A 72,089-nucleotide genomic window follows, 5' to 3' on the forward strand; every position below is an offset into this window, starting at 1 on the left:
ATAGAACCATGTGGCGTATCCCTCCTCACTGTGCCAGTCCTGTGTGACGCGAATGAGACGGTACTCCTGCGGTACAACATGATGCTGCCAGTCCTCCCATATGGCAGTGAGCTGCACTCGGGTCACTGTGTCGGGAGCAGTCTCAAAGGGTGACCTGGGTATCCGCTGCACGAATCCCAACTGACGCATGCACCGCTCAGGGAGATACCGGACCATGATGGTAGTCCTGCATGCCAGCCAGCCTGAATATAGAGCAATGCCGTCAAAGGGGACAATCTGAGCGTAGTCGCTGAACGGCCTCCAGGTGACGTCGTCGTGCATCGTGCGGTCCAGGTATCCACGGTATGGTCCCATCGCATCGTTCCCCCTCTGAGAACGTATCTGGCGGCCCTGGGCATGGCGTCCACGTACGCAGGATCGATGTGAAAGCCGTGGATGCGGGAGAAGTAGGAGATGATCCAGCTCTAAAACAGAAACACGATAATGTATTAAAAATAAATACGAAACATAAATAAATAAATAAATACGATAATGTATTAAAATAAAACGTACCGTAAGTAGTGTGCAGGATCCGACCAACTGCCTCATCCTCCAGTTGGAGGCCTCATTCAGCTTCTGGTAGAGGTATGCCAGAGTAGCTGCCCCCTAGTTCCACTGGTGAACGGTATCCAGGTCCATGAAGTAGCGGAGGTAGGTCACGTCGATGTACCTTGCACTCTTGTCCACAAAGCATGCAGCGCCTACCACATGCATGTACCAGCACCGGAGAGCGCAGCCGCGGTGATACTGTGTGAATAGCTCGTCACCCGCCTCCTCAGCCTCGGCCGCCGCGTCCAGGTGGTGCTCAAAATAAGCGCTCAGTGTGGTGAACCGGATATGAGGCCCAGATGTCGTGACGCACTCAAAGTGAGCAACCTCGTGCTCCATGCCCAAATAGAGCGTCATCCACTCAATGACCTCGACCCTTTGGATCCGGGAGTCGTGCAACAGCGGCCCCCTAATCGGCAGGTGGAGAAGACACTGCACGTCATGCAAGGTGATCGTCATCTCCCCAACCGGCAAGTGGAAAGAGGACGCCTCCTTGTGCCAGCGCTCCACAAATGCCCCCTGCATGCCGGTGCTGATGGTGGTGTACCCCGTCATGCAGAGCCCGCTAAGCCCTGAACCTCGCACATGGTCGTTAAACCACTCAGCTGCTGGTTTAAATAGACTGAAAATCTTCCGGGCGTGGTTCACCATTTTCAACGGCTCTCTCTCCTGTTACAAAAAAAAACAAATAAGCGACATATATTAAATAAGCGACAAATAAACGGTTAAATTATAAAAAATGGTGACAAATAAACGGTTAATTTATAAAAAATACCTCTCCCTCCCAGATACGCCGAGCGACGTGATCGTGGTAGTGAATCAGCACGGAAGTGTCAATGGGCCCTCTCGGATAGCTGTCCTCCTGCTCATCCTCCTCCCCGGATGGAGGGTCAACATCCGGTACCCCTCCGGCTCGTGGTAGGGCACTGCCGCCACCTCCTCCTCATCCTCCTCTCGCTGGCGGGAAGAAGATACCCGAGCTAGCCGACTCCTAGATCCTGAAGCAGATGTACCCTCTCCGTCGCCCACGGGAACTCGCACACGTCGTCCCCGGCCCTGCCCCCGTCCCTGTGTCGACGCCAGCTGCGCCGCTGCCCGCTCGCGTCTCGCCGACGCAGTCTGGGTCTCCCTACTCTGTCTGATGCGTGCTGGTTGGTTGCCTGACATGTTCCTGTAAACAATCGAAATCGATTAATATGCGAGACAAATGAAAAAACAAAAAAAATGCACTTCTGATACAGTTCGGAAGTTCATTTCCGAAAACTGGGATGGAGGTGTTTTCGGAAATGAACTTCCGAAACACCCCTGCGCAGAACTTCTCTGCAACCTCCAATGGCAGACCCCAAAAACCTAAACCAAAACTATTTTTATGCATACTAAACATCCTAATATCAGTACTAACCTATCTTAATGTGATTTTTTCAGTTTCTAAACACCCTAATAGAGTTTATTCAAATGGATCTAAAACTTGAAAAAACAATGATAAACTTACCAATTAGTGTTTGATGATGAGTTTGGTTGAGTTTGGAAGAAGAGTTTGGCTACTTCACACTTGCTTTTGCAGAATTTTTGCAGAGAGTTTGAGTTTGGAAGAAGATTAGGGTAAATGATTTGGGGGGAGGGGGGCTGTTTTGCTTAATCTGCAAAACGCGCAATATTTCGGAAATGAACTTCCGAAATGGTGTTTTCGGAAATGAACTTCCGAAATAAGACAATTTTTTCAAAAAAAAAAGGCGCTTTCGGAGATGCATCTCCGAAAACACCTTTTTCTTGCATTTCGGAAATGCATTTCCGAAGTTAGGGGTAGTTTGGGTTTTTCACCAGAGGTGACCAAGAAGACATGGGGGTTGATAAAGAAATTTTCAAGTTTCTATTGAAAAAGAAATACATCAGAAACGTGAAGTTCCATAAATACCTTTTTTTTAAATAAAGCTTTCTACTTTTGTATTCTTAACAATAGTCCTGAGGGCTGATGTTAATAGAAGAAATTTTCTTATCATATTTATATACAGAATTTGTTCATTAATGGTGTCTTTTTATTTTACTACTTCAGGGTGCACTTGTTGCGAATTATCCTTGGGACGGTACCGATGATAAAAGGTGGTAAATTATTCTAGTACAAGATGTTCAATGACCTGCTCCTCCCGACCTAGGCTCTTGTATTGGATTTGTCTATATTTGTATGAATAAATTACATGACGTTATACTATGGATGTGCCGACGATGAAGCATTTCGATTCCTGGCAAGTATATATAGCCACTCCCACTAAAATATGTCTTCAAGCAAGGAATTTGTAGATGGAATCACAAATGGAGCAGCATGGTATGATTATTTGAAATTAATGCGTAGAAGTTCATTACTAGAGTCTATGTTCTTTCAATATATGTTCATAATTACTAAAGATATCAATGCAGGTACCCTTTATACAGAGGAATGCAAGACTGGAACTATATACATGCTGGCTGTTTTGAATTGACCTTGGAAGTTAGTGAAGGATAGAAAAATACTTAGAAAGGGGGGGTTTGAATAAGTGTGACTTTAAAAACTCTTAAGATAAAAACAATGAACATAAATATTTTTATCCTGGTTCGTTGTTAACGAAACTACTCCAGTCCACCCCTTAGAGTGATTTACCTCAACTGATGATTTAATCCACTAATCAATATGATTACAATGGTTTTCCACTTAGATAACCTCTAAGTCTTCTAGAGTATGTTGATCACAACCTGATCACTCTAGGAAATCACCACTTAGATAACCTCTAAGTCTTCTAGAGTCTACTGATCTAACTGATCACTCTAGGAACCTTTTACAATCAATGTAAAATAAAGATTACAAGAGTTTGAATTGCTTCTTAGAAAGCTATAATCACAACAGTGATATTTCTCTTAAGTTCTAAGCTTAACACTCACTAAATATTACAAGAGTTTGTGAGGTTGAAGATGAAGTTTGTGAGCTTTGATTTTGACAGCGTTTCAGTATTTTTGCAAGAGTTGGTTATCCGCTTCTGATCAGAACTTCCATATTTATAGGCGTTTGAGAAGATGTCCGTTGGGTTGCATTTAATGCATTGCGTGAATAGTACAACGATGCATTTAATGTTTCACACTTTTGTCAACTACCTCGAGCCATGCTTTTGCTGCTTTTACTGACTTTGCCGTTTGTAGCTTCTAACGTTCCTTTTGTCAGTCAGAGATTAGACTTAATAGCCTGTCATCTTGTACTTGCTTCTGATCTCAGATTTGTGAATACAACGTTTGAATATCAGAGTCAATCAGCTTGGTACAGAGCATCTTCTTGTCTTCTGACCTTGAAGTGCTTGAGCGTGATACCATTCCGAACATCAGTGCTTCTGCTTCTGACTTCATGTTCTTCTGATGCTTCATAGTTCATGTTTTGATTCTGCTTGACCATCTTCTAATGTCTTGCTAGAGGATGTTCTGATGTAGCCATCCAGAACCTTCTGAGTCAGTGCTTCTGAGCGCTGAATTGTGCATACTCTTTATATATTTCCTGAAATGGAAAATGAAAAGGACTAGAGTACCACATTGTCTTATACAAAATTCATATATATTGTTATCATCAAAACAAGAATATTGATCAGAATAAATCTTGTTCTGACAATCTCCCCCTTTTTGATGATGACAAAAACATATATAATTGATATGAATTTGCAATCAGAATATCAGATGACACAAGACAATTACACAGTTATAGCATAAGCATATAATCAGAGTGTGTGAATATGTCTCCCCCTGAAATAAATACTAGAAGAATTTATAAATAAAAAACTTCCCTGAGTATTTTTCCATTTCAGTAGAGACTTTCACTTTTCCTAGATCTTCAGAATATTCAGAGCCTCTGCTTCTTGCTTCCATAGGACAGCTTCAGAGCTTTGAATTTCTTCTTTATAATAGCATGCTTGATTGAATCAGAACATTCTTGAATGTATCAGAGCATCATCAAAGCATATTTATATCCTGAAATGTATCAGAGCATACTAGACAAAAAATGTCAGAGCATGAATGTATCAGAACATTCTTAAGAAAGAAAATGTATCAGAGTATTCAAAAGAGAATATATCAGAGCATTCTATGAATGAATACCAGAACATTCTTCTTCTTGCTTCTGATCTTGAAGCTTCACAGCACTAAGCTTGCTTCAATTCTTTAAGAACATGCTTCTTTATAGAATTGCTTTTCCCCATGTATTTGCTTCTCATGTTGAACTTTTTCATAATATCTTCAATCCTGCAAAAAATATGAAAGACATAGAACTTGCAAATAATATTAGGAAATGTTGAGACTTAATCCCAGCAGCTGATATAATAAACCAAACCAGTTATCATGTTTCTCCCCCTTTTTGTCATAACATCAAAAAGCATCAAAAGATTCAGATGATAAAAGACACATAGAAGATAATGATTTCATTGATCAAAAATATCAGAAGTACAAAAGATATAGAAGCAGATGCAAGGAACATATGCATAAAAACAAGAAAACAACTAAGACCAAGATAGACTACGACGGGCCAAGCTTAGAAGCTAAGAGGGCCAAAAGGTTTTTAATCTCAGTAGTGTCTTCTGTTAGCGTCTTCATGAATGATCTGAACTCATTGTGAGTATCCTTATGCTTGTCCAGACGAGAAGCTAGACCAGCTTGATTCTGTTGAAGAGCCTTCATGGTGTTTATCAAAACAGAAGGTCCAGCAGAAGAAACATCGAAGCTATTATCCATGACAGGAGGATTCTCAGCATGTGCATCGACCATGAGAACATCAGCTTGATTTTCCTTAGCAGGAGATTGCTTAGCAGGATGATTCTCAATATCTTGATTCTCAGCATCAGCTTCTGATTCAGAAGCATCTTCAGCATATACCGGAGCAGGGATAGCAGCATCTGGAGTTTCTAGAGCCAGAAGAATGTCAGCTAGATTCTGAGGAGGTATTGGAGCCACTGGTTCTGATGGATATTCAACGCTTGGATATACCATATCTGGTGCTTTAACAGAGGGATTCTCCCTTAGCCAGTTGAATTTGGACTGAAAGTCTCCAGTCAGAATGTTGTAGTGAGGCTTCCACACAACCATAGCAAGAGGATGAACTTCTTCAAGCTCATCAACCAGTTCTTTCTCTTCAAGAGATTTCCAGCTCCTGGTGGGAAAGAAATATCTTTCTTCAAAATCCCTTAGAAAACTAGAAGGACCAGGAGCTTCTGCTTCACATGCTTTCTGAAGCTTCAGGAAGTCAGAATTTAGCTCCCTTCTGAAAGCTCTCCAAAGACTCCTAGTAGCAACATAATCCGTCCTGGCATTATGTGCAACTTTCAAGGCATCTAATCCTGCCTGTACCTTCAGCTTTAAAAATTCAAAACTAACACCAATAGATAGTTCAGGGTTATGGGTTTTGAATTTCGTGGTTGAGGAATCTGGGTTCAGAATGAAGTAGGGTTCAGGTTCTCTTGAGAATAAAACAGAGGTGAAAGAAGAGGTTAAAGATGATGAAGAATCTGCGGTGGAGGTGGTTGAATGATCAATTATAGGTGAGATTGCAGAAGGAATGGATGTTGTAGAGAATATATTTTCAGAAGGTATTGGAGGAAAAACAGCATTTAGTGGTTGGGGGTTAAGAATTGGTAAAGAAAGGAGTTGATTTGAAATGGTGGAAGAAGATGGAATTTCAGAAGGAGTAGGATTTTTCTGAGGGGGAAGGGCAGAGGTAGATTGAGAGCTAGAATAGTCTGCTTTAAAAGCATCTTCAATGAGCTTCTGAAACTGTTCAGAAGTTCTGGGTACTTTAAGAGAATCTGTTGATATACGTTTAGAATTAGTAGCAGGTACAGATTCAGAAATTACAATACCTGAAGGTTTCTTCTGTTTCTTTGCTTTCTTAGCATTAGGTCCTTCTTCTGTGACCTTTCTCTTCAGCTTCTTCTCTTTCTTCTTCTTATCCTTCTTCCTTAACTCATCCAGAGATGGAAGAGTTCTTCCACGAATCCAAGCAGGATCAACAGAAGTTTGTGCTTTAACACATGATTTCAGATAACGTTTGACAGTTTTATCTAGCTCCTCTTTGAACATATGTAAGAATCCAACAACAGGAGTTCTTCTTGTCAGAATATCTGGAAATACTTTTGGAGGAGTGGTCACCTTTTCAATCAATAACATCCTTTTCAGAGACTGAGAATTTAGAATACTCCCACGAATTGCAGTAAAGTTCTGAGAAAAGCCAACAGCTCTCAGAGTTTCTAACAATCCACTTTCAGTCAGAATACCTGATATCATTCTTCCAAAAGGAATAGTATTCCTCTTAAACTGATACTTCTTACGTTCTTCATCCCTTGATTCTTCAACATTTGTCTTCAGATGCTGAAACACAATGTGAGGAAGATTCACTCCCATGCCTTTTCCAATGCAGAACAAGACATACTTCTGATCTTGATTGATGTAGGTAGCAGAACTTGATGATTTTCTGTGATAGAGAGATCCCAGAATGATCTTAGCCCATACTCTGTAGGGAGGCTTCAAGTCAGTAGTGTAGGGAGAGGCAACACCAGTAGAAAACAACTCTCGATCAACATTATCCCAATAAGTTCTTCCATGAAGAGCTCCAGTAATTCCATCTATACAATCAAGACTATACAGTTTCCTTATCAGCTTCTCAGACACAACAACTTCATGCCTTAGCACGAAGGAGATGATGGCAGTTGAAGTAACCATAGCATGTGTCCAGAATTCCTTAACCAATAGAGGGTAAACTGGTCCAATCAACCTTTCAAAGAAATTTGTCCATCCTTGTACAAGCATTCTAGTTTTGATTTTGAAATCATGAGCCAAAATATTTTCAAAATCTACCATTGTTTCACAGAGAACCTCCAGTTCATCATAAGGAATCGAACAAGACTTCAAAGGAGGGTTTGCAGATTTCTTTTGTTGAACTTGGTTTGAAGATGATACCTTGCGTTGAACATTTGAAAAGGAAGCCATTGATTCACACTGAGATTTAGGGTTTAGAAACTTCTCTTTATGCAAAGAGAGAGATAAACAAACACAGACAAAGAACAATGAGAGAGAATGGAAAAAGATGAAATGATATGGAGATGAGTTTATATAGGCACGGATTTGAAATGAAATGCAATATGATTCTGAATGAACAAGATTACAGAGATTGAATCAGTTAGCATTTAATGATGAGCGACGTTAGGGCAAAACGTGATATTAGAAATGATTTGCACAGTTACCTAGGGCGGCGTCTCATCAACTGCACGCATGCTTGTCCAATTAGAGTGAACACGTTTTCATCTTCTGGAATAGCTGGTGACAACTGTTTTACTTTAAATGAGATTCTGAATTAACTTAGACATATGAAATGTTAGCAATAACAGAATCAGAATATCTAACTGATCAACAATCAGAACTTCTTATAAAAGAAATAAATGATCATTTCAAATCTAATCCATATATCAGAACTTCTCATCCTTTCATTCTGGGCATAAATCCATACTGATATTCTTCAGAATGAACTTAAACTTATCTTCAGCAAGGGGTTTTGTAAAGATATCAGCCCATTGATGGTCTGTATCAACAAAGTTTAAAGATAGAACACCCTTCTGAACATAGTCCCTAATGAAATGATGTTTAATCTCAATATGTTTAGCTTTGGAATGTAAGATTGGATTCTTAGATAAACAAATAGCAGAAGTATTATCACAGAAGATAGGAATGTTACTCTCATATATCTGATAATCTTCTAGCTGACTCTTCATCTAGAGCATCTGTGTACTACATCCAGCAGCAACAACATATTCTGCTTCTGTTGTAGAGAGGGCAATTGTAGCTTGCTTCTTGCTGTACCAGGAGATCAGGTGACTTCCAAGAAATTGACAACTTCTAGAAGTACTTTTCCTCTCAACTCTATCTCCAGCGTAATCAGCATCACAAAATCCTACTAAGTTGTATTCTTCAGATCTTCTGTAGACTAAACCAACATTACTAGTACCTTTCAGATACCTCAATTCTCTTAACAGCTGTTAAGTGAGATTCTCTAGGATCTGATTGGAATCTTGCACACAGACAAACACTGAATAAAATATTAGGTCTAGAAGCAGTAAGATATAGAAGAGATCCAATCATACCTCTGTAGAGCTTCTGATCTACCTTCTTACTTACCTCATCCTTACCTAGAACACACGTTGGATGCATAGGAGTTTTTGCTTCTTTGCTTTCTGAAAGATTAAACTTCTGAAGAAGTTCTTTCACGTACTTGGTCTGATGAACATAAGTTCCTTCAAAAGTTTGATTGATCTGGATCCCAAGGAAATACTTGAGTTCTCCCATCATGCTCATTTCAAACTCAACCTGTATCGACTTAGCAAACTCCTTTCCAAGTGTAGCATTAGAGGTTCCAAAGATAATATCATCAACATATATTTGGCAAATTAAAATATCCTTTTTAAAGGTTTTACAAAAGAGAGTAGTATCCACTTGTCCTCTAGTGAAATCATTATCCAGAAGGAAAGACCTTAATCTTTCATACCAAGCTCTAGGAGCTTGCTTCAGGCCATATAATGATTTCTTTAATTTGAAAACATGTTCTGGAGACTTAGAGTCTTCAAAACCAGAAGGTTGGTGGACATAAACTTCCTCATCTATATAACCATTTAAGAAGGTAATCTTAACATCCATCTGATACAGAGTGATGTTATGTTGAGTGGCAAAAGAAATTAATAAGCGAATAGATTCTAACCTGGCCACTGGTGCAAAGGTTTCAGTATAGTCAATACCTTCTTGCTAACTATAGCCCTGAGCAACCAGTCTGGCTTTGTTTCTTACAACTTCTCCTTTTTCGCTTAGCTTGTTTCTGAAGACCCACTTAGTTCCAATGATGTTAAATCCTTTTGGTCTTGGAACAAGATCCCATACATCATTCCTTGTAAACTGATTAAGTTCTTCTTGCATGGCAATTATCCAGTCAGCATCCTCCAGAGCTTGATCAACAGAAGCTGGCTCAATAAGAGATACTAGACCAAATTCACATTCTGCATTGTTCTTAAGGAATGCTCTTGTTCTGATAGGATCTTATTTCTTCCCAATGATAACATCTTCTGAGTGAGCAGAGTTGAGTCTAGAAGATCTTCTGATAGTTGGCTCTTCAGAAATTCTGAGATTCTCTAATGAAGCAGCAACTTGATCTTCTGAAACTTTGCTTCTGGGTTCTTCAGAGTCTGAATTAGAGATTTCTATATCTGCAAAATTCTCAAACTGCTTTGGCTTTTCAAGACCAAGCTTATCATCAAATCTGATATTGATTGATTCTTCAACAATCAATGTTTCAGTATTGTATACTCTGTAGCCTTTTGAGCGTTCAGAATATCCAAGCAGGAAAGACTTCTGTGCCTTAGAATCAAAATTATGCAGATGATCTTTAGTGTTCAGAATATAACATACACATCCAAATGGATGGAAATAAGAAATGTTGGGCTTTCTTTTCTTCCACAATTCATAAGGAGTCTTATTAAGAATAGGTCTTATGGAGATTCTATTATGAATATAACATGCAGTGTTTATTGCTTCTGCCCAGAAATGCTTAGCCATATTGGTTTCATTGATCATGGTTCTGGCCATTTCTTGTAGAGTCCTATTCTTTCGCTCTACAACTCCATTTTGCTGTGGAGTTCTAGGGCAAGAGAAATCATGGGCAATACCATTTTCTTTGAAATAAATCTCAAAGAATCTGTTCTCAAATTCGCCACCATGATCACTTCTGACCTTTATGATTTTACACTCTTTCTCAGATTGGATATGAGTGCAGAAGTCAAAGAACACTGTATGAGACTCATCCTTGTGTTTCAAGAACTTTACCCATGTCCATATGCTATAGTCGTCTACGATGAATAATCCATATTTCTTCCCTCTGACAAATGCTGTTTTGACTGGGCCAAACAGATCAATTTGCAGAAGTTCTAGCGGCCTAGAGGAAGAGACAACATTCTTAGACTTGAATGCAGGTTTGGAAAACTTCAATTTCTGACATGCTTCGCAAAGAGCATCTGATTTATATTTCAGATTTGGGATTCCTCTGACCATATTAAGTTTGTTAATCTGAGAAATCTTTCTCAAACTAGCATGGCCTAATCTTCTGTGCCAGACCCATTGCTCTTCACTAACAGACATAAGACAAGTTACCTTCTGATTCTTAAGATCTTGAAGATCAATCTTGTAAATGTTGTTCTTTCTCTTGCTTGTAAATAGGATTGAGCCATCCTTCTGACTAATAGCTTTACAAGACTTTTGATTGAAGATTATGTCATAACCATTGTCACTTAATTGACTTATGGACAATAAGTTATGAGCTAATCCATCTACTAGCAGAACATTAGTTATGGAAGGAGAGTTACCAATACTAATGGTTCCAGAGCCAATGATCTTGCCCTTCTGATTCCCTCCAAACTTTACTTCTCCAGCAGATTTAAGCACCAGGTCTTGGAACATAGACCTTTTCACATCATGTGCCGCGAGCACCCAGAGTCCAGGTACCATGACATGTTTGGCTTTGTCTTCTTTGCTGCCAAGGATATCTGCAACAAAAATTATCTTCTCCTTAGGTACCCACATTTTCTTGGGTCCTTTCTTGTTAGTTCTCCTAAAGTTCTGATTGAACTTGGGTTTAGCATGATAATTAACAGGAGGTACAACATGATATTCCTTATTCTGAGCAACATGATATTTTCTAGTATGTGTCACATGCTTCTTAGTGTGTGTAATGTGAAAGCTTTTAGCATGTGATGTGAGCCTAATATCATGTGAGTGGACATACTTGAATTGATCATACAAGGGCTTGTATGTGATTTTCATATCATCTACAGATTCAAGTTTGTATGGGGTTTCACCCTCATAGCCTATGCCAACTCTCTTGTTTCCACTAACTGCATATATCATAGAGGCAAGTTGACTTCTTCCAATACCTCTAGATAAGAACTTCCTGAAACTCAAGTCATATTCCTTAAGAATATTGTTCATGCTTGGAATAGACTTTTCTGAACTAGAAGATGATTCACCATCTTTGGATAATTTTAAAACTTTTTCCTTAAGTTCAGAATTTTCTAATTCAAGCTTCTTTGTTTCAGATGCAAAGAGCTTTCTCAGCTTTTTGTATTTGATACTAAGCTTAGCCTTGATTTCAAAAATTTCAGTTAGGCTGGAAACTAGCTCATCTCTAGTAAGTTCAGAAAATACCTCTTCAGAGTCAGAGTCTGATTATGTTGTAGATTCTGATCCATCATCAACGGTGGCCATGAGCGCAATGTTTGCCTGCTCGTCTTCAGAGTCTGATTCTAATTATGATGAATCTGAATCATCCCAAGTTGCCATAAGTCATTTCTTCTTTTGAAACTTATTCTTGGGCTTTTCCCTCTGAAGCTTTGGACACTCATTCTTGTAATGTCCTGGCTCCTTGCATTCAAAGCACGTGACCTTATTTTTGTCAGATCTTCTGAGTCCATAAGATTTTCCTCTTTCAGGCCTTTTGGAACTTCTGAAGTTCTTGAACTTCCTTTGTTTGCTCTTCCAGAGTTGGTTTACTCTTCTGGAGATCATGGACAGGTCATCTTCTTGTTCCTCTGATTCTGACTCTTCATAATCTTCTTCTTCCGCCTAAAAAGCGTTAGTGCATTTTTTATTAAAAGATTTTAAAGCAATAGACTTACCTTTCTTTTGAGGTTCATTAGCATCCAGCTCTATTTCATGACTCCTCGGTGCGCTGATCAGCTCTTCAAGAGAGACTTCATTCAGATTCTTAGCAATCTTGAATGCAGTCACCATTGGGCCCCATCTTCTGGGCAAGCTTCTGATGATCTTCTTGACATGATCAGCCTTTGTGTATCCCTTGTCAAGTACTCTTAATCCAGCAGTCAGAGTCTGGAATCTTGAGAACATTGCTTCAATGTTTTCATCTTCCTCCATCTTGAAAGCTTCATACTTTTGGATTAAGGAAAGAGCTTTGGTCTCCTTGACTTAGGCATTACCTTCACGAGTCATCTTCAAGGATTCAATGATGTCATGAGCAGATTCTCTGTTTGTTATTTTCTCTTATTCAACATGAGAAATAGCATTCAGCAGAATAGTCCTTGACTTGCGATGATTTTTGAATAGCTTCTTTTGATCATCACTCATTTCTTGTCTTGACATCTTTACTCCATGAGCATTTACTGGATGTCTGTAACCATCCAAGACTAGATCCCATAAGTCACCATCTTGACCAAAAAAGTAACTTTCAAGTCTATCTTTCCAGTATTCAAAGTTTTCACCATCAAATACTGGTGGTCTAGAATATCCATTGAAACCATTTCCATTGTTGTTTTGATCATTAGAAACAGGTGTAGCAGTTGATGCAGATATTTCAACCATATTGACTTTGTGTTTTTCTCCCTGAATCTTTAATCTAACACGGTTAAGTGCTTGCACCTAGAACCGGCGCTCTGATACCAATTGAAGGATAGAAAAACACTTAGAAAGGGGGGGGGGGGGGTTGATAAGTGTGACTTTAAAAACTCTTAAGATAAAAACAATGAACACAAATATTTTTATCCTGGTTCGTTGTTAACGAAACTACTCCAGTCCACCCCCTTAGAGTGATTTACCTCAATTGAGGATTTAATCCACTAATTAATCTGATTACAATGGTTTTCCACATAGATAACCTCAAAGTCTTCTAGAGTATATTGATCACAACCTGATCACTCTAGGAAATCACCACTTAGAAAACCTCTAAGTCTTCTAGAGTCTACTGATCTAACTGATCACTCTAGGAACCTTTTACAATCAATGTAAAATAAAGATTACAAGAGTTTGAATTGCTTCTTAGAAAGCTATAATCACAACAGTGATATTTCTCTTAAGTTCTAAGCTTAACACTCACTAAATAGTACAAGAGTTTGTGAGGTTGAAGATGAAGTTCGTGAGCTTTGATTTTGACAGCTGTTATACCCCAAAATTTGCCCGCATCTTTTTCAAAAAGAAGGCAACAGACTTCTGTCTAAAAATTGGGAGTTTCATATAATCTTGGATTTTATTTCATAAATATCCTGATTTTATGAATACTCGGTTTTTAGAATATTTCTTATACGGTATTTTGGTTCGCTGTTGAATTTATTCTTACACAAACGCCAAATACTGTTTATCACTTCACACACGCTGTTTATTTGAGATTTATTTGCAGATAAATAGTTCTGACGCAATTGGTACATAATTAAATTTTTGCAGGCGCAGAGTCCGAGGATTCATACTGTGCTGGTAACAAGTAAATTATTATTAGTTTTTGTTTCCCACTAATTTTTGTACTATATTATTATTTTCAAAATCTCTTCCTTTCTTTACAAATCTCTTTCTTTCAAATCAAATTCTAACTTTATTCCATACATATCTCTTTTCAAACCCTACCATGCACTTTCTTTCAAATCCTACTACCACTCAAATTTTACTTTTTTTGTACGGTATCACTTCATTCCCCAACGTCTCTATCCTTCTTTTCACTCTATAAATACCCCTCATTTTTTCCATAAATTCTCACATCAAATTTCTCTCATTTCTCAAACTTCTACCTCATAATTATTTTCTCTTCTTCCCCGGCAAAAATGGCAAAGTGGATGGATACGTTTTTTCTTATGGTCATCACTGTTTTGGTGGTGATCATGTTCTTTTTCTGTCTGCATAGTCCTGAAAAATGCGGACCTGGGTTGCTTACACTCCCGTTCATATATATGTTGTTATTTATAGCATGGGTTTTTATCGTCATTTTTAAAGTTTGTCGTATCTTTCGCTTTCAAATAATGTACCGTTTATTTTATTTGTCGTACTGTTCATTATATTATGTATTATTTGTACTGTCAGTATTAAATGTCGTACTATCTGTCGTACTGTCGTTTAATTATTAAGATAATATTATGTGTGTTTTCTGCTAGTTAAATATTTATTTTTCTGTGCATTAAATATTTTTCAAGGTTATTATCGGTAATTTCGTTCACGTACAGTATATTTTATTTATTTATTATGTTTGTGTTTTTCTAACAACTCGTGTAAATAAACTTTCACCATTAACACAACAAAAAAACAAAAAGAAAAAAATTAACTTTAACTGTTGAATTTTCACTTTAACTGTTACGATAATGCCCAGACAGCCAATTAATAGTCAAACCCGCTGAGAGCATGATTCTCCGTGTTTTGGATCACCATTCAAATCAATATTTTGCATTTCAAAATTCCAAGATTTTTGTTCTAGAAGTCTTCTGATAATCACATGATCAACAGAGACTCAACACTGCACAAAAATCAGGTACGCTTAACTGTCTCCTACACAAACAGTCCCTAACTAGGGTTTTCGTTTTTTCAGGAGAACAAGTTTTTTGAGACCTCAAATGGATTTCATGGACCTCCATATGTCTCAAAGTACCACCATAAAAATTTTCAAACTTCAATTCGCTCAGACGCACAATCAGCAGCTCAAACAGTCAACAGACGACCAGTTTGACCGAAAAGTCAACAGACAGTCAAAAATGAAATTTTTTGTCAACATCCATATTTTGTCAAAAGATTCATCATTTGAACAATGGTTGATCATAATTCATCAAGAAAAGATCAGAAATCAACAAAACCCTAAGTTTCAAAATTAGGGTTTTCTCCTAAAAAGTCAACTGAACTTTGACCGGCCATAACTCTCTCCTCGTTCATTCAAAAAATTCCAACCAAAGCTTGTTTTGAAGGAAATTCAATTATCTTTCAAATGCAATTGATCCCATGGTCATTGGATTTACCATTTGGAAAATATGATCCAGGACATTACATGTCATTTTCAAAGTCAACAAAAAGTGGTTTTTTGTCAAAGGCCATAACATCAAGATAACTTCTCCAAATGCAAAAAAGTTTCCAAAGTAGCTTGTAGAGGACATCTTGAGGTTTCTAAAAAGTACAAGAACTCCTTCATATGATCAAAATTGAGGGAGATATGCCTTGTTGAAGTTAGCTTTTTTTGGGAAAATGCATGAAACTAACATTGATCAAAATGATTTTTTTTTCCAAAAGAGGCCAAGTTTTCATGATCCAAACATGTTCCCAATAATGTTAAAGGGCTTCCACGACCAACATTGGGCCCATAACATTTTTATTTCTTTTTTAATTTAATTTTATTACCTTTAAAATTAAATTAAAAAGAAATGGTGCAAGATCATTATCCAAAGCTTTTGTCTCTTGCTTGAGTCACCAAGGTAGCTTAACTTCTGCAACATAGAGATGGTACAGCAGGCCTAGAGAAAGAGGGTGAAGAAAATTCAAAGCCATGGCCAAAGAATTCAAAGATTTTTTATATTAAAAATTTCAAAGGTTCAAAGATCATCAATGCAAGATAGCTTAGCTTTGCAGCACATTCATTGCTTATAAATGAAGTAGAACACTTCAGTAAGAGACACACGAATTCAGAATCAAATCCATGCTTGTAACACACTTGTATCATACTTGAAATTTTGCAAGAAATTTGAAATTCGAATTTTAAGTTTCAGCTTAATTCAATCCAAATTAAATACTTAAACACGATCCCTGAACATCATTGAACCTTTCCAAATCAATTTCAAGCCTTGAAGCTCACTGAATCGAGCTCAAAAGCTCACGGTTTGTCCAAACTGAAATTTACAAAAATACTATTATTCATGCATATTCAATAAGATGTAATCCCATATTTGTGTTTAGTTTGGTGCTCTGATCGTTTCTGGAGCTTTAATTTAATTTTTATGAAGGTTTGAAGCATATACCATTTTAGGGTTCTTGGAGCTCGAAATGGGATCCTTCGATTTAGGCAAAATTAGAATAAACCAGAGGCATATTGAAGTTCAGTGGATCTGGACGAGTCAAATGGACATGTCGCGAAATATTTTTGTATAGGTTTTCCCCTATTCGTTATTTTGCAGGGATGAAGGAGGTGTATTACAATGCTTTTGGTAAAAAACGCTGTTAAAAGTAGAGGCGAGAGGAAGAAGACGACGAGGTGTCATCTCCTGATTGGCTGATTCAAATTGGTTCGCGCGCGTTTTGATTTTCGTTTGCAGATGGATCACGTGTGACATGAAACACGCGTTAGCATGTACCCTCGCACCATCAGTCCTCAGATCTCATTAAAGTTTCATCCAACGTGCCAGAAGCTACAGCGCACCATGGACTCTCAAAGCTTTGCCACACAGAATCATAATTTAATATATTTTCTATTTTATTTAATTCTCTTTGTGAAATTATTTAAAAATATTTTTAAAAATCAGAAAAATACACAAAAAATATTTTTAGGTTAATAAAATATTGTATTAATTTTTGACACAAAAATATTTTATTTTTCTTAATAATTAATATATTTTGTTTAATTAATCAATATATATTCATATATTTCATTTAAATTATTTCTAACCTATCAAAAAATCAGAAATTAATCATGCATTATTTCATTTAAATTATTTCTAACATATTTCTAACAAGCAATATGAACATATTTTAGACTTAATTTTTAGGTTTAAATTTTATTTCTACCTTTTTCTCATTTAATTAAATTAATCATGCATTAATTCTAATTAAAATCAATCATCAAAAATCCAAAAACATTTTCCCTTTATCTTATTGCAATTTAAATTCATAGATAAGTGTATAGGTTGTAAAATTCATGTAAATAGCGTAGTTTACATTTCTCGCACAATCGATGTAATAGCGTAGATTTATTTTCCGCATTTTACATTCCCGCACTTTAATTTCTGTACATATAAAACTGCGTGTATGTCGAAGATAATAACTGAAACGTTAGATCACTAATTTCAAAAGACAAAAATATCTGAAAATAAAACACAATCACACTTGCACCTCTTAGGGTAATCCCTCCGTTACTCTTTCCAAAATCAATTCTACTGTTTCAAATACAAATTCAAATAAATCCTTTCTGTATCCAGTCAAAGAAAATTTTCTAAAAGAAAATAGGAAAGGACCTTATAAATTTAGGGTAGATCTCCTAATTGCTTGCTCAAATCAAACAAAACAACAAATGTTTCACATATCACTGTTTTTCCAAAACAAAACTTTCAAAAAAGACAACATTTTGTATATGTCCAAACAAGGATCATTACGAAGTTAAAGATTTTTTTTTTAAAACATCTTTCGAAAGATAAAACACTTTGTATACATCCGCACAAGGATCATTACAAAGTTAATTCTTTACAAAAGTATTTAAAACCACATACAAGCATTTCAAAGCAAGACAAACGATTTAAACAAGTGAGCTAAGAAATTAAGAGCCCATGGATAACCATGGATACAAAGGGGTGCTAATACCTTCCCTTTGTATAACCTACCCCCGAACCCAAAATCTCTTAAAGGTCTTTTTCTGTTTCTTTTATAAACCTTTCCTTAATTGGATAAAATAAAAGTCGGTGGCGACTCTCTGATTTTCAAAAACTCAAAAATAAAAGAAGAGTCAATTCGTATCCCACGAAAAAAAACCGAGGACGACAGAACTGGCGACTCTGCTGGGGATTTAAAAAAAAAACAAAATGTTTTCAAAAGGGGTTACCTTAGAGTTTAGATCACTTCGATGTTTTCAATTGCTTGTCTTGATTGTTCTATTTTTTTTAAAGCTTTGTTTGGGTATTTTCTTGTGTGAAAGATTCTAATCCGAATCTCAAGATACCTTAAGTATGTGACAATAGACCAAGGAAACTGTACGGCATGTACCGATACGGTTAATCTGGTAGTCACTTAGTGCGACACTTTGGTCTGTACTGATATCCCTTGAAAATGATCAAGGAGTATGTTAGGCTTCCGAAATGTCATCAAGCACTAATTTGTCTTAGAACCTTTAGTTGAACTTGACTTGTGGCCTATTAAGTGACTGGCTTTGAAGTTGATCAAAGTTGGTTATCCTCGAGTGATGTTTTGATCGGCCGTCCGAGTGCCGTATTGAGATGTTGTCTCCAAGGATCATAGAACCCGAATACTATTTTAAGACAGGTTTAAACCGACTCAACTTCAGTGGGGAGGGTATCACATATAAACCTCGTGCAAGCCTTTAAGCCTAAGGCTATTGTGTGATTTGTTTGTGTGTGCCACATGTTTGACATCATGACATCATAAGCATCATAAACATATCATTTTCTCACTAATCATTTCAAGGATCGAAGAGTTTACTTTTGTTCTATTGTTGCAGGTAATGGCTCCCGCTACCAGAGATTATATCAGGATCAACATCTCAATAGTACCATCTGAACTTAAGGACTTAATATCAGAATTTCCCAGAAATGCTCAATTCACTGAAAAGCACGGTCACCTACTCCATTTGGTTACCTCAAAATTTGAAGAAGACATGATACGAGTCCTGTTCCAGTTCTTTGATCCCGAACATCATTGTTTTACATTTCCTGATTACCAGCTAGTACCCACCTTGGAAGAGTTCTCTGAACTAATTGGGTTACCTGTTCGAGATCAATTACCTTTCACTAGTTTAGAAAAGATTCGAAACCCTGAAATCATTGCTGCTGCCTTACATTTACGAAAGTCAGAAATCGAATCCAATTGGGAAACAAAGAGTGGAGTCAAGGGTTTACTTGCTAAGTTCTTAATGGGAAAGGCTCGATCACTATTAAAAGATAGAAGTTACCAAGCTTTTGAAGAAGTTGTGGCTCTTTTGATTTATGGGATGGTTTTATTCCCTAATCCCAACCAGTTCATAAGTGTGCACGTTATCAACATTTTCTTAACCCGCAATCTGGTACCTACTTTGCTGGGAGACATTCTACATTCTTTACACACTCGTACTATAAAAAAGCGAGGAACTCTTATGTGTTGTATACCACTACTGGCTAGATGGTTTACATTACACCTTCCCCGATCAGTGTTGAGAAACGAGCAAAGGATGCAATGGTCTCGCAGGATTATGTCTTTGTCTCATTCAGATATCCGGTGAAACAACTTCTTTCAAAGAGACATCACTCTCATTGACCATTGCGGGGAGTACCCTAATGTACCACTCCTTGGCATTAGGGGAGGCATCACTTACAACCCCTCTTTAGCTTTGCGCCAATTTGGATATGCACGAAGAAACGGTCCTCATGACATGATTATCCATGGCATTGTGTTCGACTACGAAGATGATTCCCAAATATATCGACGAAGGTTTATACATGCCTTGGGCAGTGTCTACAAAGTAGAAAGCAAGACCTTAGGACAATGGAACTCTATTCCCATGGAGCCTTACCTCAAATGGGTGTGTGCTCGTGCTCAGCAGTTCATCATGCCATATCCCACTATCCTGCCTGTGACCATTGAGCCAGAAGTCGAAGGGGAGGAACCTCGAGTTATTCTACATCCAGACATGCCAACTGACCTAGAAGAGCTGCGGAAATCTTGGGTTCAACTAAAAGGAGAAAGAGACACCTTCAAAGCACACTGTCAAGACTATGAGAGGAAAGTGTTGGAGTTCACCAGACAACTCCATGAAGAACAGCAGATCAACATGTTCTTGGGTGCAAAGAGAAAGCGTCCATGGGAGGCTTGAAGAATCCTTTATTGTCTTTATTTCATCTTGTAAGCCCGAAAGAGGCAAAGAAAAGAAAAAAGAAAAAAGAAAGACAAAAGAGAAAAAATAAATTGTTTGACTAATAAATGTTTGTTTCTCTTTTGTTTAAACAAATTTAAATTCTAAGATCCCTGAAAACATTGCATATACATTTCATTCATAAACATTGCATAATAGGTTCACATAAACAGGTTTCTCATCTCCTCGCTGTTTATTTCAGTTAGAAGGGATGGATTCCGAAATAAGCATCAAGAATCTCGAAGCACAGAACGCCCAAGTTCAGATAGCAATTCTGGAGCTAGCAAAGGGGCAACAAGAACTGAAAGCCCTGATGACTAAGAAGAAAAAGAAGCCCAAGGGATCTGTAGGTTTAAGCCACCTCGTGAGAAAAGTCAGAGTCCCAGCCAGGATGCCCAGAAAAGCGCCAATCCCTGAAGTAGTTGGTGAAGGTGATCAAGAAGACAACCACAGCAACCAGGGTTCTGCCAAACTCTCTCTCTCTCTCTCTCTCTCTCTCTCTCTCTCTCCTGATGAAGAGGATTATCACTCCGAAGACGAACAGGGTGATAGCAAATACCAGCAATTGGAAGAACGCATGAAAGCTATGGAGATACAGAAAATACCTGGTTTAGACTTCAATGATCTTGGACTCGTCTCAGATATTGTTATCCCTCCAAAGTTCAAAGTTCCTGTCTTTGCAAAGTATGATGGAGTCTCTTGCCCAAAGCTGCATTTAAGGTCCTATGTGAGGAAGATACTACCTCATACGGCAGATAACAAATTGTGGATTCATTTCTTCCAGAAAAGTCTGTCGGGTACACAACTCGAGTGGTACTACCAACTGGAGAGTGCAAAAGTTCACACCTGGGAAGATTTGGCTGCTGCCTTTTACAAACAGTATCAATACAACGCTGACCTTGCACCAACCCGTACTCAATTACGGGGCATGACTATGGCACCAAAAGAAAGTTTCAAAGAGTACGCACAAAAGTGGAGAGATCTAGGTGGAAGGGTTCAACCTCCCTTATCTGATCGCGAGCTGGTCGACATGTTCATGGGCACTTTAACTGGCCCTTTCTACAGTCATTTGCTGGGAAGCTCGTCGTCAGGTTTCACTGACCTGATATTAACTGGAGAACGTGTTGAAAGTGGCATTCAAAGTGGAAAAATTCAAGTAGGCTCCTCCTCGGGTACTGCAAAGAGGCCCATCAGTGGGAGAAATGAAGTCAATACAACGCATAGTCAGAAAGGTCGCAGAAGTGAGCATCACCAATCTGTAGGGGCTGTTCTAATCTCTGCATCTGCACCTCAAAAAGATCAACCGCCGAAGTATACGCGTCGACCAGATGCACCAAGAAGAAACTTCACCAGAATCAATATGGCAATCTCTCAAGCATTGCAGCACTTTTTAAAAGCAAATCTGATCACATTGAAAGACCCTCCAAAGAATGTCAACACTTCCTCTCCTAGTTATCGCCCCGACGCAACATGTGCATACCATTCCAACTGTCTTGGACATGACGCAGATCACTGTTCGGCCCTGAAAAATAAAATCCAAGACATGATAGATGCTGAGGAAATTGAATTCGATCCTCCAGAGACTCCAAATGTCATCACTGCACCTATGCCAAAGCACGACAAGACTGTTAATGCTATCATAGATACTGTTTATATCTATGATGTGAGAGAATTGTCAACTCCGCTCCTTGAAGTCAAAAGAAAGCTAATACGAGCTAGTTTATTCCCAGGTTGTGACCCTGATTGTTTTTATTGTGCACACCTACCCAATGGGTGCGAGAATTTGAAATGAGGAATTCAAAAATGGATGGATCGTCGTATCATTATGTTTGAGAAGCTTCCTTCTATAGACAATTTGTGCGAAGTTTTTTCAAATGGGATGAGGATCGAGGACGTCTCAGTGGTTTCTAACATACCATTGAAAATCCCTACCAAAGCTCCTTTCAAAATTTCTGCTGCACCTAGAGTGGCATCGGTAATCATCACCAGTCAGGCTCCATTTCCATATTCCTCAGATAAAGCTGTCCCGTGGAGTTATGACACTAATGTTTATGTCCATGGAGTTAAGCAAGACACCTTGACTGAAGAGGCCATGAATTTTACTACTCTAACTGTTGATAATATTGTGGGAACTAGTAAGATTACAAGAAGTGGAAGGATCTTTTCACCAGAAATTTCTCCAAATATTGCTACTAATCCAGTCCAGGTCCCAGTTCGCAATCAAGATATCAACGCTCGAGGCAAAGAGCCGCTAGTTGAACCAGTTCAAATACCTGTGGAAGTCACTGTTGAAGATCCGTCGAGGCAAGAAATGGAGGAAATATTGAAAATCATCTGCAAAAGTGATTACAATATTGTCGAACAATTGGGGCACACTGCTTCAAAGATTTCAATGCTGTCTCTGCTAAAGTATTCCGAAGCTCATGCCAAGGCCTTGATGAAGTTCCTGAAAGCTGCACATGTACCACAGGAGATTTCAGTCGATCAATTTGAAAATTGTGTTGCCAATCTAACAATAGATAACGGTCTCGGTTTCTCTGATGCTGATTTAACTCCTGTTGGGAAAAATCACAATAAAGCCCTGCACATCTCTATTGAATGTAACGGCACCACTCTGTCTCATGTGCTGGTAGATAATGGTTCCTCCTTAAATGTGTTACCAAAAGTAGTACTGTAAAAACTTGACTTCGAAGGAGTTGTGTTACAACCAAGCGATGTTGTGGTAAGAGCCGTCGACAGATCAACAAGAACAATATATGGAGAAGTTAAGCTCCCAATCAGAGTGGGCTCCCAGATCTTTGATTCTACCTTTTACGTGATGGACATTCATCCAGCATACTCCTGTTTACTAGGACGCCCTTGGATACATGGGGCAAGCGCTGTAACTTCTACCCTGCATCAGAAGTTAAAGTATCCGGTAAAAGGCAAGGTCGTCAAAGTTTATGGCGAAGAAGAATATGTGGTTAGCCACCTGAGTAACTCCAAGTATGTTGAGATGGATGGAGAATTCATCGAAACCCCCTGCCAATCTTTTGAGGTGGTCCCTCCAGATGTCTCTACTGCCAAACATATTTCTGCTACTCCTGCTACAAAAATAACTCCAACTATGGCTTCTCTCAAAGATGCTAAAGCTGTGATCGAAGAAGGTGGTTGCACAGTATGGGGACAACTCCTTGATGTGCCTTACAAGTTCGATAAGCTAGGTCTGGGCTATGCTAATGGAACTCAGAAGAATGATCAAAGTCCTCGTTCTGGAGGATTAATGTCACATTTCATCAGCCAAGGAGTAAAGGCTATTGAAGATGAAGTTCCACCTGTTTCCAAGGAAGTTTGGGATACTTTGGGAGAACCAAGCGGCATGTATGATTTTCTAGTGAAGTACACCGCTCCTCAGAGTTCTTTTATTGCCATTGAAGACATCATCCCAACTGGATTGGATGATCAGTTTGAAGATTGCAAAAGTTTCACAAGTTCCATTACTGAGCAATACCAAAGTCCACCTAGTCCGAAAGAAGTCTGGGATACACTGGGAGAACCAAGTGGTAAGTATGACTTTATGGTGAAGTATTCCGCTCCCCCGAGCTCGCAAGTCGCTATCAAAGACATCATCCCAACTGGATGGGACGATCTTATCGGGTATCTCTCTCAGCCAACAAAAGCATCTCAACCTGGGCTCTCGTATCCAGCAGAGTATCTTGCTCATCTTGAAGGATCAACAGCTCATTTCACCACCAAAGAAGTCAATGCTGTGGAAGACGAAGAAGACAACTGCAACTGGAGCAGCTGGATATTCCCTACTCACAACAATGGATTGAACAACTGGGAAGCCAAAGATGTTATCTCCTTTGATCAGGAGTAAATGCAATTTCCTGTTTTCATTGTTTATATGTTCAAAGATAAAAATGGTTCCTGTACTATCGAACCATGAACTTAAAAGCCAGGTGCCTTGCCCGAAGCACACTGGTCCTTTTTATAAGGGTTTGTCATACCATGATCATATGTTCATTCAATAAAATCATGGGACGTTTGCATATTCAAATTTTGTGATCCTTTTTGTTTCTTTCTTTACTTCATTCATTTTCAAATAGCTATGTGTTCTTACACACACCCACATAATAAATGCAGATTCACATTCACTCTGGATCCTGTTGATAACGATTCTGCTATTGCCAATCATGACTTTGAAAATCCGATCTACCAAACTGAGGACGAAAGTGAGGAAGATTGTGAAGTACCTAGGGAACTTGCAAGGCTATTAGAACAAGAAGGAAAGACTATACAGCCGCATGAAGAGCCAATTGAAGTTATCAACCTGGGCAGTGACGAAGAAAAGAAAGAAGTCAAGATAGGGGCCGATTTAGAAGACAGCGTCAAGCAAAGACTGGTTCAAATGTTACAAGACTACGTTGAGATATTAGCTTGTTCCTATAAAGATATGCTTGGCCTTGACACGGATATTATGGTCCATCGCCTGCCAACCACAGAAGGAAGCACTCCAATTAAGCAGAAACTGCGGAGAAGTAGGCCCGACATGTCTAAGAAGATCAAAGACGAGGTTGAGAAACAATTCAACGCTGGCTTTCTAAAAGTTGTAAGTTATCCTCCATGGATAGCTAACATCGTTCCTGTACCTAAAAAAGACGGGAAAGTCAGAATGTGTGTAGACTACAGAGATCTGAATCGGGCAAGTCCCAAAGATGATTTCCCTTTACCTCACATCGATGTACTGGTTGACAATACTGCACAATGCAAGGTATTTTCCTTTATGGACGGATTCTCCGGTTACAATCAAATCAAGATGGCGCCCGAAGACATGGAAAAAACAACCTTTACAACACCCTGGGGAACTTTTTGTTACAAAGTGATGCCCTTTGGTTTAAAGAATGCAGGAGCAACATATCAACGCGCAATGGTAGGTCCGTTCCGTGATATGATTCATCAAGAAATAGAGGTTTATGTCGATGATATGATTGCAAAGTCCAACACCGAAGAAGAACATCTGGGTCATCTGCACAAGTTGTTTGACAGACTCAAGAAGTACAGGTTGCGACTGAATCCAAACAAGTGTACCTTTGGAGTAAGATCCGGTAAACTCTTAGGTTTCATCGTCAGCAGCAAGGGTATTGAAGTTGATCCTGCCAAGATCAAAGCCATTCAAGAAATTCCCATACCCCGTACCGAGAAACAAGTCAGAGGGTTCTTGGGACGTCTGAACTACATCGCCAGATTTATTGCCCATATGACTACTACTTGTGTGCCGATCTTCAAATTGTTGAATAAAAATCAAGTGGAAAGATGGAACGACAAATGCCAATTAGCCTTTGATAAGATCAAAGAATATCTTCAAAAACCACCAATTTTACTACCACCAGTGGAAGGAAGACCTCTGATAATGTACCTAACAGTATTAGAAGATTCAATGGGGTGTGTACTGGGGCAACATGACGAGTCTGGCCGAAAAGAGCATGCAATCTACGATCTTAGCAAAAAGTTTACCGATTGTGAAACAAGATACTCACTGCTCGAGAAAACTTGCTGTGCCTTGGCATGGGCAGCTCGCCGACTAAGACAGTATATGCTAAACCATACCACTTTCCTGATCTCCAAAATGGATCCTATCAATTATGTGTTCGAAAACCCTGCTCTCTCCGGAAGAATAGCAAGATGGCAAATGATCTTAACAGAGTATGATATCCAGTATACTTCACAAAAAGCGATCAAAGCAAGTGTGGTAGCTGATCATCTGGCTCATCAAGCAGTGGATGATTATCAAGCATTAAACTTTGACTTCCCAGATGAAGACATTATGCTAGTTACTGACTACGAACAACCAGGACCAGAGGAAGGACCCGAGCCAGGATCCCGACGGACTATGGTTTTTGGTGGAGCCTCTAATGCGTTTGGCAATGGCATCGGAGTTGTGATCATTTCTCCTACAGGAGGACATACACCATTCACTGCCAGACTATGTTTCAACTGCACTACCAATATAGCCTTGTATGAAGCATGTATTCTGGGTCTCAAAGCTGCAATCGATCTAAGAATCAAGTTCCTAGAAGTCTATGGAGACTCGGCCCTTGTAATTTATCAAATTAAAGGGGAATGGGACACGAAGCACCCGAATCTAATTCCATACAAAGAATATGTGCTGAATTTGATTCCTTACTTTGAAGAAATCATTTTTGAACATATCCCGCGAGAAGAAAATCAACTAGCTGATGCTTTAGCTACCATGTCATCCATGTTCAAAGTCAGGTGGGACAATGAGGCGCCAATGATCACCATTTACAGACAAGATGAACCAGCCTATTGCAATGAGATTAATACCGAAGGAATGGAAGAAAAACCATGGTTCTATGAAGTAAAAAGATATCTCGAAGCCCAAGAATACCCTGAAGGGGCATCCATTAACGATAGAAAGTTTCTAAGAAGATTTGCCGCCAAATTCTTTTTGAGTAATGGAATCCTGTACAAACGAAACCATGACTCGACTTTGCTTCGTTGTGTGAACAAGAAGGAAGCAGAACAGATTATGGAAGACATACACGATGGTGCCTTTGGTACTCATTCAAGTGGACATACAATGGCTAAAATGATTCTGAGAGCAGGTTACTACTGGTCTACCATGGAGACAGACTGCCATCATCACTCCAGAACTTGTCACAAATGCCAGATATATGCCGACAAAGTACATGTACCTCCAGTCCCATTAAACGTCCTGACGGCTCCTTGGCCTTTTACAATGTGGGGAATCGATATGATTGGAGAAATCAAGCCTACTGCTTCCAACGGACATCGTTTTATCCTGGTCGCTATTGATTACTTCACCAAATGGGTAGAGGCAGCCTCATTTGCTTCTGTCACCAAGAATGTGGTGGCCCGGTTTATCAAGCACAGTCTCATTTGTCGGTATGGCATCCCTGAAAGGATTATCACAGACAATGGCACAAATTTAAACAACAGGATGATTACTGAACTCTGCATGCAGTTCAAGATTAAACATCACAATTCGTCCCCATAGCGGCCAAAGATGAATGGTACCGTGGAAGCTGCCAACAAGAACATCAAAAATATCATACAGAAAATGACAGTAACCTACAAAGACTGGCATGAGATGTTACCTTTTTCTCTTCATGGTTATCGCACATCAGCGCGTACTTCAACAAGGGCAACTCCATTTTCCTTAGTCTATGGTATGGAGGCAGTTCTTCCAATTGAAATTCAGATTCCTTCCCTAAGGATTATGAAAGAAGCCGATCTAGATGAAGACGATTGGATTCAGACTCGGTTGGACCAGATAAATTTGATTGATGAGAAGAGGCTTGCGGCTATTTGTCATGGTCAGTTGTACCAGAAACGTATGATCAAAGCCTTCAACAAGAAAGTCAAAAGTCAGGCATATCAAACCGGTGATTTGATTGTAAAACGCATCATCTTACCCTGGGCGACCCCAGGGGCAAGTGGACTCCCACTTATGAGGGACCATTTGTAATCAAGAAAGTATTCTCCGGCGGAGCCATGTTGCTTACCACTATGGATGGCGAGGATTTCCCACACCCTGTAAATGCGGACATAGTCAAAAAGTACTTCGCTTAAAGAAAAAGCTCGCTAAGTTGAAAACCTGATAGGGCGACTTAGGCAAAAAATGGGCGTCTCGGTGGATTGAAAACCTGAAAGGGCGATCCAGGCAAAAATGAGAGACTAAATAAATAATTATCCCGGTAGGCTGAAAACCTGAAAAGGTAGCCTAGGCAAAAGTTAGGGAATAAAGTGTACGACTATGTCCCGTTTGGCTACCTACTCACTTTCAAGGTTCAACACATCAAAGGCACTAATCAGTCCAATCATTTTCTTCCAACAAGTGAGGGATGAGATACTCGAAGACAGATTGGCAATAGCAGAGTTGAAACTTGACTGGATTGTTTTCACATAGCTATTTCCCTTTATAAGTACTTTTCAAAGTTTTATGACAATTTCCTACTACTAGGATTTTCGTCTCCTTGTACTAATCCGCCTATTACGGCTCTCTTTCAAAATCAATACAGTTCATGCTCAAAATCAATGTTTTCACTTTTTGTGTTTTGAACACGTAAACGTCCCAATGATTATTTTGAATGAACATATGCATTTGAATATGATTGATGTTTATAAGAAAAACAGGAATAGCATTCAGGTAATGTCCCAATCATCTGGACATCATCCCGAAACCAGCATCAGAAGAAAAGTTCCCCAACAAAGATACGTTTCTCAGCAGATTCCTCAATGAGATTTTTCTCTCCAACAAAATGATTCGAGAAACCTTATTCCCCAGCAGGGCTGTTCAAGATCACTATCCCCAGAAGGTGTGATCCTCCACACCAAGGTTTAATCAAATAGTGCATCGGAGGATTACACATCTTTCTCATTCCCATTCAAGGTGCATCAAAATCAAATTATTTTTCATCCTCGAGCGGTAGTCAAAGATCCCTCAACAGAGCACCCTGGTCCGTAAGGAAGTTCCCTAGCTGAGTATACTCGAACAAGATAGCAAAGATCATCAACAATCACAATGCCCTCGTTTCCAAAATAGCAAGCAGGGATTTATTTTCCCAACCAGAAGATTGATATGCTCTAAACTGCATACATCATACATCATACACATATTCATACATAGCATATAATGTTTCATGACAAACGCATACATAACATGCACGGTTCTCATTTAGATTAAGAATCTCAACATATACATTACATGCATCATGACATTACATGTCACTAACTTGGTTTTTCAGGTAGATGAATATACTCAGCAAGCTATTCTCAATCACATGCAGTACTCTCCTGGATTTTATTCAGACAAACATTCCTCTTGTTAGAACAAGATTTGTTCTGATCAATTATCTTAGTTTTGATGATAACAATAATATGAATTTTGCTTAAGATAATATGGTACTCTAATCCAATGCAATTTCCTTTTCAGGAAATATATAAAGAGTATGCATAATTCAGCGCTCAGAAGCTTTGTCTCAAAGGGTTCAGCATGCAACATCAGAACATGGTCTGGCAAGACATCAGAAGATGGTCGAAGCAGAATCAGAACATGGGTCTATGGAAGCATCAGAAGAACAAGAGAACAGAAGCACTGAAGTTCTGATGGTATCACGCTCAGAAGCACTTCAAGGTCAGAAGATCAGAAGATGCTCTACACCAAGCTGTTTGACTCTGATGATATTCAAACGTTGTATTCACAAACATCATATCAGAAGAAAGTACAAGTGGCAAGCTACGCTGACTGACAAAAGGAACGTTAAAAGCTACTAAAGGCTACGTCAGTAGACACAGCGTGAACAAGGCTCGAGGTAGTTGACAAAAGCGTATAACATTAAATGCGATGCTGTACGGAACACGCAAAGCATTAAATGCACTCAACGGTCATCTTCTCCAACGCCTATAAATATGAAGTTCTGATGAGAAGCAAGGTTAACGATTCTACACCAAAACAACTCATATTAAACTTGCTGAAACGCTGTTCAAATTCAAAGCTCAGAATCTTCATCCTCATCAAAGCTCACTACATTGTTGTTGTAATATATTAGTGAGATTAAGCTTAAACGTTAAGAGAAATATCACAGTTTGTGATTATCGCTTTTAAGAAGCATTTGTAATACTCTTAGAATTGATTACATTAAGTTGTAAGGAACTAGAGTGATCGTGTGGATCAGAATACTCTAGGAAGTCTTAGAGGTTATCTAAGCAGGTTGTAACTAGAGTGATCGTGTGGATCAGTATACTCTAGAAAAGTCTTAGAGGGTATCTAAGCAGTTGTTCCTGGAGTGATCAGTGTGTGATCAGAAGACTCTGGAAGACTTAGTTGCTGACTAAGTGGAGAACCATTGTAATCCGTGCGATTAGTGGATTAAATCCTCAGTTGAGGTAAATCATCTCTGCGGGGGTGGACTGGAGTAGTTTAGTTAACAACGAACCAGGATAAAAATAACTGTGCAATTTATTTTTATCTGTCAAGTTTTAAAGCTACACTTATTCAAACCCCCCCCTTTCTAAGTGTTTTTCTATCCTTCAATTGGCATCAGAGCGCCGGTTCTAAGGTGCAAGCACTTAACCGTGTTTAGAAAAGATTCAGGAAGAGAAAAACGCTTCAGTAAAAGATGGTTGATGAAAGTGAAAAGTCTACACCTGCATCTACATCTGGCTCTGCTGAGAAATACAACGGTAACAATGGTTATACTAGACCGCCGATATTTGATGGTGAAAACTTTGAATACTGGAAAGATAAACTGGAAAGTTACTTTCTTGGTCTAGATGGTGATCTATGGGATCTTCTGATGGATGGTTACAAACATCCAGTAAATGCCAGAGGCGTAAAGCTGACGAGGCAAGAAATGAATGATGATCAGAAGAAGCTTTTCAGGAATCATCATAAATGCAGAACTGTTTTGCTGAATGCTATCTCTCATGCTGAGTATGAGAAGATATCTAACAGGGAAACGGCCTATGACATATATGAGTCCTTGAAAATGACTCATGAAGGAAATGCTCAAGTCAAGGAGACAAAAGCTCTAGCTTTAATCCAGAAGTATGAAGCCTTCAAGATGGAGGATGATGAAGACATTGAAAAGATGTTTTCAAGATTTCAAACTCTTACTGCTGGATTGAGAGTTCTTGACAAGGGATACACCAAGGCTGATCACGTAAAGAAGATCATCAGAAGCTTACCCAGAAGATGGGGTCCTATGGTGACTGCATTCAAGATTGCAAAGAATCTGAATGAAGTTTCTCTGGAAGAGCTTATCAGTGCCTTGAGAAGCCATGAAATAGAGCTGGACGCAAATGAGCCTCAAAAGAAAGGTAAGTCTATTGCATTAAAATCCAATATCAAGAAATGCACTAACGCTTTTCAGGCTAGAGAAGAAGATCCTGAAGAATCAGAATCTGAAGAAGAAGATGAACTGTCTTTGATCTCCAGAAGGCTAAATCAACTCTGGAAGACCAAGCAAAGGAAGTTCAGAGGCTTCAGAAGTTCAAAGAAATTTGAACGTGGAGAATCTTCTGATGACAGAAGATTTGACAAGAAGAAGGTCATGTGCTATGAATGCAATGAGCCTGGACACTTCAAGAATGAATGTCCAAATCTTCAGAAGGAAAATCCCAAGAAGAAGTTTCATAAGAAGAAAGGTCTTATGGCAACCTGGGATGAGTCAGAAGATGATTCAGACTCTGAAGATGAGCAGGCCAACTGTGCGCTGATGGCGACAGAAGATGACGAATCAGAATCTACATCAGAATCAGATTCTGAAGAGGTATTTTCTGAACTTACTAGAGATGAGTTAGTTTCCGGTCTAACTGAACTTCTGGAACTCAAGTCTCAGATTAGTCTCAAATACAAAAAGCTGAAAAAGCTATTTAAATTTGAAACAAAGAAGCTTGAGTTGGAGAATTCTGAATTAAAAGAAAAACTTTTAAAATTATCCAATAATGTTGGATCTCCTTCTGATTCAGAAAAATCCACTCCTAGTCTAAACCATATTCTGAAAGAATATGATTTAAGTTTCAGGAAGTTCTTATCTAGAAGTATTGGCAGAAGTCAGCTAGCTTCTATGATATATGCTGTGTCTGGAAACAAAAGAGTCGGCATTGGTTTTGAGGGTGAAACCCCATACAAACTTGAACCTGTTGATGAAATGAAATTCACATACAAGCCATTGTATGATCAGTTCAAGTATGGCCACTCCCATGATATTAGGCACACTTCACATGCTCAAAGTTTTCACATAACACGCACCAAAAGGCATGTGACACAACCTAGGAAATATCATGAAACTCACATTAAAAATTATCATGCTGTTCCTCCTATTGCTTACAATGTTAAACCCAAGTTCAATCAGAACTTGAGAAAATCTAACAAGAAAGGACCCAAGAAAATGTGGGTACCTAAGGATAAGATTATTCCTATTGCAGATATCCTTGACTGCAAAAAGGACAAAGCACAACATGTCATGGTACCTGGACTCTGGATGCTCACGACACATGACAGGAAGAAGGTCTATGTTCCAAGACCTGGTGCTTAAGTCTGGAGGAGAAGTCAAGTTTGGAGGAGATCAGAAGGGCAAGATAATTGGCTCTGGAACTATAAAGTCTGGTAACTCTCCTTCCATTTCTAATGTACTTCTTGTAGAAGGATTAACACATAACCTCTTATCTATCAGTCAATTGAGTGACAATGGTTATGATATAATCTTTAATCAAGAGTCTTGCAAGGCTGTAAATCAGAAGGATGGCTCAATCCTATTTACAGGCAAGAGGAAGAACAACATTTATAAGACAGATCTGCAAGATCTTATGAGTCAGAAGGTGACTTGTCTTATGTCTGTTTCTGAAGAGCAGTGGGTCTGGCACAGAAGATTAGGTCATGCTAGTTTGAGAAAGATTTCTCAGATTAACAAACTGAATCTGGTCAGAGGACTCCCTAATCTGAAATTCAAATCGGATGCTCTTTGTGAAGCATGTCAGAAGGGCAAGTTCTCCAAACCTGCATTCAAGTCCAAGAATGTTGTTTCTACCTCAAGGCCATTAGAACTCTTGCACATTGATCTGTTTGGCCCAGTCAAAACAGCATCTGTCAGAGGGAAGAAATATGGATTAGTCATCGTAGATGATTATAGCCGCTGGACATGGGTAAAATTCTTGAAACATAAGGATGAGTCTCATTCAGTGTTCTTTGATTTCTGCATTCAGATTCAATCTGAAAAAGAGTGTAAAATCATAAAGGTTAGAAGTGATCATGGTGGTGAATTTGAGAACAGATCCTTTGAAGAATTCTTCAAAGAAAATGGTATTGCCCATGATTTCTCTTGTCCTAGAACTCCACAGCAAAATGGAGTTGTAGAACGAAAGAATAGGACTCTGCAAGAAATGGCCAGAACCATGATCAATGAAATCAATATGGCTAAGCATTTCTGGGCAGAAGCAATAAACACTGCATGCTATATTCAGAATAGAATCTCTATCAGGCCTATTCTAAATAAGACTCCTTATGAATTGTGGAAGAATAGAAAGCCCAACATTTCATATTTCCATCCTTTTGGATGTGTATGCTTTATTCTGAACACTAAAGATCATCTTGGTAAGTTTGATTCCAAAGCACAAAAATGTTTCCTTCTTGGATATTCTGAACGCTCAAAAGGCTACAGAGTATACAATACTGAAACATTGATTGTAGAAGAATCAATCAATATCAGGTTTGATGATAAGCTTGGTTCTGAAAAACCAAAGCAGTTTGATAATTTTGCAGATTGGGATATTGATATATCAGAAGTTGCTGAGCCAAGAAGCAACGCATCAGAAGCAGAGCTTCTGAGAAGCAAAGAATCTGAAGATCAAGTATCAGCTTCTCTGGAGAATCTAAGCATTTCTGAAGAACCATCTGTCAGAAGATCATCCAGACTCATCTCTGGTCATTCAGAAGATGTCATTCTTGGAAAGAAGGATGATCCAATCAGAACAAGAGCATTCCTGAAGAACAATGCAGACTGTCAGTTAGGTCTTGTATCTTTGATCGAGCCAACTTCTGTTGATCATGCTCTAGAAGATCCAGACTGGATAATTGCTATGCAAGAAGAACTGAATCAGTTTACAAGGAATGATGTTTGGGATCTTGTTCCTAGACCAGATGGATTCAATGTAATCGGTACAAAATGGGTCTTCAGAAACAAGCTCAGTGAGAAAGGTGAAGTGGTAAGGAACAAAGCCAGACTGGTGGCTCAGGGTTATAGTCAGCAAGAAGGGATTGACTATACAGAAACCTTTGCACCAGTGGCCAGGTTAGAATCTATTCGTCTATTAATTTCATTTGCCACTCAACACAAAATCCTTCTCTATCAGATGGATGTTAAGAGTGCCTTCTTAAATGGTTATATAGATGAAGAAGTTTATGTCCATCAACCTCCTGGTTTTGAAGACTCTCTGTCTCCTAATCATGTTTTTAAACTAAAGAAATCATTGTATGGATTGAAACAGGCTCCCAGAGCTTGGTATGAACGCTTAAGTTCTTTCCTTCTGGATAATGGTTTCACTAGAGGAAAAGTGGACACTACTCTCTTTTGTAAAACCTTTAAAAGGGATATTTTAATTTGTCAAATATATGTAGATGATATTATTTTTGGAACATCTAATGCTACACTTGGAAAGGAGTTTGCTGAGTCTATGCAGGCTGAGTTTGAAATGAGCATGATGGGAGAACTCAAGTATTTCCTTGGAATACAAATAAATCAAACATCAGAAGGAACGTATGTTCACCAAACCAAGTATGTGAAGGAACTTCTGAAGAAGTTTAATCTTCTAGACTGCAAAGAAGCCAAAACTCCTATGCATCCAACATGCATCCTAGGTAAGGATGAGGTAAGTAAGAAGGTAGATCAGAAGTTATACAGAGGTATGATTGGATCTCTTCTATATTTGACTGCTTCTAGACCTGACATTCTGTTCAGTGTTTGTTTGTGTGCTAGATTCCAATCAGATCCTAGAGAATCTCATTTAACTGCTGTTAAGAGAATTCTAAGGTATCTGAAAGGTACTACTAATGTTGGCTTAGTTTACAGAAAATCTAAAGAATACAACTTAGTAGGATTCTGCGATGCTGACTATGCTGGAGACAGAATTGAAAGAAAGAGTACTTCAGGAAGTTGCCAATTTCTTGGAAGTCATTTGATCTCTTGGTATAGCAAGAAGCAAGCAACTATTGCTCTATCAACAACAAAAGCAGAATATGTCGCTGCTGCTGGTTGTAGTACACAGATGCTCTGGATGAAGAGTCAGTTAGAAGATTATCAGATATATGAGAGTAACATTCCTATATTCTGTGATAATACTTCTGCTATATGTTTATCTAAGAATCCTATTCTTCATTCAAAGGCTAAACATATTGAGATTAAACATCATTTCATAAGGGACTATGTTCAGAAGGGTGTTATATCTTTAAACTTTGTGGATACAGACCATCAATGGGCTGATATCTTTACAAAACCCCTGGCTGAAGATAGGTTTAAGTTCATTCTGAAGAACATCAGTATGGATTTATGCCCAGAATGAGAAGATGAGAAGTTCTTACGTATGAGTATCTTCTGAAATGAATGTGAATTTTTTTTTTTAAATCAGAAGTTCTGATTGAAATCTTTTAGAAATTATGATTCGGTTATTACTAACGTTTCATTGTCTAAGTTGATTCAGAACCTCTTTTAAAGCAAAAACAGCTGTAACGTTTTATCTCGGGATGGTAAACCTGTCGTTACTATTCATGGATAAGCGCGCGTGCAGTTGAAGGGACGCCGACCATAGGTAACTGTGCTAGTCACCTCATTTGTCTTTATTATCTCTCCTCATGTCACGTAACATTAAATGCTATTCATCATTCGTTTCATTTTATTCTTTTTTTTTTAAAATACTCTTCAAACGCTTCTCCTTCCCTCATATATGTTCTCTTTTTTACACTCTATCTGTGTTCTCTTTCCCTATCTCTTTGCATTCCTCATCAAGTTTTTCTCTCTCTCTCTTCCGTTTTCGTCTCTTGCTCAAACAAGTTTTTTCTTTCTTTTAAAAATCCTAGCTCAAACCTAGCGTTCACCCTAAGCCTGTTGAAGATCTATGACTCAAAGGCGACAGATCTCTGCATATCTCGGGATGGCTCTCCTAATACCTCTCAAGTCAGACCTCTTCTTTGATGTTGTTATCAACTTTCACCCAAAGACAGAAGACTTTCTTGAGTTATGGGAGGAGGTTAAGAATGATATTCTTAACTTCTATGTTAAGGGAAAGCCCCGTTTGCAACATTAGCTCTCTGTCTGTGAACTGTCCCTCTCTTCCTCTTTGGTCACTTGGATCTCTCCTACAGTGGAGGTTCTAGTCTGGAAGACAAGAGTCCACAGGGATTCTTGATGGGTTGACACAGAGTGTGTCCTGCTAGGGTGCTGTTTTTAATTTTTGTAGTCATTTCCTCTTGGGATGACTTTTTATGTATTTGCTAGGAATGTTTCTCATCTTGTTAAACATAGGAACCTTTTGTAATATCTTTTGATTATCAATGAAAAGTTTCTTTGTTTTTACATTCCAGTGATTTTATTTGTCGTTTTATTCATCTGAATCTTTTGAAATATTCTTTTTGATGTTATGACAAAAAGGGGGAGAAGATAAATGATAAATGATTTGATTAATCTATCAGTTGCTGGGTAAAGCTCCCACACATTTACTAACAAGAACTGCAAGTTCTATATGGTTTAAGTGTTTTGCAGGTATAAAGCAGTGAAGAGAATCTTCAAAGCAAACACAAGAAGCAAAACCATTGAAACTGAAGCAAGCTGAGTGCTGTCAAGCTTCAGAGATCAGAAGCACTGATAATAGAATTTGATCCATATTTGTCTATTTGTTCTGACAAAATTCTATTTGCTCTGATACATTATTTTAGCCTATATGGCTCTGATACATATAATGTGTTCGAATATACATTTTATGTTCTGACTCGTTCATGCTGACTTTTGTCGTTTAGTTTTTGTTCTGTAACATTTCAGGATGTAGAGATGCTCTGATGATGCTCTGGTACATTCAACAATGTTCTGATACAAATCTAGCATGAAGTGATGTTGGTAAAAATTCAAGCTCTGAAGCTATCCGAGGGAAGCAGAAATCAGAAGCTGTGAATGTTCTAAAGATCCAGAAAACTCAAGTTCTGAAGCTGTCCTAAATGGAAGCAGAAATTAGAAGCTGTGAATGTTCTGAAGATCAAAGAAATTCAAGTTCTGAAGCTGTCCTGAATGGAAGCAGAAATCAGAAGCTGTGAATGTTCAGAAGATCAAAGAAATTCAAGTTCTGAAGCTGTCCTAGATGGAAGCAGGAATCAGAAGCTGTGAGTGTTCTAGGGATCTAAGGAAATTCTAGTTCTGAAGCTGTCCAATGGAAGCAGAAGTCAGAAGCTATGAATTCTCTGAAGACAGAAGCTTATATGATTGTCTCTACCGAAATAATCAGGGAAGTCTTTTATTAAAGTTCTTCTAGTATTTATTTCAGGGGGAGATTATTTATCTTAGGGGGAGATTGTTAATCTCAGGGGGAGACATATTCATATGCTTATGCTATAGCTGTGTAATTTGTCTTTTGCCGTCTGTTCTTTCTGATCGCAAATTCATATCATTTATATATGTTTTTGTCATCATCAAAAAGGGGGAGATTGTTAGAACAAGATTTGTTCTGATCAATTATCTTAGTTTTGATGATAACAATAATATGAATTTTGCTTAAGATAATATGGTACTCTAATCCAATGCAATTTCCTTTTCAGGAAATATATAAAGAGTATGCATAATTCAGCGCTCAGAAGCTTTGTCTCAAAGGGTTCAGCATGCAACATCAGATAATGGTCTGGCAAGACATCAGAAGATGGTCGAAGAAGAATCAGAACATGGGTCTATGGAAGCATCAGAAGAACAAGAGAACAGAAGCACTGAAGTTCTGATGGTATCACGCTCAGAAGCACTTCAAGGTCAGAAGATCAGAAGATGCTCTACACCAAGCTGTTTGACTCTGATGATATTCAAACGTTGTATTCACAAACATCAGATCAGAAGAAAGTACAAGTGGCAAGCTACGCTGACTGACAAAAGGAACGTTAAAAGCTACTAAAGGCTACGTCAGTAGACACAGCGTGAACAAGGCTCGAGGTAGTTGACAAAAGCGTATAACATTAAATGCGATGCTGTACGGAACACGCAAAGCATTAAATGCACTCAACGGTCATCTTCTCCAACGCCTATAAATATGAAGTTCTGATGAGAAGCAAGGTTAACGATTCTACACCAAAACAACTCATATTAAACTTGCTGAAACGCTGTTCAAATTCAAAGCTCAGAATCTTCATCTTCATCAAAGCTCACTACATTGCTGTTGTAATATATTAGTGAGATTAAGCTTAAACGTTAAGAGAAATATCACAGTTTGTGATTATCGCTTTTAAGAAGCATTTGTAATACTCTTAGAATTGATTACATTAAGTTGTAAGGAACTAGAGTGATCGTGTGGATCAGAATACTCTAGGAAGTCTTAGAGGTTATCTAAGCAGGTTGTAACTAGAGTGATCGTGTGGATCAGTATACTCTAGAAAAGTCTTAGAGGGTATCTAAGCAGTTGTTCCTGGAGTGATCAGTGTGTGATCAGAAGACTCTGGAAGACTTAGTTGCTGACTAAGTGGAGAACCATTGTAATCCGTGCGATTAGTGGATTAAATCCTCAGTTGAGGTAAATCATCTCTGCGGGGGTGGACTGGAGTAGTTTAGTTAACAACGAACCAGGATAAAAATAACTGTGCAATTTATTTTTATCTGTCAAGTTTTTAAAGCTACACTTATTCAAACCCCCCCTTTCTAAGTGTTTTTCTATCCTTCAGGGATGTGAGGAAAACGGAAGAAGATGAAGGTCGCGTAAGAACTGTTGAGCAACTAAAATCGTGTTTTGTTATTTTAGGGTTTAAGAATTTTAATTATAAAATTTAGAAAAGGCAGCGCATTTGAAAAGCGCTTTCTTAATGTTAGATTTAGCGGCGCTTTTTCCTTAGAAAGCACTTTCTTTTCATATGACTTTAGCAGCACTTTTTAAAAGCGCTTTCTAAGATTAACATTTAGCAGCTATTTTTAAAAGTGCTTTCTAAGGTTAACATTTAGCAGCGCTTTCTTAAGACAACCTTTAGCAACGCTTATTTAAAGCGCTTTCTTAAAATGGCCTTTAGCAGCACTTTTATTTAGCGAATTTTTTTTTACAACTTGTAGCAACGCTTTGTGATAAAAGCGCTGTCTTTTGCCAAAAGCGAATTTTGCCGTAGTGATATAACATGTTAATGCCATGTAACACATCAACCATACCACATATACACTCATTCTGAACCCTCACTAATGGAGACAGACGGAAGGACAAATATGCTCTGTTTTTAAGACTTAAGGGATTGATTTGAACTTTTTAAAAATTAAGGGACCATAATGGACCCCGAGACAAAGTTAAGGGATGAAAAATGATATTTTCCCAAGATTTTTAAAAGTGGGTATGAGCTCATGTCTCATTGTCGCATGCATTGGTGTTTCCTGTGCAAATGACACGACAATAGTTTAATATTTAAAATAATTTTTTTTTTACAGAATCAAAGTATTCTAGATTTTAAGAATCATTATACTATTTTTATAGGATATATATATATATATATATATATATATATATATATATATATATATATATATATATATATATATATATATATATATATATATATATATGATAAAATAATATGTCTATTATAAATAAAAAAATTATAATATATACCTTTTCATCTAGCATAACCATTTCTATAAATTTATAAGATCCTTTTTATTTTGTGTGGTATAGACAATACTCAAACTAAGTATTTGCACTTTGATACACCAATCATCACGATGACCGTTAAGTTCTTGATAGTAATTGTAATTCAAATCAATGTGTTTTTAATTTAGTATACTCAAATGTTAATTTGTAATTGTATTTATAGATAAAGGTAATAATATTGATTATGATTGCTGTGTATAAATAACAGTTAATCAAATGAATTATTAGTTTGAGAATGAAGAGACATTGTACCGTTACTAATTTGGAGAATTATGTATAAAATTTCAGTTATAAATTGGTTACACAATTGATTTACAGATTTAAATGAAAAAATCTAAAGTTTATCTGTTAATGAAAGAAAAACGGTTGTAAAAAGAAAAGTAATTTTAAACAAAAACATATTACAAGAAATTTAATATAATTAATAGTAATAACTTTGTGATTTGTAATATAATTAATGGATAAATTATTGCTAATTTACTTTGAAAATAAATGTTTATGTAATAATATTTAAAAATATAAAAATTATTTATTAAATATTTTTAAATTTATAATTTTATTGTTAGTTATATAATTTTAGTTATAAAATTTATAGGTTTATTATGTTAATTAAAAATTATTATAACTGGTGAATATTAAAGACACACATGATGTCCAAACAATTAAAGTTCACGAAAAAAATAAATTAAATAATAAATATTTCAAATATATCAGTTGAAGAATTATGAGAAATTGTTCTACTAATATTAAGAGGATTTTATGCATAAATTTTTCTTTTTCTCAAAATGTTATCAATAATAAACATTGACGTCTTGATATTAAATTTATTTAAACTTTCATAAATAAATGATAATAGAAATTTTTTATAAATATTTTTAATTGTATTTATTGGACAAATTTTGAATATGTCAAAACTAAAGTGTATTTCATTTTTTTAAAGATAGGACATAATTAGGTTAATTTTGTACAACTTATAAAAATTACAGTAATGAACTGAGGTAAGTCTAAAATTTTTAGGTTGACAAAATAATAGTTTAAAACGCAATTTCGTGTATTTTTGGTAAATTAAAAATAATTACAATGTCAATATATTAGGTTGTGAGTATTAAATTTGTAATTCATGTTACATTAAATATTATCTAACAAAAATATAACTAATAATTAAAAACATTATATTAATTTTTTGAAAATTTCTAAAATTGATAATATAATTGTTAGTTACAAGTAATTCATATAAATAAAAATATTTTAAAAAAATAGTAAATAAGAAAGTTTTCTGATTTATTATTTTTAATATTGATAAGATTAAAATATTAATTTAAATTTGAGTTGTTACAAATTTATTTCTAAAATTTAACTCTAAAATGTTATGTCACAAAAATATAATAAAAAATTTTAAAATAATTATAAAGAGACACATCAATATATCATAACTGTCATTTGAATTTGAATGTCATTTAAAATAAAAACAACTTATTAATTATAAAGTGTAGAGGTTTTGGTGTTAATTTTTCAAAATTCATTAATAAAGAATGAATATACTTCATTACACTTTTAAATTAATAATGAATATTTAAATTTCAACAGATAACATTTTAGAGTTAAAAGTGAGAAATGCTATTATCTTTAAGGGGGAGGTGATATGTTTTGATGTTATTTGTTCTAACATTGTTTTTCTTTCTTGGAGGTGGTTATGTAGTGGATATCCTAAGTTTAGACCAATTTATTATGAATGGTTTAAACTTCCCTTATCCGCTTCTTTCTACATCTAGTGTCTCGTGTGTTTGTAAGGGTTGCACCACTAGTGCGAACTTTCAATCAATTGCTTATTAAAATAAAAAAAAATTCAACTTTCGAAAAGAAAAAAACCAAAAACAATGGCAAAAGAAAAGTTCACAAAATGGAACCACAAGTTAGATTAGGTAGGAACGGAGAAGAAATAAAGTGTAACAAATTATAATGGTAACTCACTTTTTCTAACTACATAAAGAAGCCCTCTTTTTCTATTATGGGTGACTTGATGTGGCCTATTTATATCAGTTTATTTACCTTCTACTTCTACTGTCATAAATTTTATAATATTGTTTGGAAAATTTTATATACGTTATTTATAATATTTTTCATGAATTATTTTGAATTCAATTTTATAATTTTATAAGACAACTTTTGAAAATAATTTATATCATATATTAAATCCATTTAATTATTTTATTAAATATTAAAAAAATAATTTATTCAAACTTAGTCATAAGTACTTTTTTAACAAGCAATTATACAATAAGTTTTAAATAATTTCTTTACCCAAAAAAATTCATGTTAGTATCAATTCCATGTCTAACTTACCGAATGTACGATCTATAATGATTTATTCCAAAACAAATTTTCAATCAAATAACTCAACAATTAATATTCAGTAATAATTGACTGTGAGATTAATCGTTATGTATTTGTCTATGTAAATCTATCATATAAGAAAAGTCTACCATTTGAGACTTTCTTAGGCTATCCACATCAGCAACTCTTCTCTCAATAATCCACATCAGCTTTGGTGGTTACTACCGAATTTTTGATCCTTCAACTGCATGGTGGGCTGCGGCAGTTATGGCTGTGGAAGTTTCACCCTCACAGCTTCTCATGTTGCTGCAGTTATGTAAGGACCATTACTCTGTGCCTCTCCACGTTCCAAACTGCACAATTGCAGTAATTATGTGTTTAAATGGCTTGCCTATTTATCAGTGATTTCATTCTTCTCTTTCCATGCTTGCTAACTTCTGCGGTAATCATTCAGTGCAGTGTGAATTTGCATTATCATGTCAAGGCCTGTTGAGAGAATAGCAGAGATCAATGATGGAAAAGAGCTTTGGAAGATTGTTGTTAGGATTCACCACCGATGGAAAGTTGTCTCCAACAGCAAGGAACATTTTGAAATGATCTTTGTTGACAAATTGGTGATTACCCTGTTTATGTTTCAGTATGTTTATCATTTACCTATGTTTGTATAGTTTGAATCATTTGTTGGTTTCTGCTGCAGGGAGATGATATTCATGCTGTTGTTCCAGCACCGCATGTGTCGGTTTTCACCGAAAAATGCTTATTAGGCCATACTTATACTGTATCTAATTTTAAGGTGGTGCCTTATGTTCTGGCCTTCAGGGCATCGGGACACAGATATTTGATAAAGTTTACTGCTGGAACGTCTGTTCTTGATGAAGACAAACATGAGATACCCCCGAAATCGATTTTATTTACAAGTTTTTCAGACATCATAACAGGGAGGTTTGACAAACATGTTCTGATTCGTGAGTATGGTTTTTGGTTTTTTTATTGTCTCATGTTTTGATGCATTATAGCCGTGTGAAATTAATAAATTTATTTCAGATGTCGTTGGAATGGTGGATAGTATTGGTTATGCGCAGACTGAGTCAGGTGCAAAGAAGCAGCAAATTAGCATGATGTTGCGTGATCACAGGTTTGTTTTTTTATACATTAAACTGCCTCATATATGAATCATGTTATATATCTTAATGTGTTGTGATCATGGTTTAGCAACAACATGTTGAACTGTACTCTGTGGGAATCATACGCGGATCAGTTCATCAAGTTTAACAAAGTTAGGGTTGCTGCATCACTACCTACAGTTGTGTTGCTTCAGTATGCCAAAGTGAAGGAAGAAGGTTATTCCATGACTTATTTTATAAATTAATACTAAATCAAAAAAATCTGTGATAAATATATTGACAAGGTGTAATTTGAATTTGCAGGAAAGTATCCTCTGTCTGTGACAAACACCTACAATGTGACCCTTTTATGTGTTGATGCTGATTTTCCGATCATGAAAGACTTTATTGATAGGTATGTTGATAGTGTCATCCATTTTATGCAATTATTTTTTTCATGTATGAATTTGATAATGATCCATGCTCTGCAGAATGCCTGAGGAGAGCAAGGTAACCCTGTCTGACCAACTTGGAGGGAATTCCCAATATTCCTCCCAAAGTTCTGAAAATCAACAGCTCACTCCTGTGCAAAAATTGTTCTCAAAGGCTGTTGTTTTTCCTATTGCTGAGATTATTCAACTTACGGATGTATGTCTTTCTATTTTCCTATATTATCGTAATTATAACCTCATTGTTTAGTGTGTCACATGTTTCTGATTTTGGCGGCTATTTGTCCAGGTTACATTTTGCGCTACTGTCGCTACAACAAAATTATTAGTAGCATCTCCGTTTGGATGGTTCTATCGTGCCTGCCATATGTGTCAATCTATAGCGCGCGGGGACAGCCCCCCCTTTGAGTGTGAAGCTGGTCATGAAACCATGGCTGAAGTCCTTAGGTTTTAGTTGTTCTCACCTAATAGATGTTGTTTCTGTCATGTTTTTGATGTTTCTATGTTGTCGGCTTTTTTAACGGAACGACTTCTTATGATGTTCAGGTATAAGATTGAAATTGAGGTTACTCACGGGGGCCAAAGCTGCAATTTTGTCTTCTGGAACAGAGAATGTGAAATGCTGTTGGGTTTATCTGCATCGCAACTTCGTAACACTATGATTCAGGTTATATTTATATTGTGCAGACGAATTAGAATGTACTTTTCAATACTCTGTGTACACTAATATGGCCAGTTGTTTAAATAGGCTGGAATTACTGATCCATTGGACTTTCCGTTAGCACTTGATCAGTTGTTGAAGTTGGAAATGGCTATGAAGGTTAAGTGGCATCCACGCTGGAAGAACTGTTCCGTCGTTATGATTATAAAAAATGATCCTATTATCCAGCAACTTAAGGAAAAATGGGGAACAGATGAGGTCAGCTCTAATAAACTGACATTTGTTTTATAAAAGAGGACTTCATATTATAACAATTTTTGGCCTGATTTTGTTTTTCTTTGGTAAATTCTCAAGGAACCTATTCCAATCCAAACTGTCGTACCTGATACTCTGGAGGTAGAAATTTTAAACTGTGTATGCATTTTTTTGCTTTTCCTGTGATTATGTTATATTGAAAACTGTGTTTAACAATATATAGATTAAAGAGAGTGTTGATGAAGCTAAAACAGATGCCAATGAAGACTGTGAATTGGTTACAGTAAGTCTCACTGCAACACACTTACATACTTACATTTAGATCAATATTACTAACACTTACCGACTTACATTTATATCAATATTCCTAACTAATAGTCTTCATCATGGCATTGCAGGACCTGGAAATTACATCTGAACACAAGCCGGATGCTGTCACACCTGGTGGTAAGAGACATCTTCCTGCTGCATCAAGTGAATCTATTGATGGGGAACTGTCATCAAACAAGCTGAAGAAGATAATTAAAATGGAGAAGATTGATTAGGAATATTTTTATTTTGTGTGTGTTTTGCTTATGTGTTTGTTATAAAAACTGAATGTTAGTTTCCTTTGCTTTTAATCATGTGTGTGATTTCATTTTCTGTAATAATTAGTGCATGAATACTGGCTATGTGCTTCTGTTATGTTCAATTTGATTTAAGAATTATCAATGGTTTCTTTGGCTTATTATATTCAAATGATTCAAATTGAACTACATATTATATATACTATTATTAATTATTTTGATTCTTTTTTATCATATATCAAACATTCCATTTTAACTATACCTCTTATAACGGGGTGCTCCTTTTTTATTATTTTTAATGTTAGTTACAATAATGATGTTGCAAAGAACGGTTTGTTTGGATTAGCAGAATTTAAGTTTTCTGTCATTACATTGTAAACTAAAACATGGATTGTGTCTCACAAACAAACACCAGGACTTTTAACATTTGACTATGTTAACTATCAATAAATAATTTTATGTCTGATCTTACTATAATGTTGATACAATATTATGGGACAGATTTCATTTTAACTAACAGCATATCAGAGCGGATTAATAGAATATAATAGGAGAACTTAAAAAATTTGTCCCGAAAACGATTATAAATTAGATCTTCCAGTGGTCACAATATTACTGTGTTCACATTTTGGATAAAGTGCTTACAAAATAACATGTAGCAGAATATATATAACACAATGTACCAAAATAACATTCCCAACATATAATGTAACCATTAAAATTCGGGTATAATACACGGTTTGCAAATAGCAGCAGTTTCTTCATTGTCTTTCAACCTTCACATAGATATACGGAGAGAATCGCAGCATACTCCACGCTATTGTATCCCCATTACGCAGGTTAAGAGATTTGGCGAATTCGTACCATCCCAGGGCCATGTACTTTTCATATGGGTGGGGTATTCCTTTTCTGTTAGCTTTGTGAACCTGACAGGTAACAATGTTCTTCGTCCTCACATCCAGCAGGTTGATTTCATCTTGAAAGCGACGGAGGCATCTTTTGGCGATTTCCTTAGGGAAATGCTGCATACAAGAAATAAGGTAACTATTAACGATATATACTATTTACATTTTCAATAACATGCTGCAAATATTCAAATATCTCCTTACCATTACATTCTGCTGTGTAGATTTAGCATTTGTAACATGGGTGTTCCAGAAAAAAATTTGAGCCCCTGTAGAACTGTCTACAGTAATGTCTGTACCGACCTTTGCTTTTTTCACCACTTTACCCTTTTGTTTCTTACCCTCTTTTGATCCACTTGGTTCACCAACTTCAGAAACTTTGATTTCATTTGTGTCAATGTCTGTTGATTCCTCTTTTATCTTCCTGCATTGGGATTGCTTTTAACCATTGCGCTATTTTGTGCGACAACATCAACATTCGTCACAACACGATCAGCAGTGACATTGCGCTGTTTATTCCTGCGTTTTCTTTCCACCTTAGGATCGTACCCTGTTTCCTTTACCAAATCTTCTATGATTTCCATTGCCTGATCATCGCTGTTCCAACATCAAATATGGATTAAAAACAAACCGCATATGAAGCATTCTTTACTAAGCAATAGTCATATGCCGAGCAACGACGGGATATGAAATCCAACAATAAAAACCAACAATAGTCATTCAGTCACATTTGATTTCTTGACAAATACCACACATAATACAACATTGCGCTATATTGATACTACACCCATCACTAAATGTTGTTAAGTGTTATTACCACACTACCATATTTTGTATACCGGTATACCCTATTTTCTACCGCAAAGCAATGGTGAAATAAAATTATCTACTCATACCTGAAATCATTTTCATCATCAGAGGGAATACGCACAGAAGGACCACCGTGTGAAGATGCCATTGTCGGAACCCTAACCGCAGGCAGTTGCAATGCTAAACTTCTATTCAGTGCAATAGGAAACAAGTACTTGGTACATGCAGAAAGTGGGTTAACTGTTCTGTTTCTATTTACTTATAATATTAGTTTTGACTTATAGTCTTTTTAAAAGAGTAACACATCCATCAAATAAAATATTATAAATAACCTGTATAGATTAAATTAAATACATTTAACACACACAACAGTTATAAGGGAGGGATAAGTAGTAATTTAAATCTATAACCATCATTCTATTCATATTCAGTTCCAATTTCATATATATTCAAGTATGAAAGAAAAATTAAAATCAATACTGCATTCATGACATTTGAACCCACCAATTCCCCTTCAATTAGAAACTGTAAACTTTTAGTATTCAAAATCATGAAGTAGCATGCTATACATCTCATATTGTGTGCATAAATCTATACAAATCAATCTTATTTGTAGTATTATTATTCATCCTACTTTTGTGTTTGTGATGGAAACAGATGTTGTTAAAAACACTGCTCCTCAAACATCCATTGCAAGAAAGAGGAGAAAGCTTATTCTTAAAGCAAAGAGGGATTATCGAAACCGTGTCAGATCAAGCAACCTCACTTCCCATTTAAATCATAATTTTACATCTTCTGTAACATATGAAACCACTATTGAAACGACTATGGCTAGAAAGAGAAGGAAAATAATCTTGGATAACAGAAAAAGATTGAGAAATCTGTTCAATACTGAAGTTAGTAGGGTTCAAAATACGAACAACATTGTTAGTCAAAGTCAGAACATGGATCATGCATCTACTTCAAATTATAATATGTCAAGTCAGTCCATGGATCATCCATCTACCTCAAATCATAATGTGTCTGTTGAATCTCATTATGAAGACAATGATGACTCCAACTCTGACAATAATTTAAATTCTTCTAATAGTTCCGGCTCTGACGAAGATTCAGACCCGGCACAATTACAGGAGGCCCATCTTCAAGGTATTTCCATATCATACACTGATAACCAAATGATGTACACTTCTTCTGTTAATAGACATATTCAGTATTGTGGTTTCTTATTTCAGAATATTACGATATTGGCGACCAAAGTTATGAATGCGCACACTGCCAAGCATGTATGTGGTACCAAGAAAAAGTGAATAGACACAAAATTACAGCAACTCCTCGCTTTTATCGTTGTTGCCGTGGAGGAAAAATTGTTCTTCCGTTCCTTGAGCAACCTCCACAGGTGTTGCAAGATCTTCTATTTAATAACACATATTCAGATAGTAAAAACTACCAGGCTAACATACGAACATACAACGCAATGTTCTCATTCACTTCCCCTGGAATGAAGTTCGACACAACATATTCTAAAAGAGGTGGACCCCCTACTTTGAGACTGCAGGGTCAGACCTGTCATCGAATTGGTACACTGCTGCCAGAAACAGGGCAACCTCCGCAATATGCTCAATTATACATCTATGACACGGACAATGAAGTTGAACACAGAATAAAATGTTTCAAGTAAGCATGCTCAGACATAATTACACAATTGTTTTATAAAAATATTATGTTAAACTATTTATTCATGGCTGCGAAAAATAAACAGGGACAACAAAGGCATCGAGCGACCGGTTGTCAAAAAGCTCAAGATGATGTTAGATCAGCACAATGTTCATGCTAAAGCTTTTAGAATGGCAAGGGATGTTTTAAGGACAAATTCTTTCACAGATTTAAAACTCAGGCTTATTTCTGATAGATCCGAAGATGGCCGTGTTTACAACAAACCTACTGTCTCAGAAGTGGCTGCACTCATTGTGGGAGACATTGATTCTGCTGATAAAAGGGACATCTTAATTCAGCGCCGCAATGGTGGTTTGCAACGAATAGATGAGTTTCACCCAACATATTTGGCTTATCAGTATCCTCTTATATTTCCTTATGGGGAAGATGGTTACAGGAAAAATATAATGCACAGATATCACCATGAAACTGAGGTCACTAAGAGAAACCGTCAAAGCATTAAGGATTGGTTTTCTTACCGGTTACAACAACGTCGCAAAGAGGCAAAAACACTACTTTACTCAAGACGCATATTTCAACAATTCTTAGTCGACGGCTATGCTATGATGGAATCCGAACGACTGAATTGGTTGAGAGATAATCAGTTGAAATTAAGAGTGGGCAAATATAATAATTTGGCCGCTCAAACTGATTGCGATACAAGAAATGAACACCAAAAGCGAGGAAAACGAGTTGTTCTGCCATCAACATTTGTTGGTAGCAAGAGATATATGGATCAACTATATTTTGACGGTATGGCCATTTCAAGTCAATTGGGATTCCCTGATTTATTTGTTACTTTTACCTGCAACCCAAATTGGCCTGAAATTAAAAGAGCATTGTCAGGCACAGGTCTACAACCCCATGATAGGCCAGATATCATTTCAAAAGTTTTCAAAATAAAGTTTGATACCCTCATGGATGATATTACAAAACACCATGTCGTGGGAAAAGTGATTGCATGTAAGTTGTTTCATTTAATTATACTACTTTTCAATCATGTGTCTGTGTAGTACCAAAATATTACATCGAACTAACTTTCAATTTAATAGATATGTACACCATCGAATTCCAAAAGCGCGGATTGCCACATGCTCACATCTTGATATTCCTACACCCTAAGAGCAAATACCCAACACCATCTGACATAGACAAGATCATTTCTGCTGAAATTCCCGACCCGACTGTTCATCCCAATTTATACAAATTGGTTAGGGCACATATGATGCATGGACCCTGTGGGCTTGCTCGCGTGACCTCACAATGTATGAAGAATGGACGATGTTCTAAATACTACCCCAAAAAGTTTATTGAAGACACTATTGTTGATGCAGAGGGATATCCGCTGTATAGGAGAAGATCAAAAACCTTCACTATTGAAAAAAATGGTATCACCTTGGACAACAGACATGTGGTTCCATATAATACCAGATTTCTTATGAAATACCAGGCACATATAAACATGGAATGGTGTAATCAGAGTACTTCCATAAAATATCTTTTCAAATATATCAATAAAGGCTATGACAGAATAACAGCAGCAGTTTCAACAAATAGCAATCAACCTGTTGACGAGATCCAACAATATCTCGACTGCAGGTATGTCTCACCCAGTGAAGCATGCTGGCGCATTTACTCTTACAATATTCATGGCAGAAAACCAGCTGTGGAACGTATGTTCTATCATTTGGTTGGGGAGAAACCTATATACTATACAGATTATGCACGCATGGAAAATGTGCTGGAAACTGCAAGTGTGACTGAATCAATGTTTACTGCATGGCTGGTAGCAAATGCTAAATATGAAGAGGCACAAACATTAACTTATGGTCAGTTTGTCTCAAAGTTTGTTTACCACAAAAAAAAAGAGAGAATGGAAACCACGGAAAAAAGGCTTCACCATTGGACGTCTCATATGGGTTCCGCCAACAACTGGTGAACTGTTTTACCTGCGCATGATGTTGACGGTGGCAAAAGGACCAACAACATATGAGGAAATCAGGACCGTGGATAACATTCAGTATGATACATTCAGAGATGCATGCTTTGCAATGGGATTTCTTGAAGACGACAAAGAATACATAGCTGCTATAAAGGAGGCAAGTCATTGGGGGACTGGTCATTTTCTTCGAAAACTGTTTGCTATCATGCTTTTGTCTGGTGCTGTTAATCGCCCTGCACATGTTTGGGAACAAACTTGGCTCCTATTATCTGATGGTGTCTTACATACACAAAGAGCATTGGCTGCTAATCCAGGTTTGTTAGACATAATAAAATAGCAAACAAAACAATTTGTTAATAACAACCTACAGATGACTTACCAACAGTATTATAACTCAATTTCTCATATCAATGCAGAATTGGACCTCACACAAGAAGAGTTACAAAATTTGACTTTAATAGAAATTGAGAAACTGCTTCAGGCAAATAGAAGGACACTAAAGGATTTTAGTCCTATTCCATATCCGGATGCTTATGTTCTTGAACAGTTGGGAAACAGGCTCATATATGATGAGCGTAATTATGATACAGCATCAATGAACTCAGAATTTGAAAATCTGTTTGCTGCTCTTACAGGTAACTATTGCGTCAATTAAATTCATTTTATTTTACGCTTTGAAATTCTATGAATCAATTATTCTAACACCGTTCTACAATCAATATTATGTTCCTAAGATGAGCAAAGAAGTATTTATGAAAAAATCATCCACGCTGTGGAGTCTCAAAAACCTGCGGTTTTCTTCCTTCATGGTTATGGTGGTACCGGAAAAACATATATGTGGAGAACACTCGCAGCTGCATTAAGATCAAAACACGATATATGTTTAACTGTTGCAACTAGCGGTATAGCATCATTGTTACTTCCAGGAGGTAGAACTGCACATTCAAAGTTCAGGATACCGGTACCAACTATGGACAATTCTACTTGCAAGGTTGAATTCAACGATGATGTCGCAGACATGTTACGACAGACAAAGCTTATAATATGGGATGAGGCACCAATGGCGCATAAGTATGCAATAGAATCGCTTGACAGAACTTTGAAAGATGTTATGAGTGCAGACAAAAATTCAACTGATGTATTCGGTGGAAAGGTTGTTGTTTTCGGGGGCGATTTCAGACAGATTTTACCTGTCGTCCCCAGAGGCAGTCGTTCCGATATTGTACACTGTGCCATAAATGCATCTTACATATGGCATTCAGTTGAGGTATTAACATTGACAAGAAACATGCGGCTACGAACAGGATCAACACAGACTGACAAAAATGAGATAGCACAGTTTTCAGATTGGCTTTTAAGAATAGGAGAGGGCCGAATATCTGAGCCTAATGACGGCACCGCCGAAATCAACATACCACCTGATATTCTGATAACAGAATTTGATGATCCAATCGTGGCCATTGTCAATAGCACATACCCTGATTTCATAAATAATTTCCAATGTGTTGATTACCTTAAAAGTCGAGCAATACTTGCCTCTACACTGCAGATTGTTGATCAGATCAATGACCATATACTTAGCTTGATGCCAGGTTAAGCAACAAAAATATATAATTTAATGGATTATATTAATCTAATTTTTGCTTTTACTAATTCTGTTTGGTCAACAATGTAGGAGAGATTCGTGACTACTACAGCGCAAATTCAGTTGACAAGTCTGAGATTCATGACCCAGCAGTAGTTGATATCCTCACACCAGAATTTCTAAGTTCCCTCCGAACATCAGGATTGCCAAACCATCACTTAAAACTAAAGGTTGGGACACCTATAATGCTCATGAGAAATATAGATCAGGCTGAAGGTTTATGTAACGGCACAAGGCTGTGTATAACAAAGATGGCAGCCCATGTACTGGAGGCTTCAATAATGGGTGGTAAAGGTTTGGGAAATTTGGTTTACATACCTCGAATGGACATGTCACCATCCCAATCACCATGGCCATTCAAACTGAATAGGAGACAGTTCCCTATTATAGTTTCCTATTCTATGACAATTAACAAATCACAGGGACAGTCATTGGATAACGTTGGTTTGTACTTACCGAAAGATGTATTCACACATGGCCAGATTTATGTCGCATTGTCAAGAGTAACAACAAAAAAGGGAATCAAAATACTGATACATGATGAAGAAAAGAAATTCAGGGAGAAAACTACAAATGTTGTGTATAAAGAAGTTTTTAACAATGTCTAAGTTTTTAGAATTGATCTGAGTAAATCTGTAACAGCGGTAATCTATATTAATAACAGCATATTAGTATTGCAAGTAACTGCTGTAATATATATTACTAACAGCATATTAGCAATGTAAGTAACAGAAATAATATATATATATATATAGCATAACATCTAAATACCAAAATCTTATATATTAATATAAAGGTGGACCTAAGTCCACCAGAAAATTACAAAAAGTTAAACACTTAGATACTTATAACAAACTTTGACATCATTGTTAATATTTCAACATTGTTACAAGTATCTCCTTGCTGATGGGATCCTTAACGCTGAAGCCCATAGAGTCTCCATCAAGCAGGCACCTTTCCTTGGCAAATTTGTACCAACCACGCCCTAAGAACATCTGACCCTTTTCGGTATGATGAACTTCACATTCATACCTGACTTCCCTTTCCCAGTCAACCAAATCTACAAACCTTGCTCCATGGAGCCAGCGACTTGCCACAACATGCTCAGGAATTTCCTGCAATATTGATATAAAACAACATTAGATAATCCCATTAACTGTTAGGGAAAGACAATAAGCTTAAAACGAATAATAACTTACAAGAAGACATGACTGAGCCATCTTCCCGTTGGACACATCTTGCTTCCAGATACAATATTGTAACTTAGCAGGCTGTTCTACATGGCAACTAAAATCATCAACAACAGGTTCATGGCATCTGGAACATTATACAAACAGACAACATGGTCAATAAATAAATGTGTTATCAAAAATTCTAAATTAAAACATAAAATGTATACTCAACATAAGCTAATTCAAACATACACAGAGTTATCAGAGGTGACAGCTTTCCCCACAGCCATTTGGTTGACCGAGTTTTCTTCACCTGCATGCAACCATATATAACTTTTAAATACAATATGTAACAGAGCAAACTTTCAAATGATGTGTTTACCTTTACCTCTCACTGCTTGATCAACTCTTCCTTCCATCTTTTCAGAAATTTGCAGCTTACACTGTTGATTGCAGAGTAATGATGAATGCTTCAGTGTTTAGTGCTATCAAACTATCTGCACATTACTTATATAACACTCTAAATGGACTCTTCACATACCTGCTACTTTTCCACCGTCCAATAGAAATCAATGCAATTGTTCAATTAGTCTTCTTTGCATTTACATCACTTCAAAATAGTTTTCGTTTTATTTATATGCCTCACGAAAAACAATAACTGCCCATAACCCAATTGATCTTTCACATCCCAATATAATATAACACATTACAACTATTTTATAACCATTTAATATTATCGTACTACTCTTTAACATATACTATTAAATTGAATTTTCAACTATTCATATGTCCATTGTTGTGTGTTTACCTATTAGATTTAATAGCCTACCATTTACATGAGCCATACCCCAACTTATACCAACAATAATGAAATTAGGTTCCCTATTCTGATCAAGTTTGATAGATATCCTGTTCAATACTTATAATAAACAATACTTAATTTTAAAACAGAATGGTAATCAATTTTGCATAAAAACCATGGCAGATTTGGCTCATTCCATGAAACTTACAACCAAAATTGATAATATTTAATTTAAAACCATACATAGTGCCATAATTGTTAATCTTGGTTCACATCCACCATTACAAAAAAAAACAAAACCATAAATCCCATACAAACCAAACTGCTAAAAAACGGCCCTATACATCCACCACAAACATTGCCTAACCAACAGCTCTATCAACGATCACCACTGCGCTCCACTGTTACCATAATATCTAACACCGGCGGGTAATAAATCACAAAGTGCACTTTATCACCTACTTTCAGTTCCGCTGCCCTTACATAGTCAAACCATTCTCCATACAAATATGTTTCATTTTTTTTTGGCCTCTTCTTCACATTGCACTCATATGGGTACCCGTTGTCCACATCATTGAGGGTAATCTCTGACATTCCAGCAAGCCCACATTTCTCTACTATTTCTGCAGGAATATACTGCACTCATTGACATACAATATCAGTTACATTACATCTCTGTATAACACCAGTGTGCCAACAACTATAGACTTTGAACACTGCTTACCATAACATTTGAGCAAAACTTCTTTACATCATGAACTTCACGAGTCCAGTACGCTTCTTCGAACTCTTCCTGTACAGGACTCATTTCCCTGAAATTAAGACCACATTTACAGCACAATGCAAACACAACAGCATCAATATACGTATAACGATAATATATTCCCTATCACTTATAAATAAACTTTACCTCTCACTATCAGAAGATATCATTATGTATTCAATTCCATCTCCATCATCCCTTCAACACAATAACATACAAACTATTTATTAAACTAAGTTGTAACTCATTATTCCGGAAACACATTCAATTTTGTAGAGGTTAAATGGAATTCAATACAAAAAACAAAATTAAACTATAAGATTACCCTTTATTTTCAACAATCCTGGCAGCCTCTACAGAAACTTTACCGGCATCGTCGACACGATTCAATCTTTCATGTTGTTTCTTCCATTCCTCCATAACATCATCATTCTCCTGTGACCCACTCAGTATCCTCTCAACTGTGAGCCGCTTCCATGGAGTTTGCAACTCCAACCTATCGGGTGAACTGGAATCAAAACAACATTGCGACCTCTAAATGGATGAATATCTTATGATAAACTCTGCAAACAACATAAACAGTAACACATGCACATACCTTCTTGGCAGCGACATTTTGTTCTTCACACTTATCACCCAACCCTGCGTTTCTTACACCAACAATGCCAAAGACAGACTCTTTGATTGCTTATGAATCCAACGTTACTTTCATTTTAAATTCCAGCGTTATGTAACAATACCAATAATAGGATTCTTTTGTGGGCCTATTAACAAATTAGGTCTAACAATAAAAATAGGTTTTCTGCACGAAGGCTAGAATTCTAAGGCCCAATAAACTTTAATGTCCTATTAACTTAGATAAATTAACCAACTATAAGGTCCAATAAGTATTTTAAACCTATTTAAAATATTTTACCTTATTATATGAACTTACATATATATATATATATATATATATATATATATATATATATATATATATATATATATATATACATTTTCCCTATTTTATTAAAGTGCCCTAAAACCCAATGCGCGAGACAGACGGGTACCCGTGCGAACGCACGGGTAAGACACTAGTGTTTGTTAAAAAATATATAACAGAGTTTTCTCAAGGCAATAGTTGTGTATGAATTTTAGTACAATTAGATTGTTGTCAATTTTTAATAATTTATTTAATACAATATTAAATAATTTTTATTTTTAAAGTGTATAATTGATTTTAATATGTTTGATTATTTTTGAAAATAGATTTGACTAGATCTAAAAAAAGGAATTTTAAATTAAAATTTATCTACGGGAACAAATTTATTATTGATTTAAATATTTCTATAAGTAATATTAAAAAAAAGTACAGTAAAGATATGATATTGATTAAAATATTTGTATATATAAAAAATAATAAACTCTTTTATTTTATGATCCAAATTTTTTTTCACGGGAAAATATTTATTATTGATTTAAATATTTTTATTTACGAAAAAACCTATTAATAATTTAAATATTTTTTTTAAAAAAATTTATATTTATAATAAATATATTATGTAAGCAAATGCGCGTATCAGACCCGAACCCGTGCGTACGCACGGGTTTGTTACTAGTTTTTTTATACAGTTCTATCACAACCAATGATTAAGAAGAACTATAATAATAATAATAATAATAATAATAATAATAATAATAATAATAATAATAATAATAATAATAATAATAATAATAATAATAATTATTATTATTATTATTATTATTATTATTATTATTATTAGTATTATTATTATTATTATTATTATTGTTGTTGTTGTAATCATGATTTTAATTCAAATGTCGTTGATTTACTAAGCTTACTTTTAATTTTATAATATCTTATTGGGAATATTTTAAAGACCCATGCGTGTGTATAGTTAAATGATAGAATATAAGTCTCTTATGGTACGTTGTTTTATGATCAATTTCAGCGACAAGATAATTATAATATCATAAAAGTGAAAACATTAAATGAATTGTATAAATTTAAAGTGTTAAGTAAAATAAACATCGAACTGGTTTATAGTTAATATAAAATTATATAAAGGAATGATGAACCAACAAAAGTAGATTAATTAGATTACGTAAAAGTTAAAAACAAAGCACTTATATTTAAATATTGGTGAAGATTTTCTGATTCTCGTGAGAAGGGAGTCCAGTTGGAAACAACATAATATCTTCAATTCATGCTAGTATTAAAATAATAACCATTTCACAATATATTTTTGTTTTGGGGAATAAAGACAGCAAAGTTTATAAAATGATGGCCTATTCTCATTATGCGAAAAAAATAGGTTATATATATTATTTTATTTAGCAGATATATATAAGTTGAACGGTTGAAATTTGGTGTCATATATAAGTTGAACGGTTGAAATTTGGTGTCAAATTAAACTTTAACACATTTGTGTCATTTGATTATATATATATATATATATATATATATATATATATATATATATATATATATATATATATATATATATATATATATATATATATATATATATATAAAATAATAGTGGATTTAAATATTTTGTCTAATGGGAAAATAAGTAGAGTAAATATTTTTAATAAATATAAATATAAAATATAAAATGATAACATTTGGTAGAATTTGAGAACTATAGAAATAAAAATAATTGCCTCTAATGAGAATACGGAAGAAAACAAGTGAGTCATGTCAAAAAAAAAGGTATTATGATTGGTGTTGGACAAGGAAAAATGAGTAATTCATTTAAATGATGGAGAAACAAAAAATTTGAATAGTGCTAATAAGACATCTAACACAGAATCTTAATATATTTTTATTCGTTAAGTTTATCAATTGATCTCCCTCTTCTTTATTAATTAAATAATTTGACAGAATTTCATATAAATTGTAATTAATAGAATAGACTTTGTTAAATTAATATGAATTGTATTTCAAACACTTTTCAAAGGTGATAGTATCTTTTTACCAATTATAAGATTTCACATTTAATGGTCTTTCTATAATCAACGTGCTGTTGAATTTAGTATACTAAATTTATCAAATTTTGGTGAATTGTTATTAAGACAAGATAAATAATGTGAGACTGGAAAAAACATTAAAAAAAATAAAGTCTTGGAAGCAAGCTGCTTCAAGCATTGAAAAATATGCATGAGGCTTTTTCTTTTCCTATAGCCTTGCCATGTTGAGTCTTCAACGGTGGACCTATGATGAGGAGTAGATTCTCTCTCATAAGAATATATCATATTCCATACTTTTGGCAGTATATAAAAATTTATATTTTTCACTAAAGGGTCCCATTTTAGGGTTTGTGTGGACTAACTGAATCTATAATTTCTCCATAAATTGCCATGCCCTTTAGGTGACTTTTTTCTTTTAAATGCAAAGTGATAATAATATTAAAATAGGAAGAAAAATCAAGACTTCATAGATTGAGTGGATGAATATTATAAGTAAACAAAGTTTTTTTTTTAAGCACTAAAGTTTTTTGAGTTCTATCTATGACAGTTGGCCATCTCTCCCTTCCTTTCTTCAAAACTTTTCATGAGCACTATATTAATAGAGTTGTGAGCATTTTTATTTATAAATAACCATTAAATATATTTTTTAAATTTTGTTTTTATATTTATAAAAATGAGTGGATGTAAATTACAAGTTTACAAAGTAAATGAGAATTAGGTTGTAACTATAAAGGTAATTGCATGATATCATAAAATATTATCATAAGCTTTCTTTCTCTATACCATAATTTTAGGGTTTGTGTGCACTAAAGCTAATTGCATATCTCTTGTACTTCTTGAATGAATGACATTGATTTCTCTTTGCATATAAACAAAACAATATTATTGAAAAAAAAAACACCATCTACGAAGAAACAAAACCACACATTTTAATATCACAATCTCACTAAAATTTGAAACAAAATAAAAACTCAACTCACAAAATGAGCACACAATTACTAATTTCCATATAGCTATTAAATTATTACAAACTTCAAAACAACACTTTAATTCTTAATATCCCCCAAAAAAATTGAAAGGAAATAAAAACATCACACAAATCAGTTGAAAACAAACAACCCAAGTAATCATTTCTTGTAAAGAACATGATCTTACAAACAATCTCACAATAAAGTTAAAACAAAATAAAAATACAAACACACAATTTCTTGAAAAGCAAACCACATAAATGTAATCAAACATAATACTCACAACATATTTGTATTAACCATCATCATCATCATCATCAAATTGTTCTAAACCGGAAGCGTTTCGATGTCATGTTGTTCCAAAGTTTGAGACATGTCTACCGTATCACTTTTGCATTTGTCATGTGACCTTTCAAAACATTTTTTTATCCATTTTGGGATCCTGCGATTAATTTCTTGTCCATTTTTAAAGCACACAAAACCAATGATGATGAAGATGAAAAAAGCCACATAAGCCCAACCAATTAAGGGAGAAATGATGAACAAAGCTATGATTGAGGCAAGAGCTACAAGCAAAAGATTAACCGTGAGCATGTTTGGAACATCAAATTGGAATACTTTGACAAGCACTAAGCCCATGTAATAGAGCGAAATGATTAAAGCCAACATCATAACTAGCAGATGCTTTTCGTTGCTCATGTTGATGGATTGAAATCCGATTATCGCGAAAATTAATCCAAAGTATTGCCCGAATAGCTTTGCAACATCATCAAACCTAGCAAAGTTTGAATTTTTTATAAAAGAAAATCAAAGTTAGATATACAAGTGGCAATATTATTTGCTAGCAAGTAATATTAATGAAGATATGGAAGAGAAAACAAGTAAAACCTTTTAGTACCTTCTATTCGCAGCAGATCCTGCAGGCATTAGCCTTCCTTTGAGAGATTTCCTATTGATTAATCTTGTTCGGAGCATAGAATTATGAGCTAGTAAGAGCATTGGGCACTTGTTTGATGCTGCAATGCAACCACACTTTTATACTAGTAGATTACACAACATTTCCCTTTATTTGGTGCGTGGGCCCGAAAAGCTCAATTTTTTAGTGGGGAGTCAAATAAATTTTTTTCACCCTTTCTAATATCATTTGAAAGAATACTTTTTCATATTTATAACACACCGATAAAGAATGATGAAGTTTATTGGTAAGAAAATATGAAATAAGAAATGAAATAAGAAATGTAAGAGTAAATTCTAACTATTTATTAGTCATCAAGATATTCAAAGATTAACATTAAATTGAACTATGTTAATTTTAATGTAATTAAATGATATATTAAATCATTATAAATTAATCTCAAATTTTATAGGTATGATTTATACAATATTATGTTTCAATCCAACAGTTGATTTCAAAAAATATTTATTCAAAATGAAGTTACGAGCGAATGTAACTTGTGGTGTAACTATAAGTCCTAGGTGATCGACTTTGTAACACCCAATTTCTACCCTCGGTAATTAATTAAATAATCAGAGTTTAATAATTAAAACATAAGAATAGGATGTCACATTTTCTTCGAAACAACAAAACATACTCAAGTTGAACAATTTGATACATAACACAATTTAGGATAAACCATCATAAAGGCTTAAATCATGGTCCTCAAAATAAAAATACTTCAATTAATACGCATCGGATCCACAATCTTTTAACTTCAAATAAATATAGCACCTTTATCCAACTTAAAACAACTTCAAAACAACAAATATTTATTAGAAACAACTTTAAAATTCAACAATGGAATAGAATCAAGAATCAAGAAAATATCGTTCATCCCCCGAATGCTACGTAGTAGAGCGGCGACACCGACTCGAGCTAACAGCAACTAAATCGTCACTCACTACGAACCACCTGCACGTTACTAATATAAAGGCAACAACCAACAAGAAAATGGTGAGATGTCGAACAATATAATTGATTTTATGATAAATAATATATTGGAGTTAAATCATATAAAACTACCACTACACGGTATCAACATCACAAAACACTTCACTTCATATCATTATATCCAACAAGTCGTCATTCAAGTCACAATTCAAGTCACAACACTCCACATCAATTCATACTTATGAAATATAAAACACGACACTAACAATGCACATGCATGTGGTACCAACAGGGCTTCAGCCCCATCGCTAAAGTGTCAATTAATAGAGGCATTCAACAAGGCATAAGCCTTCTTCGCAGTTTTCCAGTCCAGGCTGTCGCAAAATATACAAATGTATGTGACTCGATAAATGCAACATAACATACTCAACAACAACAAATCTCGTCGCAAGGCATACTCCTATATCACTGTTATTACCAATAAATGTAGGTAATTCATCATCACAATAATTCCTGTAACTTCGCATTGTCAACAAAAATAATAGCATCACAACATCAATGATATACTACAAAGAAAATAACGACACAATAATGTATTTCTAAAACAGTCCCTTAAATCTCCATGTATTAGTCTCTTATTTAATCAATTATCCTACTACGAAACGTACTTCAAATTTATTCTCCGATATTCACTTCTAAAATACACTAAATGAAAATACATTTTCTTCTGTTATTTTATTACTACCCTGCTAAAGTTATTTATATACTATATCTCAGTTGGCTTAATCAATTCATATATATAACTAGTAAATAAAATAGTCTTTATCTAAATTGTCAATTTTAATTGTTATTATTTTCTTTTATATATGCAATAATGCAACCAAGATATTCTTCTTCCTAATTGTTTTTAATTATTAATTTATTGCAAATTATTTTCTAAAATCAATTCATTTTATTATTAAATACTTCTTAAATGCGATACTTTATACAAATAAATTTTATTTATCGCAGTATGATATTAGTTGCAAGATTCAATATATGAAGATGAGAAAGTATTATAATCATCTTATTGCTGATATTGGTCATAATTTATGTCAAAAGTTGTAGAGAAAAAAATAGAAGGAAAAAAAAAAGTAAATGTTTAATAAAATATACTTATTTTTTAAAAGAAAAATGAATTAATAAATAACTATTTAAGCAAGGCCACTAAAATGCAGAAGCACTAAAGGAATCTAAATAACTTTCAAAGAGTACGTGAATTGGATTCAAAAGCAGTTGTTGAATTGGATTCACCAACTACATTTGCAATCAATTAGTTTTGCCAAATTTTATATCTGTCACATCAATAAGATCTACATTGTACCCAGGCTCATGTGTGTGTGTGGTGGAGATTTTATTTGCTAAGATTATAAAAAAAAATATTAAAATGTCAACGGTTTTAAATTGTTAAGATTGCTTGTTGTTTTCTTTGCTTAATTAACTTAGTGAGCAAGATACAAGTATGAGGGTTCTAGTCCTCCGTAATGTCTTGTACATCTTAATTAAACAACATTATTTAATTGGAATTATAAGATATTTATTTCTCGTTCCTAATTAAAATATTTTATTTTCTTAAAAAAATTATTTAAATATGTTTCTTTTTTAAATTGAAGATTTATATTGATAAAGATAGAGTCTATAAATAGTTTATATTGATTAGATTTTGTATAAATAATTTATATCAAATTCTTTTTTTTATATAAGCAAAAGGATGTATTAAAAATATCTGGAGTGCTTAACCTAAATAATTACAAGGAGAAAAAAAGAGAAAAAGGATCCGGATGCAACCGGCCAACAAGAAATAAAACCAATCCTCACCTAAGAAAAGATTTCGGATTCGGTCGCCTACCATTTATATATACCATCAAGTTTAATAGTTTTAAATTGAAAGATTGTATTGGAAAAATCAAGTCTCATATGTTTACAATTTAGCTCGTCTTATATTTATATTCATGTATCAATTTCAATAGTGTTGAGCGTGAGAGATTGTATTGAAAAAATTCAAATCACACATTAGTTAAAGATAAAGCCTACAAATAATTTATAAAGAGTGACATCTATCACCTTACAAACCGACTTTACATAGATAGGTTAAATTAAACTCGGATGTTTGTTAGACAAAGAAAACTTATTAGAGGGGGAGTGAATAGATCCCCAATTAAAATTCTTGGTAAAAATATTGTTAAGAGTAAATGTTGAAAATGTGAATACAAGATTACACTCAAAGATGTTTTTGATTTATGGCAAACTCAAATGAGCATTCAAACAACAAGGAGGAATCAGAAAAGCAAAGCATTTGATCACTCATGAAAGCACAAGGTGATCCACTATGCATATAAGTCGACTCAACACAAGCTGGACATGAAAAATGCAGAAAATCAGCAGTTAGGTCGACCTACTGTCAACCTAGGTCGACCTAAAATGAAGGAAAATCCATATACCTCTGCTAGGTCGACTCACAGACCATTTAGGTCGACTCAAAATGAAGAAATCTTCATATCAGTCTGCTAGGTCGACCTACATGGCAACTAGGTCGACCTAATCTGTGAAAATGTCCCCAGAATGCATCAGAAGAGGATTCTGGTCGACCTACTCCTTCAACAGGTCGACCTAACTGGGAGCAAAATTCTGCAAGCTCTGTTAGGTCGACCTAAGCACTACAAGTGGTCGACCTAACTGATCAAGAAAGTTCAAAAATCAGTTTTTCTTGGTTCTAACTGTTATGCAATCATATATATTGTGCAAGGGTAATTATTCAAGCAACACCAACGACTGAAAGATACACAAACGCTTCTCATCTTCGTTCTTCATCATCTCCAACACAATTACACATAATCATTCTTGCGTTGCGGGTTAGTGATGAGTTCGATAACGTCCATGGAACGGAATTGAAGATTCCTAGTGGGTGAAGGTTTGTGGGGTTTGTTGGTGAATAAAATCTGCGGGTTTTGTCCTCCACGACGGGTGGTTCTTGGGGGTTTTTATCAAGAGGCGTTCATTGAGGATTCGGCTGAGTGTAACGATTGAGGAACGGGGAGTTCAAGGAATCAAGACACTGCAGAAGGGAATCAAAGTGAAGCTCTTGGATAACCTTGATCTGGTTCAAGATTAAGGGGGAAGAAGATTCAAAGGATCGACATAATTGGTTTATCGTTTATCGCTTTGTTATCTTCTTTGTATATACTACTTTCAACATTAATGAAAGATTACCCAATTTCAATTTGGAATTGGGGGCAGACGTAGTCGTAGCGAGGACGATCGACGAACTGCCTAAACAAATATCGTGTTCTTGTCGCTTTTACTTTCTCTTTTACTTTCTGTTCATAATTGGTTATAAGTGCAAAATTGATCAACGATTCAAGTGTTAAAATTGTGAATTAAGGTACTGCACAAACATCACAATTCACCACAACTTGAATCACTATCAATTTGAACGTATCACCAAGTGTTTGTGTTTTTGCTTAATCCAATCTTACTGCATTGCAAATCAAAGTTGTCAATCTAGAAGTTAATTGGATTTCAGTGGTTAAACGTATTGGTTAAGCTATCATATTACTTCACCATCAATTCCACTCACTCTTTGGTTTTGAAACACATACGACCTTTGCAATAGCGGTCCAGAATAGACGCAAGTCGATTCAGAACCGCTTTCGCTCGAGTCTGTAGAAAAATCTGTAAAAACTTAGAGAGATCTATTCACCCCCCCCCCCTCTAGATCTATAGGCCAGCGTCTAACAAGAAAAACTTAGAGAGATCTATTCACCCCCCCTCTAGATCTATAGGCCAGCGTCTAACAAGTGGCATCAAGAGCTCTGGTTTATTCCGTGCTACGTGAAACACATATTGGAAAGATGGCTTCTGGACCTAAAGGGGCTCATAATAGAGCTCCAGTTTTCAACGGCGAAAACTACGGCTATTGGAAGGATTGTATGTGGAAAGATGCTGAGAGAGAGAAAGATGAGTCTCACAATGAAAATGAAAAAGAAAGCATCTCAAACAATGAAGAACTTCCCAAAGCCTGGACAAACGTGAAAGACCATCCAATTGACAATATAATAGGAGACATCTCAAGGGGCGTTACAACACGCTCAAAGATAAGTAACTTCTGTCATCATTTTGCTTTTGTTTCACAAGTTGAGCCGAAAAACGCTAAGGATGCATTACTTGATGAGCATTGGCTAATGGCCATGCAAGAAGAATTAAACCAATTTAAACGGAATGATGTTTGGGACTTAGTCCCTCATCCGGGAGATCATCAAGTAATAGGCACTAGATGGGTTTTTCGTAACAAACTTGATGAAAACGGTGTTATTACTAGAAACAAAGCTAGATTAGTTGCCCAAGGTTATAATCAAGAGGAAGGTATTGATTATGAAGAGACATACGCTCCTGTAGCACGTCTCGAAGCTATTCGCCTCTTACTTGCTTATGCTTGTTCTAAAGACTTCAAACTATTCCAAATGGATGTTAAGAGTGCCTTTCTAAATGGCTATATAAATGAAGAAGTCTATGTTGCTCAGCCACCCGGCTTTGAGAATTACATGTATCCAACTCATGTTTATAAGCTGAAACGTGCTCTATACGGCCTTAAACAAGCCCCTCGGGCTTGGTACGAACGTTTGAGCAAATTTCTCCTTAGTCAAGGGTACTCTAGAGGTAAAGTTGATACTACTCTCTTTATTAAAAGAAAAGATAAGGATATTCTCTTAGTCCAAATTTATGTAGATGATATTATATTTGGGTCCACTAATGCAAAACTTGTCAAAGACTTTTCCAAGCTTATGCAGAGTGAATTTGAGATGAGTCTCATGGGTGATCTAAATTTCTTCCTTGGCCTACAAATCAAGCAACTCAGTCATGGAACGTTTGTGAATCAAACTAAATATTGTACGGAGCTGCTCAAAAGATTTGGAATGAGTGAAGCAAAGGAAATTGACACACCTATGGCAACAAATACAAATCTAGACAAAGATGAGAAAGGTAAAGAGGTTGACGTGAAATTATACCGAGGTATGATAGGTTCACTATTGTATCTTACTGCCTCAAGACCAGACATTATGTTTAGTGTGTGTATGTGTGCAAGATATCAATCTTGTCCAAAAGAATCTCACTTGAAAGCTGTCAAAAGAATTCTGCGATACTTACGTGGAACTACTACATATGGTCTATGGTATCCAAAAGGAAATGAGTGTCATTTGGTAGGATTCTCCGATTCAGATTTTGCTGGCTGCAAATTCGATAGAAAAAGCACTAGTGGAACGTGTCATCTATTCTCAAACTCATTAATAAGTTGGCATAGTAAGAAACAAGTATCGGTTGCATTATCCACTGCTGAGGCAGAATATGTAGCTGCTGGAAGCTGCTGTGCACAAATATTATGGCTCAAGCAACAACTTCTTGACTTTGGTATTAAGCTTGATCACATACCGATCATGTGCGAAAACACAAGCGCCATAAACTTGAGTAAAAATCCTGTCTTACACTCACGTACCAAACATATTGAAATAAGGCATCACTTTCTACGAGATCATGTAGAGAAAGGAGACGTTACTTTTGAACATGTAGAAAGCAAGAAGCAACTAGCTGACATCTTCACCAAACCGCTAGCAACGGAGCAATATTTCAACATTCGTAGGGAATTAGGGATACTCGATATCTCTAATTTGGGCTAATTGCGTTTGTTTTCTCTTAATATTATTTCTTTACTTTATGTATATATCTATCTGTCTTGCTAACAATTTTTAGCATAAAGGTAGCTCATCATCAAGCCAGGCGTCATATTGAAAAAGCGGTAACGTAATTAGTGTTCACTTCCAAAAATATTATTGATACTATAATATGCTATCAATTAACATGCTTATAGTGACCTCATGCATAAAAACTGCTCCTGCTCACATATGTGTCTCATTCTACCATTAACTACCTTTTACCTACTATACTATACATGCTAGCATTATTATCTATGGTTCTCTTGTTACTATTCTATTCTCCTGTTTTCTCTTTTTGATGTTGACAAAGGGGGAGATAGATGCTGAGTGTACGGGGGAGCTTTGTTGAGAGATTGCCCTGTTGAGAGATAGATGCTGGATGTACGGGGGAGCCTTGTTGAGTCTGTGTCACTTACTACCAAAGCTTTTGACTATTGGTTTGCCATCATCAAAAAGGGGGAGTATGTGAATACAAGATTACACTCAAAGATGTTTTTGATTTATGGCAAACTCAAATGAGCATTCAAACAACAAGGAGGAATCAGAAAAGCAAAGCATTTGATCACTCATGAAAGCACAAGGTGATCCACTATGCATATAAGTCGACTCAACACAAGCTGGACATGAAAAATGCAGAAAATCAGCAGTTAGGTCGACCTACTGTCAACCTAGGTCGACCTAAAATGAAGGAAAATCCATATACCTCTGCTAGGTCGACTCACAGACCATTTAGGTCGACTCAAAATGAAGAAATCTTCATATCAGTCTGCTAGGTCGACCTACATGGCAACTAGGTCGACCTAATCTGTGAAAATGTCCCCAGAATGCATCAGAAGAGGATTCTGGTCGACCTACTCCTTCAACAGGTCGACCTAACTGGGAGCAAAATTCTGCAAGCTCTGTTAGGTCGACCTAAGCACTACAAGTGGTCGACCTAACTGATCAAGAAAGTTCAAAAATCAGTTTTTCTTGGTTCTAACTGTTATGCAATCATATATATTGTGCAAGGGTAATTATTCAAGCAACACCAACGACTGAAAGATACACAAACGCTTCTCATCTTCGTTCTTCATCATCTCCAACACAATTACACATAATCATTCTTGCGTTGCGGGTTAGTGATGAGTTCGATAACGTCCATGGAACGGAATTGAAGATTCCTAGTGGGTGAAGGTTTGTGGGGTTTGTTGGTGAATAAAATCTGCGGGTTTTGTCCTCCACGACGGGTGGTTCTTGGGGGTTTTTATCAAGAGGCGTTCATTGAGGATTCGGCTGAGTGTAACGATTGAGGAACGGGGAGTTCAAGGAATCAAGACACTGCAGAAGGGAATCAAAGTGAAGCTCTTGGATAACCTTGATCTGGTTCAAGATTAAGGGGGAAGAAGATTCAAAGGATCGACATAATTGGTTTATCGTTTATCGCTTTGTTATCTTCTTTGTATATACTACTTTCAACATTAATGAAAGATTACCCAATTTCAATTTGGAATTGGGGGCAGACGTAGTCGTAGCGAGGACGATCGACGAACTGCCTAAACAAATATCGTGTTCTTGTCGCTTTTACTTTCTCTTTTACTTTCTGTTCATAATTGGTTATAAGTGCAAAATTGATCAACGATTCAAGTGTTAAAATTGTGAATTAAGGTACTGCACAAACATCACAATTCACCACAACTTGAATCACTATCAATTTGAACGTATCACCAAGTGTTTGTGTTTTTGCTTAATCCAATCTTACTGCATTGCAAATCAAAGTTGTCAATCTAGAAGTTAATTGGATTTCAGTGGTTAAACGTATTGGTTAAGCTATCATATTACTTCACCATCAATTCCACTCACTCTTTGGTTTTGAAACACATACGACCTTTGCAATAGCGGTCCAGAATAGACGCAAGTCGATTCAGAACCGCTTTCGCTCGAGTCTGTAGAAAAATCTGTAAAAACTTAGAGAGATCTATTCACCCCCCCCCCCTCTAGATCTATAGGCCAGCGTCTAACAAGAAAAACTTAGAGAGATCTATTCACCCCCCCTCTAGATCTATAGGCCAGCGTCTAACAAGTGGCATCAAGAGCTCTGGTTTATTCCGTGCTACGTGAAACACTTATTGGAAAGATGGCTTCTGGACCTAAAGGGGCTCATAATAGAGCTCCAGTTTTCAACGGCGAAAACTACGGCTATTGGAAGGATTGTATGTGTGTCCATATCAATGCAATTGATAGGAACATCTGGACAGCTATTGTCAATGGTCCATTCCAGATCACCATGACAAATGCAGCTGGTGCAGTTGTTCCAAAACCAGAAGATACTTGGAATGCTGAAGATGAAAAGAAATATGCATACGATTGGAAAGCGAGAAAAATTCTAATCTCAGCTCTAGGAGTTGATGAATACTATCGCGTTTCCCATTGTAGATCAGCTAAAGCTATGTGGGACACATTGCAAGTTGCCCACGAGGGAACGGATGATGTCAAACTAGCTAGGATCAATACGCTAACTCAAGAGTTCGAACTTTTTCACATGGAAGATGGTGAAACCATCGAAAGTATGCAGAAAAGATTCGTTCACCTGAAAAATCGATTAAATTCTCTTGATAGACCTGTTTCCAATGCAGTTGCTACTAACAAAATCTTAAGGTGTTTGAACAGGGAATGGCAACCCAAAGTTACAGCAATTAAGGAAGCAAATGATCTCAACACTTTAGACATTACCACTCTTTTTGGTAAACTAGAGGAACATGAACAGCATCTTAAATGCCTTGACATGCATGAGAAGAGGACAAAGAAAGAAAAGAACATGGAGAAAGAGGTAGAGAAGAAGTCAATAGCTCTAAAAGCTTCGAGCTCCAAGACCTCAAAACGAGAGCCAAAGGATAGTGACACAAGTGATGACGAAGACTCCGATGATGAGGAAATGGGACTGTTTGTGCGAAGATACAACAAATATCTAAAGAAAAATGGAGCAAAACATTCCGACAAAGGATTGATCAACTATAGAAAGCAATCAAACATGTTCAAACAAGATGACGACAACAAAGGAAAGATCAAAGGTCTTTGCTTCAATTGTGGGAAAGCCGGTCACTACAAACCGGATTGTCCATACCTTAAGAAAGAAAAGGAGAAGAACCAAAGCAAAGGTCATAACAAATCTAAAAGAGCTTACATAGCATGGGAAAGTGATTCATCTAGTGAAAGCTCATCAAGCGATGAAGAAGAATCAGCAAACCTATGTTTCATGGCTCATCAAAACAAGAAAAAGAAAGCTGTAAGTCATCTTAAACCTGAACTCGTAGATAAGGTATCTCATTCTCAACTAAAACTTGCTTTTGAAGAATTACATAGAGATGCAATTAAAGCTTTCAAACTTTTGGCCTCAAATAAGAAAATATTTTCATATCTTGAATCAAAAATTGAGAAAACCGAAAAGGATATGGAAGCTTTAAAACAATCTATGCTAGACATTCAAAAAGATAAAGTTGAAATAGATCCCACATCATGGTTTGGTTGTGAGACATGTCACATTTGGCAAAAAGAAGTGAGAGATCTAAAAGCCAAGTTAGACAAGGCTCTACAACCAAAAGTGACTTTTGCGGTTGATCCAAACAAGTTCAAAAGATCGTATACTCCTTTATATAGTAAATACACTTTTGTACCAAAAGTATCAACTAGCAAAACTCCATATTCTCATCATATTACCTGTCATTATTGTTGCAAAAAGGGACATACCATTGAAAAATGCAAATTTAGGAGAATTTTAGTTCCTAAAGGAGTATTTCAATGGTTGCCTAAGTGCAACAAATTGTGTACTCACTACCAAGGACCCAATGAAAATTGGGGACCTCCCTCCTTAAATTAATCATGCAGGAAAAGTGTCTTGACATTGCCGAAAGGTTGTGGTTCCTTGATAGTGGATGTTCAAGACACATGACTGGACCTATCTCTTTTTGTTGAGTTTCAAGCAAAGAAAAAGGGGTATGTCACCTATGGAGATAACAATCGGGGAGCCATACTTGGTAAAGGAAGTGTAGTACACGTTTCTTTTGATGAATCTTATGCAAAATATGTCGAGAAAGGTCTTTCATTTAATGATGCAGGTCCATCCACTGAAGACATTGTCAAGGATAAGGAAGATGAGGATGAAAGTATTGTAAAGAAAGATGCTGAGAGAGAGAAAGATGAGTCTCACAATGAAAATGAAAAAGAAAGCATCTCAAACAATGAAGAACTTCCCAAAGCCTGGACAAACGTGAAAGACCATCCAATTGACAATATAATAGGAGACATCTCAAGGGGCGTTACAACACGCTCAAAGATAAGTAACTTCTGTCATCATTTTGCTTTTGTTTCACAAGTTGAGCCGAAAAACGCTAAGGATGCATTACTTGATGAGCATTGGCTAATGGCCATGCAAGAAGAATTAAACCAATTTAAACGGAATGATGTTTGGGACTTAGTCCCTCATCCGGGAGATCATCAAGTAATAGGCACTAGATGGGTTTTTCGTAACAAACTTGATGAAAACGGTGTTATTACTAGAAACAAAGCTAGATTAGTTGCCCAAGGTTATAATCAAGAGGAAGGTATTGATTATGAAGAGACATACGCTCCTGTAGCACGTCTCGAAGCTATTCGCCTCTTACTTGCTTATGCTTGTTCTAAAGACTTCAAACTATTCCAAATGGATGTTAAGAGTGCCTTTCTAAATGGCTATATAAATGAAGAAGTCTATGTTGCTCAGCCACCCGGCTTTGAGAATTACATGTATCCAACTCATGTTTATAAGCTGAAACGTGCTCTATACGGCCTTAAACAAGCCCCTCGGGCTTGGTACGAACGTTTGAGCAAATTTCTCCTTAGTCAAGGGTACTCTAGAGGTAAAGTTGATACTACTCTCTTTATTAAAAGAAAAGATAAGGATATTCTCTTAGTCCAAATTTATGTAGATGATATTATATTTGGGTCCACTAATGCAAAACTTGTCAAAGACTTTTCCAAGCTTATGCAGAGTGAATTTGAGATGAGTCTCATGGGTGATCTAAATTTCTTCCTTGGCCTACAAATCAAGCAACTTAGTCATGGAACGTTTGTGAATCAAACTAAATATTGTACGGAGCTGCTCAAAAGATTTGGAATGAGTGAAGCAAAGGAAATTGACACACCTATGGCAACAAATACAAATCTAGACAAAGATGAGAAAGGTAAAGAGGTTGACGTGAAATTATACCGAGGTATGATAGGTTCACTATTGTATCTTACTGCCTCAAGACCAGACATTATGTTTAGTGTGTGTATGTGTGCAAGATATCAATCTTGTCCAAAAGAATCTCACTTGAAAGCTGTCAAAAGAATTCTGCGATACTTACGTGGAACTACTACATATGGTCTATGGTATCCAAAAGGAAATGAGTGTCATTTGGTAGGATTCTCCGATTCAGATTTTGCTGGCTGCAAATTCGATAGAAAAAGCACTAGTGGAACGTGTCATCTATTCTCAAACTCATTAATAAGTTGGCATAGTAAGAAACAAGTATCGGTTGCATTATCCACTGCTGAGGCAGAATATGTAGCTGCTGGAAGCTGCTGTGCACAAATATTATGGCTCAAGCAACAACTTCTTGACTTTGGTATTAAGCTTGATCACATACCGATCATGTGCGAAAACACAAGCGCCATAAACTTGATTAAAAATCCTGTCTTACACTCACGTACCAAACATATTGAAATAAGGCATCACTTTCTACGAGATCATGTAGAGAAAGGAGACGTTACTTTTGAACATGTAGAAAGCAAGAAGCAACTAGCTGACATCTTCACCA

At 36.2% G+C, this 72,089-nt stretch overlaps 5 protein-coding genes across 5 annotated transcripts; 4 read left to right on the forward strand and 1 right to left on the reverse strand.

Moving 5' to 3' along the window:
- The first annotated feature begins 42,371 nt into the window (after positions 1–42,371).
- LOC131629567 (uncharacterized) lies at positions 42,372–42,935 on the forward strand. The gene is made up of 3 exons (XM_058900345.1): positions 42,372–42,525; positions 42,609–42,828; positions 42,928–42,935. Exons 1-3 carry the CDS (start codon positions 42,388–42,390, stop codon positions 42,933–42,935), a joined length of 366 nt encoding a protein of 121 aa, XP_058756328.1. The 5' UTR covers positions 42,372–42,387.
- Positions 42,832–44,924, forward strand: LOC131629568 (uncharacterized). Its single transcript, XM_058900346.1, has 10 exons — positions 42,832–43,046; positions 43,124–43,251; positions 43,339–43,429; positions 43,506–43,662; positions 43,753–43,910; positions 44,010–44,130; positions 44,212–44,382; positions 44,479–44,520; positions 44,603–44,662; positions 44,778–44,924. The coding sequence occupies exons 1-10, from the start codon at positions 42,967–42,969 to the stop codon at positions 44,922–44,924; spliced, it is 1,155 nt and encodes a 384-aa protein (XP_058756329.1). The 5' UTR covers positions 42,832–42,966.
- A 2,383-nt stretch (positions 44,925–47,307) lies between these two features.
- Positions 47,308–50,970, forward strand: LOC131629569 (uncharacterized). Its single transcript, XM_058900347.1, has 8 exons — positions 47,308–47,806; positions 47,893–48,334; positions 48,420–49,336; positions 49,387–49,761; positions 49,894–49,972; positions 50,030–50,159; positions 50,242–50,629; positions 50,732–50,970. Exons 1-8 carry the CDS (start codon positions 47,308–47,310, stop codon positions 50,968–50,970), a joined length of 3,069 nt encoding a protein of 1,022 aa, XP_058756330.1.
- Positions 50,557–52,568, forward strand: LOC131629570 (uncharacterized). Its single transcript, XM_058900348.1, has 3 exons — positions 50,557–50,629; positions 50,732–51,907; positions 51,991–52,568. The coding sequence occupies exons 2-3, from the start codon at positions 51,151–51,153 to the stop codon at positions 52,566–52,568; spliced, it is 1,335 nt and encodes a 444-aa protein (XP_058756331.1). The 5' UTR covers positions 50,557–50,629; positions 50,732–51,150.
- A 1,622-nt stretch (positions 52,569–54,190) lies between these two features.
- Positions 54,191–54,743, reverse strand: LOC131629564 (uncharacterized). The gene is made up of 2 exons (XM_058900343.1): positions 54,659–54,743; positions 54,191–54,570 (listed from the first exon to the last, which is right to left on the reverse strand). Exons 1-2 carry the CDS (start codon positions 54,740–54,742, stop codon positions 54,313–54,315), a joined length of 342 nt encoding a protein of 113 aa, XP_058756326.1. The 5' UTR covers position 54,743; the 3' UTR covers positions 54,191–54,312.
- Between the last annotated feature and the right edge of the window lie 17,346 nt (positions 54,744–72,089).

This window comes from Vicia villosa, unplaced genomic scaffold (assembly GCF_029867415.1).
Source record: "Vicia villosa cultivar HV-30 ecotype Madison, WI unplaced genomic scaffold, Vvil1.0 ctg.000580F_1_1, whole genome shotgun sequence".
Taxonomy (NCBI): domain Eukaryota; kingdom Viridiplantae; phylum Streptophyta; class Magnoliopsida; order Fabales; family Fabaceae; genus Vicia; species Vicia villosa.

Excerpts from the sequence above, each read along its gene's own strand:
- LOC131629567 (XM_058900345.1), top strand. The coding sequence starts at position 42,388 with ATGTCAAGGCCTGTTGAGAGAATAGCAGAGATCAATGATGGAAAAGAG. Across the intron at positions 42,526-42,608 it reads TGATCTTTGTTGACAAATTG|GGAGATGATATTCATGCTGT; the intron begins GTGATTACCCTG and ends TTTCTGCTGCAG.
- LOC131629568 (XM_058900346.1), top strand. The coding sequence starts at position 42,967 with ATGGTGGATAGTATTGGTTATGCGCAGACTGAGTCAGGTGCAAAGAAG. Across the intron at positions 44,521-44,602 it reads TCGTACCTGATACTCTGGAG|ATTAAAGAGAGTGTTGATGA; the intron begins GTAGAAATTTTA and ends AACAATATATAG. Across the intron at positions 44,663-44,777 it reads AAGACTGTGAATTGGTTACA|GACCTGGAAATTACATCTGA; the intron begins GTAAGTCTCACT and ends ATGGCATTGCAG.
- LOC131629569 (XM_058900347.1), top strand. The coding sequence starts at position 47,308 with ATGGAAACAGATGTTGTTAAAAACACTGCTCCTCAAACATCCATTGCA. Across the intron at positions 48,335-48,419 it reads CACAGAATAAAATGTTTCAA|GGACAACAAAGGCATCGAGC; the intron begins GTAAGCATGCTC and ends AAAAATAAACAG. Across the intron at positions 49,973-50,029 it reads CAACAATATCTCGACTGCAG|AAAACCAGCTGTGGAACGTA; the intron begins GTATGTCTCACC and ends TATTCATGGCAG.
- LOC131629570 (XM_058900348.1), top strand. The coding sequence starts at position 51,151 with ATGTGGAGAACACTCGCAGCTGCATTAAGATCAAAACACGATATATGT. Across the intron at positions 51,908-51,990 it reads TATACTTAGCTTGATGCCAG|GAGAGATTCGTGACTACTAC; the intron begins GTTAAGCAACAA and ends TCAACAATGTAG.
- LOC131629564 (XM_058900343.1), bottom strand. The coding sequence starts at position 54,742 with ATGAGTCCTGTACAGGAAGAGTTCGAAGAAGCGTACTGGACTCGTGAA. Across the intron at positions 54,571-54,658 it reads AGTTTTGCTCAAATGTTATG|TATATTCCTGCAGAAATAGT; the intron begins GTAAGCAGTGTT and ends CAATGAGTGCAG.